We start from the raw sequence: 72,089 nt of genomic DNA, 5'->3' as shown, positions 1-72,089 counted from the left end.
TTATTAACTTAAACGTAGCCTATCAGTTACAATGAACTATTAATTCAGGTTAAGGATTCACGTCATCCACGTCACAATAATTAGAAAAGTGACACCACACTGCTAGCTGTTTTTGACAGGGAGTTACTCAGGGCTTGGAAATCGCCGAGAGTGAGAGGAAGGTGGCTTTGTGGTCCCACGGATCTCGAGGGCTCTACCTTGTACATAATTGTCCATTTTTGCTGTAAGTTTCGAATCTATTTATTTGCTCTGGTGCGGTAAGGTAAGGTGAAGGTAATTTTTAATCATTCGACGCATGTGAGAAGTCGGAATGGTGGCTGGTGCCAGGCGAAGAAATGCAACGGATCATGCAACCCTTCGGTTGGCTGAGTTGGATAGTGAGAAAAATTGTGCTCGAATCGATTGTTTGTAAGAGATTAGTAAAAGATCAATGGTTTGAAAAGTTAAATATACCTATGGATTTCTCATATATATTTTTTGTGAGACAGTTGTATCGTTGAATGCACAATATCATAAAGATTAAAGTTCAATATTAATAGTTGGTCACGAATAAATCAGAAATATGATGAAATGTTAGTGTAAAGTTGTTGACAGTACTATCCTTTTTTCTCCGTGATAAGCCGAATGGATTTTAGCGTTAATATGTCTTATCAGTCTAGAAACGCCTGTCTGCATGTTAGGCCGACTGGCGATCACTCGGCCTAACATGCAGACAGGCGTTAATATGTCTTATCGGGCTAACATCCATTCGGCCTAATGATCATTAAACCTATCGTCCATTCGGCCCGATAACCATTTGGCCTAATGACCATTCGGCCTTACGATCATTCGGCCTAACATGCACATGAGCGAAAATGAAGGTTTATCGGCCTAACATCCATTCAGCCTAGTGACCATTCGGCTTAGCGACCATTCGGCTTAGCGACCAATTGACCTTACGACCATTCGGCCTATCGTCCATTCAGCCTATCGTCCATTCGGCCTAATGATCATTCGACCTAACATTCGGCAAGCGTTAATATATCTGGTTGGCCTAGCAACCATTCGGCTTATGATCGGTTTGGCTAAAAATGTTCTGCCAAATAACCTTCGGCCAAGTGTCCTATTCGGCCTATTGCGCCAATTCGAACATCCTTCGGCCTGATGACCATTCGACCTGATGACTGTCGGCCGGATAACAGATTTGGCCTATTGAACCTGATAACCCATTGGGCCTAACGTCAATCGACCGAATATCTATCGGCCGAATGGTTTTCGGTCTCATGATTTTCAGCCGAGTTACCAAACCTCAGATAATAATGCTACATGAGGGTCTAGGCTTGATCAGCGATGTCAAGTGTGATCAACAGAACCACGCCAAATTATGTGGGCCAAATTGATCAAGTGAGAGTGGATGAGATCAGTCGGGACAATTAAGCACAATGTTCCCGTTTATTTGGATAACGTGCCGCTATTTAGCCTATCCCCATTCTGTCTGACTTCGATCCAGATATACTTTAACCGATATACACCACTTAAAGAGAAAACGGGAGACACGAATAGCGCTATCTGGCGACAGAAATGGAAGTGTTAGACTGTGATTTTTTCGGAGCTTCGATCAGACATGCCAGGTGTCCTGATTTTTAAGAATTTGTCCTGATTTTCGAGGACTGGTTTTGAAAAATGGTCTTCAAAATGTCCTAATGTTCAAAAAAAATAATTCAATAAGTATCAAATTTGTAGTTAAGTTAAGAAAACATCGAACAATTCTGCCAATAAAGAAGTTGAATTCATTTATCCGATGGGAATCTTCGGTTTAGATGATATTTGAATGGTGTTTTTCGATATGAACTGCAGTCCAGCCAAGAAGATGCTCACTTTTGTTGCATATACTAAGGCCTCTACATCACCTGTTTATGCTTTGTTCATGCAATCTAGTGATGTCCTGAAAAATAAATCAATATGCCTGTTCAATACGCTATAGAAATTGGTTTCAATCGATTTCGATCGGTAAATGGTTGTTCACTAGACTAGTTCACTTTTCGGCTTTTTTCGCAGATCAAAGTCGCACTCTTATGGGTTGCTTCTCATACATTTTCATGTATTTCTGGCAAATTTGAGATCAATTGAACTAATCTCTGTTCTGCGCAATAAATTTTTGTGAAAAAAGTCAATTTTTCTTGAATTTTTTTTTAAGAGGGTTCTAGCAAGTCCTGTTAATATAAAACGATAATTTTAAGATGCAAGGTGGTTGATATTATTAGCATATTTATAGATCTGTTTTAGATAATCGTCCAAAATAAACCGAGAAAATTTAAAAAATCATAAAGCATCAACTTGTACAGAAATTTTACTTACAAGTTGAATGTAAAAAATCTGCAAAAAATCAGAAAAAAATATTTTTTATAAAAGGTTTTTTTTGCTAAGCCCTTTTTATTACCTTTCTTTTGATGTAATAAATATACAAATTGGATTTATTGCAGTCAAGTTATTTACAGATGTTTGCAACAAGATTGATTTGATACAATATTTTTCATTCAAATTTTCTCCACACAAAGCAAAGCAAAGACAAGCAAAGATATTTTATTCAATCTAGTACCCCATGACTGGGCCAGGAGTTAAAAAAAGCACTTTGATCAAGTTGTATGCAAGTCCTCTTGATGCCACGTTTTTCAGATTGCATGAAGCTAAAACTTGAATAGGAACACTGTTATGATTTGAAAATTGATGCATGAATATTTGAATAACTTTGCTACTATTCAGGCGATAATTACATTTTAAACATCAAATGAATTGTAATAATAGACTGAGTCGATTTGGGGTCATTTTTGAATTTCGCAAACCCTGGGGTCTTAAAACCTTCGTCTTGGTCCAAAACTCATCCATGATTTTTTGCATAATTTTTAAGTAACCTTTACATGAGTAAATTTGAACTTTTAGGTTTGTATGGGAAAATTGATAATTTTGTACAGAAAAATCAACATCGTTTTTGTTTCTTCTGTGGAACCGAACCAGCTGACGGTTTTTGTGCCAATTTATAAAATTCCTCAAGAAAATGTTCCGCTGAACAACTTTGTCGAAGACCTCAACTTGGTATCTTATTAGTCAAAAAAGTTATTAGCTGTTTAACAGGGGTATGTCTTTTGGCATTGATAAACAATAAATTAAATTGACACCACTGCAGGGTGCCTTGTGAGGTATTACATGACTACTTTTCATGCAATACTTCGCGGGGCACAAGCAGTGGTGTCTATTGAATTTATTTTTTATCAATGCGTAAAGACATACCCCTATTAAACAGCTAATAACTTTTTTGCCAAAAAAGATACCAAAAAAGTTGAGGTCTTTGACAAAGTTGTTCAGCGGAAAATTTTCTTGAGGAATTTTATAAATTGGCACAAAAACCGTCAGCTGGCTCGGTTCCACAGAAGAAACAAAAACGATGTTGATTTTTCAGAACAAAATTATCAATTTTCCCATACAAACCTAAAAGTTCAAATTTACTCATGTAAACGTTACTTAAAAATTCTGCAAAAAATTTTGGATGAGTTTTGGACCAAGACGAAGTTTTTAAGACCCCAGGGTTTGGAAAATTCAAAAATGACCCCAAATCGACTCATTCTATTGTAATAATCAGGGGTATCTTAATTAGAAAAGATTTTGCTAAAAATATTTTTTTCGGATTTACTGAAGATTTTAAACCTTCAGCTTGTAAGTTAAATTTCGGTACAAGTTGGTACTGTATGATTTTTAAAATTTTTTCGGATTATTTTGAACGATTATCTAAAACAGATTCATAAATATGCTAATAATATCAACCACCATGCATCTTAAAATTATCGTTTTATATTAACAGGGGCTTGCTAGAACTCTCATAAGAAAATTTTAAAGAAAAATGGACTTTTTTATTGAAAACTCATTGCGCAGAACAGAGATTAGTTCAACAGAAATACTTGAAAATGCATGAGAACAACCCATATGAGTCCGGCTGTGATCTGCGAAAAAAGCCGAAAAGTGAACTAGTCTATTGTTCACTCAGCCAATCTTTTGGTCGAAACTAATCCAACTGACGTTCAATGAAACCAATCGAAATCGATCCGCTAGAGCTTGCTGATGCTATCACCTTTTCGTTGTATGGAAAAAACGACAGTGGTAAATATTGGTTTTAAGTATACAGACCCGACCGTTCGTTTTTGGCAACATTCGATTTTGGCAACATTCGATTTTAACGAACGGTTTTTAGAATCGACTTTACCTTTTAGTTTTCCTTATAGCAGGACCAATTTAATTTAGACAAACACCATAAAAACGTTTTTATGTTCTGAAATGGTGATAAAATGCAAAAATAAAAAAAAAGTTTTTTTTTTTCAATTATAAAGTACTCAAAAATGACAAAAAGATGAAAAATTCGAAAAGTTAAAAATCAAATTCAAACAAAAGATTGAAAATGACAAAAAAGAACTAAAAAATGATGAAGACCGACAAAAACAGCAAATATGACAAATGAAAACAAACATTATATACAAAACAAGAAATGTGGAGAATGCCCCAAAAACATGATGAAAAGTACGTCTCGGTGGTCGAGTGGTTAGCGTGGTGAGATGGTAATCGCTGGTTCACTGACGGCATGGGTTCGATTCCCATCTCGGTACTGGGTGTTAAATGTTAATCTTAAGTTGTCCACGTCATTTATTCAGTCTGTAAAGCCTAAACCGGCTAAGACGGTGTATGTCTTTTTTTTTTAAAAAAAAAAATTAAAAAATGATTACAAATGGTCGAAAATTAACCAAAAATAACGAGTTTGATAATAATAACAGTTATTTTGTAAAAATAACTGAAAAAAGTGGAGAAAAAAAACCGTGCGATTTTGGCAACATTCGATTTTGGCAACACAAAATGTACGGGCGTGTTGCCAAAATCGAACGGGGTCTGTATTTGCTTCGATCAATGGAACTTTAACCAAATGGGTTAAGCAGTAAGAGGAAATTGTTAGGACCAGGAAGAACTTTGCAAAACAAGACAAAGGTCATGAAAAGGTCGAGACCACGTACGAACATCACTCGAGGACTCAGCGAGACAAGCAAGAACCAAATCACTTCTTGAAGCGTCAAATTAGGGGAATGTTAGGTATCAAGTGTATGTTGAAAGATAAGATAGAATCTGATGGAACCATGATGAAAAATGCGAGATTATCCGTCCCAACCCTTACCCGCATATCTCATCAAGGTTTCATAAGAAGCGTGATCAAGGAAGCTGATGTAGGCATTAGACACAACGTACACGCAAAATAATTTTCACTTAAAAAGTAAGTGACATCTGTAGTAAGTTCTCGCTATACGTAATTTCATTTGAATTTTAAGTAATGGGTCAAGCGAATTCACTTAAGTGACCGGACAAGTGAATTACACTATGACGTTCGAGTGACATTTATCTGAATTTCTCAGTAAGTTTCAAGTTAATTATCTCTCGCGTTTTTAAATAAAAGAACATTTATAGAACATCATTTCAAATACTTCCATTACCGTTTCGCCATAAATTTATTGATTGGAAAATTCCATCGAAATCCCAAGGCAGATCGGTTACTGCGGATAGTGCGACTTCTAAATCTTCCCTGCTGCAAACCAGAAAATCTGTCCAGTTGAACCCACAAGCTGAAACATGATAACACCTTTAAATAACTTTTTCTTACATCACGTTTAACACAAACTACCGCCAAAATCGCCTAGTAAAGAATTGGGAAAATCCAAATCCAGCATCAAGCTTTAAACGCTGCTCTTTAGAATTTGTAATTTTGAACTCTGAAAATAAACACAATTACAACCCGACATTCACTTGAAATTCAAGTGATGAGGAAGTGAATATTTTTTCTCACTTCAAATTCAAGTGACGACTGAAGTGAATGTGGATGAATTCACTTGAAATTTAAGTGACTGCCAAGTGAAATGTATATGTCGCACTTGAATGGAAGAAAATCACTGGATCCTTGTTTTTAAGTGAAAAATCAGGTGTATTTTAAGAGTGAATTTGGGTTCAGTGTAGGGTTCTACGAATATGAGAATATAGAGTCAAAATCTTACGAGGCAGGAAGGCCTAGGTGAGATCAGATGTTAAAAAAACATTAACAAAATTAAAAATACTCTACCATATTGTCCATTGAACTTCACAATTTGTTAATCTTAATTTTGTCCACTCAAATCCTCCAATTTCTCACTGTCGCAAATCGAACGCACTTCGCATTTGTTCGTCAGTGGTCTGAGGATTGAAAAACGCAGCACACAACACACAACTCATTCGTAAAATGTACAGCATTTTTCATAAATTAATAAAAAATTAGCAGTGCAATATTGCTTTCTCATTTGTTGAGCTTGCCGTCCGGTCGTCCGAGTTTGCTGCGCTGCTGCACTCGTTGAGACGCGCCTGATTGTTGATGGACACGCAATCACATCTCAAGTAAAACGCATAAACGGAACCATTAAAAAAAACATTGGAAAAATATTAATCAACCCGTTCCGTTCAGGTTGACGAGGGTAACCGGATTCACAAACGGGTTCGGGCTAATAATGGCGCGGCGGGAAAAGGCGACTGCGAATTAATTGTTTTAGTTATTTTCCAAGAATTTTAATTTTAAAATTGGAATCATTCTAGACCGCGATCCCGCAATTGCCTCGTTCGGTTCGCTATCGATAAACATTGTCCGGAAAACCAACCTTAAGACGTTTTGCTGCTCCAAATGTTGCGTGTTTAATGATCTGTCAATCTCTGACAGCGGGAACATAGCGTCAAATAGATGTAGTTTACGCGATTAATCGCATGGCGTCGTCCTGGTTGTCGCAGACTCAGTCAGGCCCAAATCCAGCATTCCGATTGGCTGCTAGCTATTGTCATCGAAACAATTAATCAAACAACATCTTCGTCAAACGGAAAACGGGCTTAATTTTGTTTTTCAGGTTAAGACAAACCTTAAGATTAAGTGGAGGAATTTGTTAATTGAGTGTCCCAAACATGTTGAACCAATTTTCGACTGATGGGCGTGAAGGAAATCGAAGGAAAGGTTTTACATTGACTCTCTGAAACTTTAAGGTAGCAATTCCATGTCGAACGTCAATAACAACAACAACACTGCCAGTATAAAACACGGACAAATGATCATTAATTATATCGTCTCTCTAGAGCTACCCGGAGAGAAGGATTTCCGAAAACTTTAAGTTGGTTATTTTTGACATCTATCGCCGGCGACTTACTGGCGACACGACGGACGGAATTCATCCAGGAAGATCGCATCTTGTCAAGTTGTTGCTGCACTGAACGGAATGCATCTTCCAGAAAATGTGACATATTTGCCTACCTGGTAGCGATCGATCGATCGATCGATCGGCTGTCCATTAGCAGGTTTGATTTATGATGGGCGGACAACTTGGGTAAAGATCCTTCTGTTGGTAATTAAGGGACCTTTTTAACTTTGCTCTGTGTTCCTCGAATCAAAATCAGAAGAATTTGAAGCCTTGATTTGAGTAGGTATTCAAATTCGCAAATCAAGATTTCTATATAAAAAATCAGACAACAAAAGAAAGGTAATAACAGACTACGTGATACACGTATGAGAATTTGTGTGTATTAGGGGTTTACCGCGCTCTAAGTTCGCATTTTTCTTGAATCTAGTTGCCATAGAAGTCATAAACCTGGGGCAAAGATAGATAATATGTTCTGCCGATTTTTCTATAGAGAAAATGTCGCTTGCTACTCTTTGGACTATGGAAGTTAGGCATAATTCAGGCCAACGAGTCAATGACTTTCAATGCACTTCCACAACAGTATTTGACATGCGCAACAAAATCTAATCGGTTGCCGCCCATTACTCCAAAGCTTTTCAGCTCAAAGGTTTTGTTGATCAAGAGTAAGCTTAGTTCATTTAGAAATGGGACAGTTATGAATGCGTGTATCTAAAAAAAAATTCGTTTGATCGAAATTCTTTTTAGTAATTCAAGAAAAAAATTGAAAAAAAATATATCTATCGCTTTTTATAAAAAATATTTCTACTTTAGTTTTGGTATCTCCACATTACATTAGGTAACTACACATTAAATACATAAGCGATAGCTTTTTCTCACTTCCACAGTCACGAACGGGCATTCGTCGGGAGCGGTTGTTGTATTCGTCGCGCTTCTTGGTTGCTGATGTAGTTTTGTGCTTGTCTGAGGCCTTCAACAAAGTCGAAAATTAGAAAGTTCAACAAGATATAAAGTGATTTTGTGGTGGGGAAGTGATAACACAGTTTCAATTGTAATACAAAAAAGGGAATTTGGAAGAAATTTAAATGAGATAAATGGCGGTCGCAATGCCAGCTGGAAGATAAAGGGATTTTTTCGAAGGTTTAATCAATGTTGGTCGCTTCAGTGCTTTGTGGTGTCTTCACTTTTTCAACGCAGTGAATCCGAGGAAATGGAAACTTTGTAAATAGATTAGCAATCAACTGGAATAACGGGAATTATTTTCTTCAAAAATTGTATTTCGGGAAAATTCAAACGGCTTCCATTTAGATACATAGCATTGCATACGTGAAATCATTGCAGTTTATGTGTGAAATCATTTTGGGTTTGCAGTTTGCTTCAAGCAAACGCATGCGTTCGTTTGAGCTTTAATGAGAAGAGAGACTTTTTAGAAGTGCCGCCTGGAGATTGCGTTACGAGTTGCGTGTAGTGAATTGAGGGGGTAGGGCTGGCGGGATGAAGTTGGTCTTAAGTGAGAGAGGGTGATGAATGTGTGCGTATGTTATCCTGACTTGGCTCTTGGCAGTTGGCAGCCGTGGCGCGGTTTAATTAATACAACATCGCATGTACCTCAGGAGTCGGGAGAGCAAGTGAAGCAAATATTATGTCAGCTTGCGTCCCGAAGAGCAAACGCATGACAAAACATGCTTATAAATCTTTACTTACACGCACAATCCGTTTGATAAACTCGTATTCGTTATTATTAACAGAGATGTTAAAATCGCGAGTCTACATACTCGCACTTTGCCCTTCTTTGCAGAACGATTTTATTTCGTTAAACTCAATCTGCAATGATGCTATCTAAAGTTCAACTCGGAAAGCATCAGGAAGTAAGCTTCGGGTAAACTCGGCAGGAGTAAACAGCAATCGGGGGAGAAACATCAGCGAAGCAAACGAACAGTTCAGCGAATTAAAGAAAAAATCGTTTTCGTTCGGCAGCCGAACACATCAATCGGACAACGCATGGAGGCGTGGCTAAAAGTGATAGATACAAGGGAACGGGAAACGAGCGAGAGAAGGGTGCGAGGAATGTTAACTCGGTCCGTCGGGCAACGATCGCTCGTGAGCATTCGTGTACGGTAAGCTTCGTTCTGTTGTTTCATTGGTGTGATTTTATTCCTGCGAGGAGGGGAAAACATCAACTCGGAACTGTTCTCTTTGTTTTGTGTGCAATCACGTCATGATTGGAACGAAGATAAAATCAATCTGCACACAACAAGTTAAACTCGGAAAAAATCAGCCGAATGATTCTTTCCGAGGCGAGTTTAAACACCGCTGATTATTAATGGAATGGAAATGCAATTCATTTTTTTCCGAATTTTTTAAGTTATTTCTATAAAATGCGAGACGAAATTAAATTATTTTGCGCGGAAATCGTATTAGTTAGATTTCATTATTTGATAAAAACTTGGCCTAGAAAGTCTTACGAAATATCTTGTTTACTTTTACTTTATGCTACATTTTATTTTCATAACAAACATTAACATTAAATCTTTTTCAGGATAAAGATCAGGTAAATTTTGTGTTATATTTATTTATGATTTGATATTTCATAAAATTATATTTCGTCCCGCTCACCTTCTATTGTAAGGCAAGGAGCGCTAATCTATCGACAGTGTCGGGTAGCAGAAGCACAATTTATGAGATTCACGTTAGTTTTTGAAACGAAGTTGGCTGTGAATTTCATCCAGCCTTTTCAAATTGTAAATTCTCCAAGAACGTTACCAATTGAAATGCAAAATTTAAAAAATGATATAAAATACATTTTAATAAGTTGTGTGATTAGCATATGTATTCAATTGATCACGGGTGTTCCCCGATGCACGACTGACGGATTAAACTTGGCTGTGTGACTGAACTGGTACATAACGGTATCACTTCATAAAAGTATCCTTTTCAAAAAATCATTTGGTATAACACTTGATATTGTTGGTTGTATTTTTCATCTTCATGTTACTGTTATTATTATCATTATCCACTGGAACATTATATTTCCTTTTTTCAAATATTTTTCTCAATTATTTATTCCTTACCCTGCAGATCCAATAATCATATATTTTAGAAGGAATGCATCTGGGGATAACCCAAAGAAATTATTGCAAGCGGCACGGGTAGCCGGCCATTGTAGGTTTCTGAGGGTTGGATGCCTTTCTTCGACGAACCATCGGACCGTGGAAGCCCTAGAAGAAATTCGAAGGCCAAGCCACACAGACATAGGCAGGACCTTGCTACCGATGGGGGAACCATACATACATACATACAAGCGATAGCTATTTCTCACTTTCCACTTTTCATATTCCCTAACCGGGAAAGTACTTATTTCTCAATGAATCGTTATTGTTCTGACCAAAACAGTGTGTCCAAATCCGAAATCGAAAACCGTAAGTTTCAACACCTCCCCTCAATTCGTAAATGGAGAATGCTGAACAGCTTCTGTACACCTCGCCCTGGGTGACGTCTTCATGAATGCATCAGCTAGCGGGTTCTCAGTAGAAATGTTTCGCAAAGAGAGCTGACCGCTTCTCACGATCACGCTGATGAACTTTTCATAGTTTATCGAAGTGTTCCATCCATGTTACTGCATACAAGGGATGTTGTCCTGCGCTTTGTCGATGTCAAACTGACCGTCTGCTGACGTTTCGTTGACCACGAAATTAAATTTCCAAAGATCATGAACGCGTGACCCGATACAGATCTTTGGTAATCGGAATCATAAGAATAATCTCCATCTGAATATCTGATAAGTGTTTCCGGTGTCGTGTTTCTGTGGCATACTGTAACCATCGGTTCTTCCAAACTGCTCAGTCGAACAAGAACCCCCCCTCTTAAGCCTCAGGGTCGGCAACACTCGAAATTCGGAGTTAAGAAAACACCTCAATGCGCTCAGTTGAATTCCAACTTTATTATTTCCCGAACACGGCTTGTGGAACAGTTTTCTTCCCCACCTCAAGAGTTGGTGATTATCCTACCTTAGGGTTATGCGAGATGACCAGTGGCATATACGGTGTGAACCAGGCTTGGTCCGGAGATGGCTCGTTGGTCCAAGAGGCGAGAGTCAGATCCGGGTGTCTCGTGGGTTGTGGTCTACTTCCGACCGGTGGCGCTCTTATCTGGCCTCCAGAACACCGAAGGCCGTGCCCCGGCAGGATAACAATAACTGGGCTCGGTTCTGAATTAGGCGGCAACGTTGCACCCCGCGTACCAGGTCCCACCTTGGGTGCTGAAGCAGGCACGAAGGTGAGTCTATCGACGTTGTTGGAATTCGTCGGTATAAAAACTCACCCGTGTATAATGCCCGGTCGTAAGGCGCTTGTCATGCGGGAATTGGGATAAACGGCACCGCTCGTTGGTTGGCCGGATCGTTGAGCACAGCACCGCAGGTTAGATTTTTCTAACTAGGAATTCGGGGTCCTGTAGGGCCATGATGGGAGAAATATTTGCCATTTTAGTGTGTTTCCTGGTATGGGATTCAAAATGGCTATTACCTGGCAGTTCGATTGCTTTATCAGTTGAACTAGAGCAAGGCTGTGGTCGGCTCAAGATATCCATGCAAGTGAGGCCGTTTCAGAGCAAGATCTTTGACCCCATACGCAAGCTAGCGGCTTTGTATTTGTCTTTCCGTTCTTCCCACCATGCCCTATTGTATTTGTTACTGCGTTGCTAGTGCGCTTCCGATGCGTACGACTACTAGCGCCATCTCTTGCCATATTTCGGTGAGTGGACCTGAAGGTTTGGCTACCTCTGTGCACGGGAATTTTAGGGTGGTCTTCCTTCCTTACTCACTAAGGCACTTCCTTGACACGCGTTCCAACACGCGCCAAAACTGTAAACAACCAATCAAATCTTTGACCGATCACGTCCAGCTAATGTCCGTGTCTAGAACAGAATGGCCTGAGGTAAGTTGACTGATATCCTGAGGTAGCTCATCATCAATAAGAACGACTGCGTTAGCCATGTAGCTCAGAATAGCTCTTCTAGCAGAATAGCTAGCAAACTTTCTGGTAACCCCAGAAAAGGAACCTCTTGTAGGTAATAGTGCTAATTTTCGATGCCTCCTTGAATTAACAAGACTTCGTCCGGTAGCACCCGAAAATAATGCCTCAGAAATCAAAAAGTGGTTGAAGTAGCTGGCGAATAACCGTTGCCAAAACAACCTCCTTTGAAGAGATTCCAACTGTCGAATAAAAGCTTGCGTGTGTAAACCGCAGCGCAGCTAACAAGCACGAGAATAATCCTATCGACTTGCAGGTTCATGGCTTTTCGTTCAGCTGTTTCAACGCTTCGAGCGCTTCAAGAAGCCGGAGAGCAACGTTCAGCAGCATGAGTCCGATCTGGCTTTTTTGCGTTGCTAGTAACTTACCATTTCCCGAAACATCTCCTCGAAAGCTACAGAAAAATCGTATAGTAGACTTGGATGAGCGCACGCGTACTGATCGCAGCGTAGCTCCACATTAGAGAGTAACACTCTTGACAAGCAGCTTCTTTCAACGTTCAATTCTGGCTATACTCCCCACTTCAACTGGCCAATCCTGGTTACAGATCCCGAGAGTCCTCCTCCCGGCCATCGAAAATGAAATCACAGTGCTAACCGCTGCGTAACTTGTGACGGCATCGAGAGTAACTCTCTCGAAACCCGACTTTCTGGCGACGAGCTCCAGTTGCGCCTTCTGGCTGACCTGGAGCATCTCATGGCCTCTGCACTGACGATCCTTCATCCTACCTCTGCGCAGCCCGATTACGGATCCTGAGACCCCTCTCGGCCGTCATCAGTCTTGAGCTCGCGCTTGCTAACCGCCTGGGAAGCGGTCCTCTGGTAGCTGGCTGGGCCTCTGCAATGGTCCTCTGGCTCCTGGATAACTCTTCTTGTGGTGCTGTGGCTGGTGGCTGATCTCTCGAACTGGCTGGATCAGCTAGTCGCTGATGAACTTGCTAACCGCAAGTATTGGAAGTACTCTTCTCACAAACTCGTTTTCCAATTTTCCAGACGCAACTGCAAGCAGAATCCATGGTCGTTATCTTTTTTGATCAGCTCTGACTCCATTGCCGGTCCTTGTCCCCGTCCCGCGCTCGTTTTTGCTTCGCTCTATCGCACGCTTCGCCTCTTCGCTTGAAGACTACGGCTCACATCTCTACACTGCGCTCTGGCGGTGGGTTGTTGAACAATCATCTTTCGCCCTGTCGTTCGCCTGGTTATCGTGGCTTGGTGAACTGCTTCACCAAGGAGAACCCCTTAACACTCACAAACAACACTGCAACATTTATTTAAAACGGCAACAAGATCACCGCGGCCTTCTTCGACTGACAAGCAACGCTTACACATAAGCGATAGCAATTTATCACTTTCCACTTCTCATATTCTTTGACCGTAAAAGTACTCATTTCTCAATGAGTAAAATGCGATTACTACACATTATAATCTACCAACACTGCAGTGTATCTGCTAACCGCAGTATGAGTAGTTTCAGGGTACAGTGTGATGATGTAAACATTTGTACCGTGTTTACCATCATCATTTGTCATCCACAATCATCGATGATCAATCGCTATTTTTCTCAAAAGACGAATTGACCAAAACAAACGGAGAACCAAAACAATGTGTTTTGGTTGTGTCGACGGAGAAGAAGGATTTCGTCCAAATCCGAAAGTTCAACAGTCTGAAATAGGGGTTTTCACAAGTTTTGTCGTCCATCAGAAATCATCTGTTTCATTTCATCGGTTCCGGCTATACAGGCTACGTGCTATAAACCTAAGCTTTCGCTTATTAAAAATTAACAATTCTGGTATGAGCCTTGACTTCGCTGACGACACTTAACCGTAGTGGATGATCATGTGCTTCACCAAAAGGCATGATTTGAGCTTTATAGACATTTTTAACAGTGTTTGCATACTTTTCCACCAATTATGCACAGATATTTTTTGAATAATCAATGGTTTTGTCAGCTATCGATTTTATAATGATGGATTTTGAAGGAAACTGTGCAAAATATTTTTTTCTTTTCCTCTTGCATCGTAAATGTCTCAAAATTGCGTTTATTTTAAAATTTAAAAATAAACTAGGTCGGATAAAACTTTTTACAGGCAACAAAATGCTGTTCAAATTTTGAATTTTCAATTTCTAGGAAATTAGCTACACCAGCAAAAGAAAGTATCCCATTTCTACATCGACTTAGCTTTAAGTAGTACCACAGGTAGTACTTCGGATTTATGCTTCTCCTTTCTTCAGACTCCAACTTTAGGTCTACTACCTCCTCAATGGTCTCGTCACTCCAGTAATCATTAGCACCGTATCGTCCAAAAATCCGACAAGAACATTTGTCTGCCTTCCTAGGTTTGTGCGTTTCGTGGCGTCTACTGTAGATCTTCCATTCAAAAAACCCAAACTGTTTTCCCGGAGCAGCTTACTCAGAACATAACTTTTGAGGAACTTCCACATTTGTTGCCACAGCTTCACATATTTAAACTGTCACAATACCCATTCCAATGAAACTGTCACCTCGATCGGAACGTTGGTCATATCCACCGTCATGATGACCTTTGGATCACATTTCTCAGAAATCGTTAGGCTTTCTTTCGCTCTTCTGTGTGAGAGCGCAACATTACCAAGTACTTAGCCCTGGAAAATTGGTTCCATTCCATTTGACACCGGGAAGGGATCGCAAATTGGTCTCGTTCCGTGTGGTTCGTCTCGCCTCAAGGTGACAACGATCCCGCTAGAAGTAAGTATCAATAATGAAAAAAAGGAATATGGGGAGCTGAAACGATGACGTTGTGGGCAGCCATATTACATTGTTAACTTTTAAACGCCCTCTCCTCCCACGCCCCAAGATCTTGAACTCTGCGGTGAGAAACAAAACCCCAGTTCCAGAGAATTGCAGGAGAGGAAAAAAAAAGAAACCTTACCTACCAGCCAGAAGCAGCGAGTTGGTAATTTTCCTGTATTTTGTCGTCGCGAAAAGATGAACAGAGCATAAACAACAATAACAAACGGAAGCAGAAGTCAGGAGGATGCAAAAAAAAGGTGGAACGATCTCGTGCCCCCGAAGGTGCTACTGGTGGCACCATGTTTGTATTGTGCCGGTTCAAGTCCGGATCCTAATTAAATTTATTTCGTATAAATTGGTCGTCCCCTCGCTCCTCTTCGATTTTTTTTTGACGGGAAAACTGCAGCAGCGTTGCTTCCATTCCGTACGTAGAACATGAACCGAGATGAATATCTTCATAAGTACACTGTTGGATAGAATTACTCACAATAAATTTGGAAAATTTTTGAGAATCCTGAACGGAGATAATTTTTTCTGAACGTATACGCTGGTCGATAAAAGCTATTACTTTCGAGTATGTGAAACAGATACAGCTACTTACAAAAATGTTTAGTAGTTTCGAGTAGTTTCCAATAAGCGTGTACACATTCCAGAGAAAAAAGTCTATTACACTTTCTGCTCCCGTTTTGTTCTTCTCTTGAGGGATTTCGATCCGATTGTGTCGAAAGCTGCTGGTTGGCTTAAGTGGTTCCTCTCCTTTGCGCCAAGATCGAAGATTAGCGGGAAATTATGTGCACCCGCGCCCGCCCGGTTCAAGTGGCTCGTAGTGGAGCCGAGCCGAGTGAGCTTGAATTGTCACGCGTATATCGATTGTTAGACCCCGTGTTCTTGGAAGTTAATAACTTTGCAAGCCACTAGGTACTCTCTCGAGGCACATCTTACTGTTGCATGTTCGAACTAATGTTATTGGAATTTTATTAACCAACTGTCAATTCATTCACGAGCTTGGTAAATAGTTTGAAGAAAAAGATGTTGGGAAAGAAAAGCTCTGCTTCCATAAAAAAAAAAACAATACAAGTGGACAAAAGCATGCGAAAAATCATAAATTTACGAATCACAGGAAATCGACACCAATAAAACAAAATTCGGAGAGAAATTTGATCAATTCTTGTGACATTCTTTTTTTTATCTATGTATTTCAGAATACCGTTTCTACTAGTGATTTGTACAGGTAGGGGAACGAGGAGGATGGCATCCCTATCTTTTATCATTGAATTTGACAACCATTAACATTTGGGGCCCACGATTTTTGGGCCTCAAACAAACCTGACAGTTGACTGTCTAGGATCTGAATTAAATGTTAAATCCTAAGAGCAAGTTCACTGGTGTTGGGAAAAAGTGGTAGAAATTTTGACACTTACGGCACATTTTGAAAATTTTGCCATGTAAAAACATTTTCAAGATCTGTGGCCTTCAAGTTTTTTTTACAACACGTGTTGTATTGTCGCATGCTGTGATGCAAAAATAGCAATATTTCTATCACATACGGCTGAAATAGAAACAGTGTTGTAAAAAAAATACAACGCCCCAAGATCTTGAAAAAATTTTTGGATGGTAAAATTTTCAAAATGTCAAAATTTCTACCACTTTTTCCCAACAACAGTGAACTTGCTCTAAAGAAAATGGTTTACTTCTTTTTGAGGGAAACAGAATTGAGGCGTTCAGTGAAAAGAGTAGGCTACGCTTGTTAGTGACGGGTGTATATTTTTTTTGCAGCAAAATTCAAGGAAGAGAAAATTTAGAAAACTCTTGAAACTGTATTCGGACGGAACGCTAAATTTGGCAAGAGAGTTCACAGAATCTGATCAATCTGTATTCCGGAGTAGGTCGAAAAATAGTAGCAGCTGAACAATTTAAAGCTATCAGAAAGACTTCAACTTTGAAAAGTTTCCAAATGAGACCAAACTGAACTGTGAGTTCCCGGTTGCAAAATTGACTAGAATCCTCCAAAGCACGAGAAATCCGAACGCCCTTTACGATCGAGCTGCATTCTTCGCCTCGGCAAGTAAGTGCTCATTGAGTTGTCGATCGTCACTTTCACGCACTCATTCAGATATTTCATCGGAGCCTTTTTTCTCAGCTTCGTAGACCCAAGGAATCAACGGAATAGGGCCGGGGGACACCCTTCTGGACCGATTCGAGCAATCCGAATGGCAAAAGACAGACAGACAACCGCATAATTCACACTAATTATCGCGCACCGTTTTCCCACGGAAAATGTGGAGACCCTCGGCTCGACCAGCGCGAAGTGGAACCATCAACTTTTACAACCTGCGACGTTCAACGGTCCTTCGCTTCGGTGCGTCGTCGATCAGTGACGCTCCCGGTGCTAGCAGCAAGTTCATCGGAAGGTTGGAAGCTGTCTTTGAAGGTAAAGATGGGCTCCTTTTGACAACAAGTTAAAAAAAAACACGCGCATCTAATGAAACGTGGGATTTAAAGTCCACTTTTTCGGGACGCAGCCATGAATTTGACAGCAATCCTGCCGCTACCACTGGCCGCCGCCATTTTCCTTTCCAAAGTCACTACAATCGGAGAAAAAACCGAGATACCTAAAGGGCAACTTCACGCTCTCATCTTTAATTCATACCCGGTGGCATTCCGTAATTTGTTGGCTTATGACCATATAGACACCGCCACTACTCGCCCTGCTGCCCCTTTTTTGGGGCCCTAGTTAGGGGCGCTCCCACTCGAAACCTCGGACAAACAAGCAGCAGAGCCAGAGATCTGGCGCGCTAATCACGATGCGCGCCCCTCGATCGCCTTCATCATCGAAGGCAGGCAGCAATTGATTAGTGTTGAAATCGCGTATCGTTAAGGACTCGTTGTCTCCTCCTCTCGCTATACCTCCTGGAGGTAGGTCCCTACACATATAAGTACAGCACCAACTTTGTCACTGCAACAGAAATCCATACCTAATATTAAAAACCAGATAACCACTCTTGAAATCTAAAAAAAGAAAAAAAGATTAATACAAACACTGGGTGCCATAATGTACAAATGAATTTACACATGCCACACAGTTGCGCTTGAGACCGGACAGCTACCGACCAAAGATCTCGAAAGATGAGTGCCGTTTTGATTCGTGACATAATGCAATTATGAAGATTGGCCCTCTCATGATCAGTTTCAGAAGTACGAAATTAATGATTCTGGGCGGCCGAAGATTCCCTTCCACTCAACATTAACGGGGGTTTTCTTTAAAAACATATTAACAAAAACTAATAAAAAAGTATTTAAAGTTTTGTTTTTTTTAGAGATGTTTTTTCTAACGACATATTTCTTTCAAGTGATTTTACATGGCACGAATAATTTTCAAAATCAAGGAGATGCGTGTTTCTTAGAAGCTGATTTTTTCTTAAACAATATTAGTTCTTATACTCTTTGCATTTAGGACTATACCAATATAATTTCTACAAACATTAAACTGTGTGAATGGATTAAACCGACACCGAGCCATTCTCCCCAAGCGTGCAGCCAGTCAGTCAGTCAGTTGGTCGTCAAACCAGCACGTTAAGTACCCAAGCAACCAAAAGTTAGAATATCACTTAAGGAACGAACTAATAAGTTCATATATAGCTGTACAAAAGTTCTGTGGAACTTTTTTGCTGTTCAAAATGTTTTTTCGAAGTCCATGGAACTCATTCTTTATCAAGTTCAGCCAATACTCAAAAAAAGCTTTAAAGTACTGTTTTGGTTTCTGTTTCTACTTTTTGGGAACTTTAAAGTTTGTATGTAGAAAAACAATCTACTTGTTACGTACTTCTCAATTTTTTTTTCAAAATCAAGTAGCTATCAAAGGATTACAATTCTTTTTGTACAGCTCAATAGTTCGTAAAAAATCTCTGTTGTACTATTTTGTAAACTTGAAAGTTTTTAATTAGTTCCAACGGGCGTTCAAAAGCAACTTCGCATTAAAGAAACTTTGAAGTAGATTTAAAGGCTTAAATCTACTTTTTTCGAACTTAAACACGTGTTTGCATAAATAAACACAATGTGAAGTACACATTTAGTTCCGGAAGAACTTTTTAACAACTTGAAAGTGGGAATTAAGTAGAAATTAAGAACCTGAAAGTCATTTTAAAGAAAATCATCACATCGAGTAAAATCGTTGCCTACTCATGATGCTCATATAGGGCAACAAGTATGGATCTCGACTTTCAAGCGGTGAGCTCGGGTTCGAGGCTTGGTAAGAACATGTTTTTTAAATGTAATGTGGGTTAATAACAAATGTGGTTGATTAATATGAATCAAATTAGCGGACTTGAGAAGGGAATTGAAGGTGCGAAAGAGTAATTTTTTCGATTTTTTATGCTTATAAAGTGGATTTCGAAGCTGGTTAGAAGTTTTTTGGCGATTTATGTGAACTTTTTGTCAACTTTAAAGTTCGTTTAGCTACTTAAAAATTGAGCTGAAAAGAAGTTGTATTAGCATCCTCGATTAAGCTGATCAAACCTGATAGAGGAATGTTATCCGAACTTTTGGTTGCTTGGGATAGTGTGTCATTTCCCTCGGTAGTTGGAGATCTGGGGGCTCTCTCGTGCTGCTTTCGAGCTTTGGAGCTCCGGACAGGTCTGCAAATTTGGCGACCGTGACAGGTGATTTCGCGTTAACCTCGAAAAATTAAAAATTACAAAAGAAATTGAACCAAAAAAAAGTAAACAAAGGCGAGCACCAATTCACGTTCAAACAAACTTCTTCAAACTTGTTTGAAAATCAAGCAGTTTATGAATTACCCGGTACGAAAAACGTGATAAAATGAGTAAACTAAAAATTTGAAATATTAAGCGAATCGTAAGGACAGCTTGAAATTGGAAGGCGAGTTGAGAGGACAGCATGAATGAATCGATTGAAATTTCAATCGAGTTGAGCGGACAGCTTGAAATTTAAAGGCAAATCGAGAGGACAGCTTTAATATCTTGAAATTGAAAGGCGAGTTGAGAGGACTGCTTGGAGGCTTCCAATTGCCATGCAACGGCAAGTATTCTTTTACTTTGGACTTTTTTTCCAGTCATGCATTCCTGCCTTCTAGCCCTGCCTCGAATTATTGGTTTGATTGGTTTTATTCTACCAGTTATAATGAGCAAATTCATTTTGATACAAACTTGGTGCTGCTGATGATATTTTGGATACCAACTCCATCTCGGCGAATCTCAATTGGACATCGGGACGCACCATTTCTCATGCCAATTCGGAAGCTCTCTACTCTGGCCACCAACGACCGACTGTTCCTGTCCAAAGTCGTTCCGTTTATCGGTCGGGTGGTTCAGGGGGAAGCTTCCAATTGCCATGCAATGGCAAGTATTCGTCTGTTTTAAGATTTCCCTTCCGTCATGCATCTCAACTTTCCAGCCACGCATCGTATGCGTCGAATGTACTCAGTTTTGCCCGTGACGATGAATCAATTCATGTTGATGGCAACTTACTGCTGCAGCCTACTGCCGACGAAAACCCAGCTACCGATGGTGTTCCGGTAAATTGCAATTGGACTTCGGGACGCATCATTACTCATGTCAATTCTGAAGTTCTCTGCTCTGGCCACCAACGACCGACTGTTCCTGTTACAAGTTGGTCGGTCAGGTGGTTCAGGGGGAGGCTTCCAATTGCCAAGTTACGGCTAGTATTCGTATGTTCCGAGCACTTCACCCAGTGATGCATTTTTGCCTTCTAGCCTTGCATCGAACAGGACTCCGTCTACTCAACCCAACGACGCAGCTTGGTGCTATTACCAAAACGTCCGGGGCCTACGCACTAAAACAGAGGACTTCTATCTGGCACTAACGATTGCAGCTACGATGTCATCATTTTGACCGAAACTGGCTTGACTGATTCGATCAATTCTGCCCAACTATTCGGCAATAGGTACTCAGTGTTTCGATGCGACCGCAGCTCGCGAAATAGTTTCAAAAAATGCTTTGGTGGAGTTTTGATTGCTGTTAAACAACACCACGTGAGCAGCTTTGTCACCACTGATAGCGGAAATGATTTAGAACGAGTCTGTGTTGCAGCGAACATCAACGGGAAAAACAATTTTTATCTGTGCCATTTATGTGCCTCCTGATAAAAGTAATTGTATGCACATTTTGGAGTCCCATGTGGCCACCGTACGCGAGTTGTGCACCCGTGCTTCTGCTGAGGAGTTCGTCTTGGTATGTGGCGATTACAACCAACCTCGTTTGTTGTGGGAGGCGAGTGATGCAGGTGCGAAACTCTTGAATGTTACACCTTGAAAGTTTGGGTTTTACTCCAAAACTACCAGCTAGCTCACGTGGTCTTGTCGTAATCTCAGGGCGGCCTACGATTTCGGGGAGGACTGTTAACAACCAATCACGTGTCAAATAAGAGGAACAATACAAGGACATTGGCTCAATAAACATTTAGAGGAACAAATGTTTACATTTACATGACGGGGTTTTTTTTTTTATTTAGACTTGCCCATTTTGTTGAGTACTACTTTTGGTTCGGCTGGATGACGATATCGGCTCTAGTTGACGAAAGCTCTTCCCAGGATTTTGCCGGTACGGGTTTTATTTCTTCCCCTCTGGAATTAGCTGGGAACCAGGGAATACCGCCTTGACGGTATGGACGTCGTTTTCGTTCGGGGCCCACCTCAACCGGTTTGTAGGAGATGTTGACCGTCTCGCTCGCTGTGTAGACCGGCCTGGTCGGATTCCCGCGATGTTTTTCCAGAGTCGTCGGCAAGGGGAATCTTCCGTTCCCGTTAAACTTTTAGCCGGACCCTGGACTTAACGGACGTCTGCACTATTGACGGCTGTGCAAGACGCCTGTTTCTTCAAACCTGTGGGGGTTTTTTTTAAAGAAAAACGTGGTAAAAAAACCGCACAGACACAACTGGGACTAGGTGTTTCATCTTTGGCTGTCCCAACGTAAGTGATCAGAAAAAACAGAATTTTTCCTGATTTCCGCCTCAGCAATCTCCACCGCTGCATCCGGTCATTTTTTGACACGTCATATGGGCATAGTTTGACATATGTCATTTAACGGCACTCAACAAGCCGGGCGTTACTTAACGTTATTATGGCAATTATTTAAATTTAAATGAACGTATAATTTATTGAGCTTTTCAAACAAACAAATTTCAAAAAATTTAAATTTATTTTACGCGAACAAAACAAAACTAAATCATTGTTGCCTTGCAAAATTCTCATTGACAGTGTTGAATCGGTAACAACCTATCAGTGCTTCCGCCTCCTCGTTGATCGATGGAATGAATTCGCTCAATCTTAATCAGTTCAATGCTATCAGCAATCATCTCGGACGGGTACTGGATCTTGTTTTTGGTTCTAGTGAGGAACTTATTGTAATTAGAAGTGCTCCCGATGTGCTCGTACCGAGAGACTCGCATCACCCACCTATCGTCTTCGATTTACCTGCTGCTATGTCTACCAATTACGGTTCTCGAAATACCTCCGAACCTAGGAATAGGCCTTTAAATTTCCGGAAAACGGACTTTTCGCTGCTCTTTCAATACTTGAACAGTGTTGACTGGGATGCAGTTTTCGGAGACTCATCAGTTGATGCTATGACCTTACTTGAATTTGACTTGAATACTTTTGAAATTAATCAAGATCTTATTGAGCGCTCTGCGAAAAAGCTTAAAAGCTCATTTGCTCCTGGACCTGATGGGATTCCAGCTGTTATCTATCGTCGCTGCATCGAAGCTCTTTCCTTGCCTCTGGCTAAAATCTACAACAGATCATTCCAGCAAAGAAAATTTCCAGACAAATGGAAAAATTCGTTTATGTTTCCGGTGTACAAAAATGGCGATCGTCGAGACGTTAAGCAATATCGTGGTATTACCAGTTTGTGTGCAGGGTCTAAGCTCTTTGAAATAATTGTTGGTCAAGCCCTTTCACGCGCTTCATCGCAGTACATCGCACCTGAACAGCATGGTTTCATGCCTGGTAGATCGGTGAGTACTTACCTCATAGAATACACGTCGTTTTGCCTCAATAAGTTGGAAAATAAAAAACAAGTCGATGCGGTGTATACAGATATCAAAGCCGCTTTTGACGCGATTGATCATACGATTTTGCTCGCTAAGCTTGCCAAGCTTGGCATTCATGACAACATGATTGCTTGGCTGAAATCCTTTCTTACCGAGCGCTGCATAAGGATCAAGTACGGCACTAGCATTTCATATCCTTTTACCAATCGATCTGGCGTCCCTCAGGGGAGTAATTTGGGGTCATTATTATTTGCGCTATTTTTTAACGATTTGATTACAAGCCTAGAAGACGGAATGAAAATTGGTTACGCTGATGACCTTAAAATATTTCTGCCAGTGGAATGTATTGTTGATTGCATTCGCCTCCAATCTCTGCTGAACCACTTTGGTGAATGGTGTAGACCAGGCATGTCAAACTCGTTTAGGTGTGCGGGCCGCATTAAAAATTTTCTATGACGTAGATGGCCGCACCCAAAATCAGTTAAATCGGTACATTCAGCTTTAGTTTTTTTGCAGTAATATTTTACATAAAAATCAGTGATGTTTTTTTTTGTGACAATTTAAGACGGGGCTACGCGGGCCGCATTGAGCTAGGCCGCGGGCCGCATGCGACCCGCGAACCCCCAGTTTGACATGCCTGGTGTAGACAGAACAAACTTACAGTCAGTGTTTCAAAATGCTCTGTGATTACTTATCATCGGAATAAAACACCGATCCCTTATGACTATAGTATCGGCAGCCAATTTTTGAAAAGGGTCTTTGAAGTAAATGATCTTGGCGTGATCCTCGATGCGCAGCTTACATTCAACAGTCAACGCTCTTCAGTTATCAACAAAGCGAATCGTCAGCTCGGCTTCATCACCAAAGTGTCACGTGAATTCAAAGATCCTTTGTGCTTGAAATCACTGTACTGCGCCCTCGTCAGATCTATAACTGAGCACGCTGCTGTAGTTTGGGCTCCGTATCAACTAAGTTGGATTTTGAGGATTGAACGTGTTCAGAAGCAGTTTGTCAGATTCGCCTTGCGACACCTTGGCATCATCCCGAAGATCTTCCAGCATATTCAGATCGGTGTCAGCTTTTGGGTCTCGAAACCCTCGCATGTCGCCGAAAGACTCAACAGGGTTCTTTCATTGTTAAGATTATGAATGGAGAAGTTCAATCGCCAAATCTTCTAAGGATGATAAACCTCAGTGCCCCATCGAAAACTCTGCGGTATAATTCGTTGCTGTCACATCAAATCCACCGAACATCGTATGGCTACAATGAACCACTCAATGCAATGATGCGTATGTTTCAGGATGCTGAGCACCTGCATCAGTTCGAAGAATCATCCAGCCGATTTATTCGTCGAATTCGTCAGTCCAAATTGTTTTACTAATTTGATTGTAACTAAACCTATTCATATAAACATTTATATTCGATGAATTTAATTATAATAAATAAATAAATAAATTGAAAGACAAATCGAGAGGACAGCTTTAAAGTCTTATCAATTTGATAATCATGTAGGTTGAGAAAGCAGCTTACGATAAAGTAGAAATTTAAAGCACGTGAAAAAAAGAGCCAAAATTTTTGAAAAGATGGGTACAAGTTTGAGTATCTCATCAAATTGAATATCAAGCGGGTTGAGATAAGACTCAGCTATAAAGCGAGTCAAGAGGACAGCTTGACCCAAGTAACCACAAGCCCTAAAGCTTTGCATTTTTATAGCTTTATATAAGCATTCAAGTGCTAAATCACCCTATATCAGCACATCAAGTGCAATTTTGCATTACAACAGCCCTTCGAATGCTATGCTGTATCATATTAGAATTATACCACATTTTTAGAATGCAACTAGCATTTTATCAGCTTTGCACAATGCTTTTGAAATGCAACATGACAAATGCTATATATTCTAAGCATTAAATTGGCATCAAACAAGCTGGCTTCAATCCTTTTTTGCTTTATGTAAGCACTACAGTGGCATTAGGCCAAAACACATTAGCATTGATTGGTGCTGAATTAATGCGAATTTAGGGCACCGGTTGCAAAAATTTCATTCAAATACGGCTTTTTTCAAAGATTTAACGGTGACCTGCTAGATTCACAAGCAGAGTCAATCTCAAATGTCAGAGCCATAAATGTCATGAGTTCGATTCCAGATCATCTTCAGTTGAATAAAATATCATGTAGGAAATTCAACCCGAGAGATCCCCTTAATATGCTTAAGCGAATAGAAACAAATAACAAATATAGTATATCATGGCAGATAAATGAAGTCAAACAAAAATCGGAATAATATTTTTTTCCGCATGGTCGAACCTCATTTGATCGTCATTCGCATTTTCCCAGCATTTTGCCCACCAACGCTATAGCCAACGCAATCAATGCTAATACAGTGCTTTTATATAGTTATACGTTTACCAGTTTCTGCACTAAAGCAGCAGTTAACTCAATCTTTTCTCATGTGGTCGAGACGAATTCGAGACGAATAACTGTCAACCTGACCTGAAGGTCTTCAAATTACGGCTAATCCACCGAAAATGCCATGAAAACCAAGTCCCTACCCACCCCATCTACTAATCGACTTGAAAGCCGCATTCGACACGATCGACCGAAAAATTGAAATTTTACATTTGACTATTGGTAAAATGTCAATGGAACAACAGGTCTTTAGTGTCTCCAGCTAAAAGATATACTTTATTATAAACTCTGGTTGAAAAAACCAAAAAAAAAACGATACCTAAAGGGCTAAGTACTGAACACCTCTAGTAAACCGTACATGTTTGGGGCATTAAATCACCGATCTACACGCAATCCTTTGGCACCCTGCAGAACCGAATCGGATCGACTCACTCCATAATCTGTGCGAAATACGAAGGCATGGCAACAGATCTTCACCCTTTATTTTTCTTAATTCAATTTTTTTCCAGACATGTCCAAAAGCGTACAAAAAACGATCAATCGATCGATCGATCGAGATGCCAAATGCGTCGACCATCGGCTGCCTTGCTATATGTGGGGTTAACGAGAATTAGTTAATTGCAGTTTCAAACATAGTTAATTTTGCACAGGTCCGTTGCACCTTTTTTTTTGTGTGCAGTCTGCTGAGGCTTAATTGTCGAGTTGATACGTCAAATGCGGGTTTGGAGGAAGAAGTCGGGTGAAACGCAGCCAGCAGACAATTTTGTGAACCTCGGCAGGGGCAATTAATTAGAGAAAATAGCTCTCCGATGTCGAATGGTGTAGAAATACATAATTGGTCGCGTCGTTGTCGTCGTTTCAATCGACCCCGAGTAATACTGTGGATTGATATTCAGGGTCTGGGCGCAGCCGCATGGAAACGGTGGGTGTCTCGACATCGCCAATCGGTAGGTGATCACGGAGACCATATGGATGTCGTATAAGATCGAGCGGTGAAAAAGTTGTGAATGGAAGTGCCCTCGCTGTGAGTAGGTAGCTGCGAGTATTTACGAAAGTTACGACCGATCTGTACTTTAATACTTTGCTGGCTTTTGGAGACAGTCGAACAAAAAAAAACTTAAAGAAACGCTTACGACAACGCGATGATCGTGGAAACCTCTTTGGGATGGTATCCAGCAGTTCAAATAAATTAAGAATCAATAAAACAAAACCATCATCCGGGGCTGTTGCGTTGATTGCTGGAAAGATCAAGGCAGTGATTGAGCTTAATTTTCTACGGCTGCTTTTTTTTTTTTTTTTTTTTCCGGGAATTTAACACAACGGTCATTCTTCCCAAATCCCTTCTACGGCTGCTCGGAAATCGACCATTAATTAGAGATATATGTAATATCTTTGAACATTATCGTTTGTTTTATGGCTTAGAAGGATCATGTGATAACCGCGTTGTTTTATGTAGGATCACGATCATGAAACGAAATTCAAGATTCAAAATTCAGATGCAAGATTCAGCTTCAAGATTCAGATTCAAGAATAAGGGGTGAAATTATGAATCCTATTCGATTCGAGTTACCCGTTTCGAGTTGAACTCGAATCGAACTAGAATCAGTATTACGAATCTCGTTCGAGTTCTAAATTTTAAAGTACTAGATTTCGAGTAAATCGGGTAGTAGATCATCGCGAAACGTTCCATTCGAATCGAGAACGGTAACGCCAAAGTTGGTCGAATCGAACGAAACTCGATTGTTTCGAGTTTCATAATCCCGCCCAAGATTCAAGATTCAGATTCAAGATTCAGATTCAAGATTTAGATTCAAGATTCAGATTCAAGATTCAGATTCAAGATTCAGATTCAAGATTCAGATTCAAGATTCAGATTCAAGATTCAGATTCAAGATTCAGATTCAAGATTCAGATTCAAGATTCAGATTCAAGATTCAGATTCAAGATTCAGATTCAAGATTCAGATTCAAGATTCAGATTCAAGATTCAGATTCAAGATTCAGATTCAAGATTCAGATTCAAGATTCAGATTCAAGATTCAGATTCAAGATTCAGATTCAAGATTCAGATTCAAGATTCAGATTCAAGATTCAGATTCAAGATTCAGATTCAAGATTCAGATTCAAGATTCAGATTCAAGATTCAGATTCAAGATTCAGATTCAAGATTCAGATTCAAGATTCAGATTCAAGATTCAGATTCAAGATTCAGATTCAAGATTCAGATTCAAGATTCAGATTCAAGATTCAGATTCAAGATTCAGATTCAAGATTCAGATTCAAGATTCAGATTCAAGATTCAGATTCAAGATTCAGATTCAAGATTCAGATTCAAGATTCAGATTCAAGATTCAGATTCAAGATTCAGATTCAAGATTCAGATTCAAGATTCAGATTCAAGATTCAGATTCAAGATTCAGATTCAAGATTCAGATTCAAGATTCAGGTTCAAGATTCAGATTAAAGATTCAGATTAAAGATTCAGATCCAAGATTCAGATTCAAGATTCAGATTCAAGATTCAGATCCAAGATTCAGATTCAAGATTCAGATTCAAGATTCAGATTCAAGATTCAGATTCAAGATTCAGATTCAAGATTCAGATTCAAGATTCAGATTCAAGATTCAGATTCAAGATTCAGATTCAAGATTCAGATTCAAGATTCAGATTCAAGATTCAGATTCAAGATTCAGATTCAAGATTCAGATTCCAGATTCAGATTCCAGATTCAGATTCAAGATTCAGATTCCAGATTCAGATTCCAGATTCAGATTCAAGATTCAAGATCAAGAAGTGGTTTGTGAAAAGTGTAGGTATTTGTTGTTTGTTGATTAGCTGATTCCTTTTCGCTCGGAAATCGATCGAGTCCACCTGACTCTGGTAGGTCTTGAAACGACCCGAAAACGAAACCTGTCACAACAGTTCGGTAAGTCTCACCTGACACCCAGTGCACAAGCTGCACATTTTCCTGGTACAGACAAACGTGACGGAAATATCAATCGGAAGCCCTCGCCAAAACCGGATGAACTGTGTGTCGGGTGGACGGGATCTCGTGCGAAGGCACGTACTGCGGCCATCACAGAACCGGTATCTTCTCGGTGATACTGGTGCCAGTACCCCTCGAAACTCTTCCAAGACCCAGTTCCTTAGGTCCTCGGAGCCAAACGAGGGCTAATTACTCTCGGTAGCAAAATTTAAATTCAATAAACAATTAATTGCAGATGCCGGACGAGCACCGATCAACAAACGGGTAAGGGTCCCGATTGCCCTGGAAATCGGATCCAGCCATGGAAGCCACACACTCACTCGGCGTTGCAAAACCGGAGCGAAACCCAACCGCACCAATATGGACACGAATATGTTTATGGAATGACCTTTTCTGGAGAAACGTTGCGTGGAATGGCCGCAAACTTGCAGCGTTGGGGACGGACGTTTGATATAATTACGGGTGCCGTTTTTTTCGGGGAAGTTCTTGTGGCCAACGAAAGGGCATTTTACCAATCCATAATAATGGACGACGTGCGGTGGAATGTGACAGTAATTATTGTACCAATGGCGATCGCGGAATTGCTTTCTTAGCGTTTTTGTTTTTCATTTAGATTGTACCCAACAACCGCCCTTCGAAATTATGGACGCGATCGGAAGGAACCAGAAAAATAGTTGCTGCTAACCATTATTGAATGCCATAATAATTAAGGTTATAGTTTTTGCTTAACTATATTGCGGAGCGTTCGTATGCATTCAGCAAAAATTTCAGTCATTTCAATGGTTATAATTTGCACCGGTTTGGTTCGAGACGTTCAACTCAATGTATTTTTCCATTGATGAATTTGCTTCATTTAATTATATACCAATGGATAGCAAATAAATTTATCGGTATGTTTGTAATTACAAATAACAAAAAAAACCATTTAAGCACTTTACAGAGGATTGGTCTCTCCACTTAGATTTTGAATATCATTAATATCATTATGAGGGCATTATGGTCACCTTAAGAGAGACGTATTTTTGACCATAGATAACAACCATAATTATTGTTTCGTGATCAGACACATAATAAAAAGTCAATTTTCTAACTGGCTGGAACTTGGAAAAGTAGATAAAACCGTTCTAAAATACATTTTTAATTTTTCGTCGAAAACTTAGCTTTTTATCAAGAATTGAGGTTCTATTACAAACTGCAAGGCCGCATTAAAATTTTGCTATAAAATTTAATCACCTACATACAAATCTATAACACTAAGTGAAAAATGACCTTTTTCATGAGGTTTTTTACAAGGTGTTTAAAAACCCTTTGATTTTAAGCAAAAGTTTTCTATCTTCAGCATGTATTAGATATTCAATGCGTTTAGAATGAAAGCAATGTCATTTACGAACAGTATTAAAAGGAGAGGCTCAAGATGAGACCCTTGAGGCACACCGGAAATGAACACATTTGAAGGCTTATCGTTAACTTGACGTATTTCTTTCAATTTTGCATTTAAAAAACCTGAACACCCCTCATTTTGAAGGTGTGTGTGTGTAGAATATTGCTCATATTTTGATTTTGGAATTCACTCTTCAGTTGTCAAAATGCCGTCCAAGGAAGAAGAGCAGCGTATCGAAAGTTTTCTCGCGCATCACGAAAATCCGAGCTACTCGCAAGAAAAGCTGGCAAAATCGTTAAAAGTTGCCAAATCAACCGTTACAAATGTAATTAAAGTGTTTGGGGAACGTTTGTCGACAGCCAGGAAGTCTGGATCGGGGGGAAATCGAAAACCGGAAGCCGCTGAGACGACAAAGCGAGTTGCCGGGAGTTTCAAGCGAAACCCTAACCTCTCTCCGAGATGCCGCAAATAAGCTGGGTGTATCGTACAACCGTGCATCGAGCCAAAAAACGAGCCGGACTATCGACTTACAAGAAGGTAGTGACTCCAAATCGCAATGATAAACAAAATACGACCGCCAAAGCGCGATCCCGGAGGCTGTACACGGCGATGCTGACGAAGTTAGACTGCGTGGTAATGGACGACGAAATCTACGTCAAAGCCGACTACAAGCAGCTTCCGGGACCGGAGTTTTATACGGCAAAAGGAAGGGGAAAGGTAGCAGATATTTTCAAGCAAATGAAACTATCAAAGTTTGTGAAGAAATATCTGGTTTGGTAAGCCATCTGTACCTGTGGCTTGAAAAGCAGCATTTTCATAGCTTCCGAGACTGTCAACCAAGAACTTTACGTGAAAGAGTGTTTGAATAAACGTCTGCTGCCTTTTCGGAAGAAACACGGTTGTTCCGTACTGTTTTGGCCGGATTTGGCATCTTGCAATTACGGTAAAAAGGCAATGGAGTGGTAAGCCTCCAACAACGTGCAGGTGGTTCCCAAGGACATGAACCCTCCCAACATGCCAGAGCTCCGCCCAATTGAGAAATACTGGGCTATGGTCAAGCGGAACCTAAAGAAGACCAAAAAAACTGCTAAGGACAAGCAGCAGTTCAAGGCAAACTGGCTTTCTGCGGCGAAGAAGATGGACAAGGTGGCTGTACAAAATCTGATGGCAGGGGTTAAGCGTAAGGCCCGGCAATTCGGATTTGGAAAATCGGAAGCCTAACTGCATATTTTTTCTGAATTTTATACTAATTAAACTTGAAAAAGAAATTTAATTTGATTTTTTAAATGACGATTTCACCGATTTACACGCGTTTTTCCTTGACCAAATTTTGACCGTATCACCCATTAAAGATCATTAGAGGGCATGCATTGAAGCGTCCTTTAAAAAAATCATGTTTTTGGTTAGTCTTAACTAACAAGTTTTACATGCAAAAAGAATCGCTATTCTCCGGGTAATTTAATACGAAACATTTTTTGTATGAAAATTGGGACCGCATTTTTTCCCAAAATATAGACACTTTTTTTAATATTTAAACATGTTAAAGAGAAGAAAGAAAGTTTCAGCTATTTCAAGTCTATGTGGTTTATGTAGAGGTGTGAACAAGAGTACCCTTGCAGGAGTGTGAGAATAAGTTTTTTTCAATGTTTAGATTGCTACGTCAAGAATGTTCATCAGCGTTTCGACGTTGAATTCACCGACGGCATATAATTTTTAGTATTATTTAAAAAATCACAATCAAAGCACCCTTTTATTTACGCACTTTTTTCCTGACGCCCAGCATGGCGACGCTAATTGTTCGAAATAATAAACAACTTTATTTGCGTCCCAAACATTCCTCCTAATAATTTTTCATGGCTACATTTTAGTGGTCTCGCCAGATCTCTCTACGAACGAAAATCCGAATCTTCAACTCAGACGTCAAATCCATACTATTGTATGGGTGTGAAACTTGGTGCACATATGCGGTAAGGACGCGAAAATTTCAAGTATTTGTAAATCGCTACCTGTGGAATATAATCCGCGCTTGGTGGCCTGGCAACGGGATCTCAAATGAGGAACTACATCGTCGGTGTCATCAAAGGGCGCTAGAAATCGAGATTCGGGAGCGTAAGTGGAGATGGAATGGGCACACGCTGCGAAGTGGTGAGAACGAGATTTGCAGTACTACGCTTTGACATCTTCTGCTTCTTGTATGTCTCTAGACCCAATCTTACCTTGGCACGATGGACGGTGCGAAGAGGGAATCCCACTTTTTTTTTGCCACACTCCGAACTGGGGCAGTCTTCCTACTGGCGTAAGCATGTATGACTTTCCGGTCTAAAATTTTGTTCACCGGACCCGATTTCCGCTCTGATTTTTTTTGTCCACGGAGCTGCTTTCCTCTCCATACTTCTGAATCGAAATGAACATATTTAACTTTTTTTTACTTTATTTTCTCATTTTAACGAAAATTAGGAAAACTGCAGCTCACGATACATAGAATTGGATGTTGAATAAACATCATCTAGAATGAGCAGGGTTGTATAAAAATTATGTTCAGACATAATGGGACACCCTGTACCATATTTAGCTCATATAAAGAATAGTTGAAATGGCTTTTGAGAACTCCAGAAATTACTAAAAGTCGTGGTAAAATATATTGAAAGTTTTATTATACATAAGGAGTGTATCAAAAATTAACTATAAACATATTTGGGTTTTCTACTTACTAACGCGTGAACGCGCACAACTGTGCTCACCTGTATGTAGTATCTTGCTCTGTCAAGAGTGAACCAGCGCTTTGTTTACGTTTGAAAAATTCGTTTCTCCCAAAATGTCGCAAATTGAAAAAGAAGTTAAAATTCGTGTGTTGGACACTGGGATGCGAGAGAAGGGCATCTCGATGAATAAGATGGCGAAACGTTTCGGCATTCATCCGGCGAGCGTAAAATCCATCATCCACAAGTTCGGGGAACACTATACGTTCGATGATTTGCCAGGAAGAGGTAGAAAACCAGGACCATCTGACCCAAATCTGGACCGTAAGGTAATCAACCGGAATCGATCGATCTCCAAACGGGATTTGGCGAAAAAAGCTGGGACATCGATCGGAATGGTACAGCGGATCAAGAAGCGGAACAACCTGAAGACATACAAGAAGTAGAAAGTGTCCAAACAAACGGCTGAACAAAAATCACGAGCCAAAACCAGAGCCCGGAAGCTGTATCATCGGATTTTGCAGAAGCCAGATGTGTGCATTCTCATGGACGATGAAACTTATGTAAAAGAGGATTCCAGTACTCTTCCGGGACCACAATTCTACACTGCAGCTATTGGGGAGGATGTGAGTGACCACGAGAAGTCGATTGAGGTGGAAAATTTTGGCCAGAAAGTGCTTGTGTGGCAGGCAATCTGCTCCTGCAGATTGAAGTCGGCGAGTTTCTTTACGAAAGGAACAATTAATGCCGATATCTACCAAAAGAAGTGTTTGCAGAAAAGGTTGCTGCCATTATATAAGAAACATACGACACCACTATTGTTCTGGCCGGATTTGGCGTCAGCCCACTACGCTAAATCCACTCTAAGATGGTTTGAGGATAACGATGTAGATTTCGTTGAGAAAGATAATAACCCATCAAAATGCCCCCAGCTTCGCCCATAGAACGATATTGGCCTATCGTCAAGAAAGATTTCAAGAAGGATGGTAAGGCCAACATGGCGGTTTTCAAGAAAAATTGGAATGCTGCGGCCAAGAAGTGAGATCAATCAGCTGTACAAAACCTAATGAAACGCGTCAAGTCGAAAGTCCGAGAATATTACCAATAATTACTTTTTTTACTTGTATTTCTTTATAAACTGTAAAAATAAGTTTTTTAAAACACTTCGCTGGAAACCAGCAATCATTCTCCGTATTGCTGATTATTTCAGCACTTGATCTGCATTGCTGAAAAACCAGCAAGCGATCTGTCAAACTCAGAATTTGTTTTTGTTTTTGATAGATTTTTTTCGTTGCCTGCGAAGAGTGTTTGTCTTTTTGTCGATAAGCAACGGCGGTGACGATGTTGCTAGTTAAAATTCTAGTTGATGATTTTTTTTTGTTCCGATACTAGTCGTTTTAACATTTTCATGTCATTCGCGACTTATATTAACGATGCAGTTAATAAATTTAAATTGAACATCTAACAGAAAATTCAAAAATGACCGGTTGGTTTGGAAAGAAAATGCTGATATCCAGCAATTGAGATAGCTGGTTTCCATCATTTGAGATTGCTGATTTCCAGTATGTTTACCGTGATTATTAACAACCCTGGAATTAAACCGAGTAGCATAAAATGAGATGATGGACTGATAGTGAGGAGGAAAATTATAGCTATTGCTAAACGTCCTCCCAACGACCCATTGTTTCCCGACTCCGACCAACACGCTCGAGAATTCAGTTGCCACCCGAATCTGGTCTTGATAAGTGCTGTTTGATTCGAGTGGATCCAATTTGATAGTCTACCTAAACTTAAGATTAAAAGTAATAGTTTTTCTAATTGCAATATAAGTAAAAATTGTTCGTACATGTAATCCTGCCTTATTAATTTCCGGCGAGGCAAGCCTTTGAGACAGAACTAAGTGCCTGAAGACGAGACGGTGCGACGGAGAAACCCATTGGAACGCGATTGTTCCACCAATTTGCATGCGGTTTCGAGGGGGACCTTCGGAGCAAAACGGCCAACCAGGTCAAGTTGGGATAGGTCGAGGCAGGGACTCAAGGTAACTGCGCCTATTTCCCATCCATTGCTGAGTTTGCTGATCCTTTTCGGCAATTTAAATTGCTGGAAAGCAGCGGGACAAAAACCAGCAAAATAAAATTAGCTGTGTAATGGAGCTTAAACTTTAAACAAAGGTTGCCAGAATTTTTTCAGCACGTATCCAGACCGGACAAACCGGACAATTTTATGTAAAAATCTGGCAAAATCCGGGCAGTTGATTTCAAAAGTGATGACCAGAATTCCGGGCAATATCCGGGCAGATTTTCTGAAATCCCAAAAATTACACAACAAAAATCAAGAAAAAATGATTGAAAAAACAAATTTCAAAATCAAAACTTATCGACAGATTTTGAATCGTAGCTTTCGTAGGCTTTCAAAAAAAACTTTCAAGATTATTTTTAAAAAACTTGCTCAAAAAAAATCGTTATGAAGGCGGTTGTTGTTTTTTTTTGTTTGGTTGCCAAATAAAGTGAATAAATCCGAGCATTTTTCAATGAAATCCGGGCACCCAGGCCGGACCGGACAATTGTGTATTAAATTGTGTATTAAATATCCGGGCAAACCCGGATAAAACCGGGTAATCTGGCAACCTTAGTTTAAACTGTTGTTTGGGATACACACAAAATAATCTGCACGTCGTGGCTACGAGAAAAACTGCATAATTTTTATCCAATTGATTTTAACGTAGATTGTACGAAATAAACTTGTAAACGCGTCCCTATAGCAATTAGTGCTCAACTTACGTGAGTTTTTAGTGAGTTCAACTTAATATGGTGATAGATGCTACATCAAATGATTTTAGTATTGAAATGATATTTGCGTCTAATTTCTTTCAAGTTTCTGTTCAAAATAATGCGAACGAAAAAAAATTTCTTCGTTAATGATATATGTTCATTTTCTTAAAAATCACTGTCACTTTATCACTGCACACTACTATTACACATTGTTATTTACACTTAAACTGCTGTAAAAACCTCAATTCCTTGAGTTCTTGTCCGCGTGTTGATTCGGTAAATGCTGTAAAATTTAAACAAAAATTAATTTGAGAAAAATTACTAAATGATAAAATACTTACTTTGTTAGGGGCTGTTTTTTACTCTTAGGGGTTTTTTTTTATCTTCTGGTATGGAATTCAAGGTGATTTTTTCGGCTTTCAGTCAGTTCAAATAGCAAAAACGACTATTTATTTAACGTTCCAACGTTTCAATCCATATAGGATCGTCATCAGGGACTGTAAAATTTATTGTGTGTAAACAAATTTTCAAAAAGTCTTCACAAAATTAACCGATTCTTACCTAAAATGTGTCGTATTTCTTGTCAGGTTTGATTCGGCTGATCGGGTAAAGCTGTCATTTGTGTCTGTTACAATATTTTTTGATTAATTTGTGAATCTAGTGTTTTAGTAGTGCTGTTCGACTTACTGTGTAAAATCCGTACTTCCTCCTATTTTCTGGATTATATTTCCGCAGCATCGATTTTCCACAGTCACTACTTTTCACTTTTTGTTTTGCTTTGATCTGTTACAACTAGTCTGTGCTATTGTTTTCTGAGTGTCGTTGGATTTGTGTTTCTGTGTTGGTGGTTTTATGTTTTTGGTTTATTTTTCGTATGTGTTGGATGGTTTTAAAAATGTTTGCGTATGATGTATGTATGTTTTCGGTGTCTTTTTTTAGGTTTATTGCGTGTTTTGTTGTTTTAATTCGGCAACTCTCCAGAATCAACAGTTTGTTTTCGTTGTCACATCCATCCAACACATACGAAAAATAAACCAAAAACATAAAACCACCAACACAGAAACACAAATCCAACAACACTCAGAAAACAATAGCACAGACTAGTTGTAACAGATCAAAGCAAAACAAAAAGTGAAAAGTAGTGACTGTGGAAAATCGATGCTGCGGAAATATAATCCAGAAAATAGGAGGAAGTACGGATTTTACACAGTAAGTCGAACAGCACTATTAAAACACTAGATTCACAAATTAATCAAAAAATATTGTAACAGACACAAATGACAGCTTTACCCGATCAGCCGAATCAAACCTGACAAGAAATACGACACATTTTAGGTAAGAATCGGTTAATTTTGTGAAGACTTTTTGAAAATTTGTTTACACACAATAAATTTTACAGTCCCTGATGACGATCCTATATGGATTGAAACGTTGGAACGTTAAATAAATAGTCGTTTTTGCTATTTGAACTGATTGAAAGCCGAAAAAATCACCTTAAATTCAAGTAACAGTCGTTAAAAAACATCGTAAATTAGGTATGGAATTTGGAATGCAAAAATGTCTGCAGGTTACCCGACTAATGACAAAACAGATTGTCCTCAGAAGTTTTCCTTCAAGTGATCCCGATGACAATTTATTTTTCTGATTAGAATTTCCAACCAAGCTCATCGAAAGCAATAAACATGCAAGATGTGTAATTGTTTGGACCATTCGATGCCCCTGGTCCGTCAAGATCGAATTGCTTTGCCACCACAAAGCTCCACATGCCAGTTTTATACATTCTCGAACGTTGACGACTTCTCTACCCCCTTCTTTTCAGACCTTTTCTCCTTTACAAGTGCTACTCCGCATCTTTTCTTCAATCTTTTCCTTCAGTCATCAAACCGAACAAAAAAAAGAACTGGCGATTTCCCTATCTGTAACTGAATGATTTATTTTATTTTATTATAAAGTAGTATTATTTCTACTAATTGGCATATTTATATTGCTTTATAATGGTCTCCGGGGTTATTCGAGAGGCGCATTTTGTCGTCACCATCCGGTGCCGCGTCTTGTTTCTGTTTTTTTTTATTCTGGGCCTGGGTCCCGGGACGATTTGACAGATTCGCGAGAAACAATGCCCGCGCTCGTCCTTTGGCTGGGTGGTTCCAACCAAGAGCGGAATAGACCGGAGGGTGGATGCCAGGGGAAGCAAGAGATTAAGGTTACGTGATATTGCGCCCGCACTCCAAACTGCGAGAAGGTAATCGGCTAGCTGGGTAGTGAGCTCACTATTGTTTGTTTGCGGGTTGACTGACGGCCCGGGATAACGCGAAAAAAAAAGGTTCATTAAAATGAGCTATTCCCCAGTCCCAGGTCCGTCTGGTGGAGTCTTCCTTACGCTGGAACGAACATATGATCTGGACAACGGCTGGATAACAAGGACCAGATGGATGCTGTGGTGCCCCGATGATTGGGTCGTCGTTTATTGGAAAGGCTTTCGAATGACGAGTTTCCTCATCTTACCGGACCAAGGGATTTGAATAATTTATTCGTTCCCGAATCATTGTGGGGCTGTTATTCAAGTTCGAGTTTATTATTTTTATTATTATGAGCTTGTTTGGTGGGACAACACTTTGATTGTCCGAGTCAGATCAACTGACCTTTGAAACAATCAGTTGAAGGGTATTGGTAAACTTTTGTTTCTTGAATTGAATTGGATTTTTTTTCTTTTGGTCATTGAATGAACTTATATCACAGATTTTTGTGAATGTTCTCAAATTAGGGATGCAAATGCTGGAAATAGACTGTTACGTTACAAAATGTTCTTGAACAATCGAATCATTATGCATTGTTGTCTAAGACCAACCTCATTTTTCAAAACATGTAACATCTTCTTTGCAATTTACAGTTTTATTTTATCTCCAAATCAGTTGGTAACAACCTTACTATTTATAAATCACACTGCAAAGAACAACTCGGCCTTAATAAAATACTTGAATCACTAATTTACCGATAACATCTTAATAAAATTCAGATGAAAGCAACCCTCCTTGACAGAAAAGCTCATTCTATCTCTTTTTCTCTTATCTTTTTGCACCGCTCCAAAACCGAGCTTCGGGCAGCTGGAATGCACTTCTTGAGGACGCACTCCTTTTATGCCGATCGACCAGATTGCCGTCGTGATCACTGATTTTATGGCTATTATCCGCCGTTATGCCTGTCATTACATCCGGGTGTCGAAAAGCGTCGAGTTTATAAAATGTTATAACTATACTCAATTCACAGGTTGTTAAATGACTGGCGTTCATTGTAATAACTTGAGCTACCAACTACATAAAGCACCACAACCTTCGAGTCCCGGATAATGACTGTCTATTGAGGTTGCGCGATCATAGAGTCCGCCATTGTTTATAGCGCTGTGAATCATCCAAGCTCAATCAGCATCATACACATAACTGACAATTAAACAGCGCCGTCCTCGATGTTGACTTGCCTAAAATGCCAAAAGTCCAATTTAATATTCGATCCACGATATGTCCAACTGCCGGGCTCGGCCATCAGCAGCAACCAGATCAATTCCCAGGGGACTTACAATAGCCATTAAAAAGGCACACGATGGGAAGAAGTTCGCAGTAACTACGTACCTCTACTTACAATCGTTCCAGACAAATATGAGAAAATCAGCAAAATGCTTTCACCATTATGAGTTTTCCTCGAAACGGAGCGCCGTTTTTTTTTTTCCTTCAGCCTAATCGGTTGTTCGTATCGATTTCGAACTGTTGAACAAAACATCAAACGGGAAAGTTAAAGCCAGCGGAAGCCGGGGAGTCCTATTGTGGATTTGGACTCGTCATGTCGTCATAAACTACTGCCACTTTAGGTAGGACTCCGATGAGAAGGTCTTCCCATTTTTGGATTATTATTCTGTTTCTCCCTTCTGTTACATTGTAAGTCAAAGCAGAACCAAGCGGGACCGTGATGGTAATTTTCGGTATAATTACAGAAATTTGGTACAACTAAGTGAGAACTGCTATTGCAATTATTAACGCTGGTCCATTACTTGCAAACAGTGCGCATTAGTAAAGTAATTTATCAAAAATAAAAGCTCGGATGAAATGCTGTTAAATGCAAAATTAAATATTTATATAATACCTCTATTATAAACAACAATAATCTGGTTAAGAAAATTAAGGATAGAATTTCAACAAGTTTTTAGTTTCATCATTGATCGTCAGGTATGTGTTTCATAACAAGCTGAATAAAAATTTCCTTTTTAACAATTTATAAGAAACATGACAGTTTCAGGCTTAAAAAAACAAAATTAAAAAATAAAACAAAAGAATTAAAATCTAGTTTTATGGAGATACAGTTATTTGTAAGAATTTAAGAGTTCAGAACCTTAAATAAAGTTTTATTCAGAACAACAATCCAGTGACTCAAATTAAAATCATAACTTACAATCAAGTTTCGAAAAACAAATTATAGTTGAAAAATTAATTACCTGTAAAAAATTGTTGAGATTTGTCTCATCGTAGCAGTGATTGAATTTTGCTGAGCATGAATTGATCAACCATCTCTCGCTCAACGCTTTACTCGGAAGCAAAGGTTGCTTTGAGGCAGCGAAAACGACAAAACCGATGATGCATACGCTCTTAACATGGCCCGCCTTCACGAAGCAATATACATTCGAGGCAGCGAATCCAAAAACACACACGAATGGCTCTCACTCATCTTCTGTTACATTCTTGAGGGAACCGAATTCAAAAGGCAGAGCAAACCCGAGTCTCTTCGTTTGTGCCTGGATCGAATACCCGAGGTTTTTCTGCTATTGCTATTATTGCACAGCAACCGCACGCAGGCAGCTAGTTTTTTCGTTTCTTTTCATCCCCTCTCCTTGCTCCATACGTTGCGGGCCCATGCAATGCAATAAGTTCGGTTGTTGTCGTTGTTGCCTCAACCTTTGCGGCGAGGTTGAAGATGTTCTACTCAACGACAGCTATCGGCTTGAGTCCATCAAATTCAATAACGTAAATGAGCATGTGTGCCTCGTCTTCTTCATGCATCATGTAGCAACCGAACGTTGAGAGAGTTCGCTCGGGGCAGCAAACGAATAGTGTCTCTCGGAGCAGATCCTCCTCATGGGGGGAGGTTTGAATGAATGTATATGTATCGTCTCCTGTATTACTATACGAGGCCTCAAAGTGTGTATTTTGAATGCCTCTGATGAGAAAATGGTTGAGGATTTCAATCACTGCATCGTAGCAATCGATGGGACAAATAACAACAAACAGGGTCCGGCAATTGAACTGCTACATTACTTCATCAGTAATTATTTCGTTGCACACGAAACAGTATTGAACGACCCCTCATCGCTTTGTTTACATTAAGTCTTAGCTCTCATTGGATGTAAGTGTTATTTTTGTAATCAGGTGTTGTCCGGAAAAATGGATCTCGAACAGAAACGTAGCGCTGTGGTTGCCTTGTTCCTAGCTGGCAAACGGCAGAAGGACATAGTTCGTGAGCTGTCAGATATAAGTTTTGTATACCGTACAGTTAAAAGATACCTGGAGACCGGAAGTGCCAAAAAACGGTATGGTGGGGGACGCCGACCTACTGTGGTGACACCTGCCATGGCGAAGATCGTCAAGAAGCGCCATAAGAGAAATCCTCATCGAAGTGCCACTAAATTGGCAGGGGATCTCAACATATCGGATCGAAGTCTCCGGTGGATCCTGAAAGATAAACTTCAGATCAAGCCCTACAAGATCCAAAAGGTTCAAGACCTTACGTTGAAGCAAGAATGGGTAAAAAGAGCGAAGGCGCTGCTGAAGAAGGCCGCGGAAGGAAGGTTGAAGAATATCGTGTTTACCGACGAGAAACTCTTCATCGTACACGCAGTTCGTGAATAAGCAGAACGACAGAGTTTGGTTGTCAGAAAGATTACGAAGCCATGCCGACTTGCTGATGGCCACCCGGCGACAGAAACCAGCATCGGTGATGGTATGGAGGTCGTTGAGCTGGGCCACTGGAACGTCGGGGAGCCTCAGAAGAGGCGTCGGGGCGAAGGAGAAAACTTCAAGCCGGAGCAAGGGAGCCAGGACCAGAAGTCAGATAAAAGATCGCCGGATCGAAGCCAGATGGAGGTCACCGAATCAGGGTGTTGATGTACCACACTAAGCGCGATGTTATTATGTTAAACCCACGAAGCAAAGGATCCTCAGAAAGAAGAGCGAAACAGCTGATGTTTCCAGCACTTAGATATAAGAACTAAACCAAGAAAAACGGCATCAAAAATCACCATTTTCTCAAGATAAATTGTATCACTTTGTTCAGAATTGCCGGTAGAACAAGTCGTATCGACCCACTTATTAATTTAGAGAATATATGTTAGATGTAGTGTTCAAGTAATAAAAGTTGTTTGATGTAGAAGTTGTTTTGCACCCAATAAAGTTGTAATTTCTTGTAAATAAACTGTTGTACTAATGTGAAACCAAGTTCGGAGTTGTTACTTACCGCGGCAGAAGAAATTGCTATCACAATTAAGGATCACCCAGGCTACTCCCCACGGAATCACCCAACCCAAGGTACCCACGGTCTAAAGGAAGGAACCCCCCCACATACAGTCCACTCAGGTTCAAGCAAGGGCTTGGACCACACCCCAACATTTTGGTCCAATCGAACCGGATCACCAGCTGCCGTTCCCTGGAAGTAAACAATTTCTGCTGCATTCGCCATTTCACATCGCCAAGACAACACCGGTCATCAATCAACCACTATTGGCTCACTATCATCATCTCCATCATCATAATCTTCGCACTGATGCTAGCAACTCACGGGTGAGTTGGCTATTCCACGAGCTCACCAAACACCGGACCCTACCAACACTTCAAGCTATCGCCGTTTATCTGTAAGCGCTGCGTTTAGCCGAATTGATTTCTTAATACGTTTAGAAATCTGTTGGATTGCTCCGGAGTACAATCAGGCATCAACTAGACTGCATCTTCGGTGGATTTCACTGGTTTCCCAGGTAAATAAACTACTTGCAGTCTATGTCCAGTCGATGCATGGACCTCTTTGTGTTTACTACATCATCCCATTTTCGTTTCCATAAACAACACGTAAACAACACGGAGCATTACTAAGCTCGTATTGGTACGAGCTATCATCAAACTCACCTCTACTTTGGTAAAACACCGATCGTACAAGATCACCACCACTGAAGTCAGCGAAGCGATCACCAACACCGAGATTGGCAAACTGATCACCACTACCGAACCATCAGTGACGACATCGATCGCCACACGTGGAGGATTTTCGAGCCGACGTCAAGGGTGACGTCATCACTGCCAGCCAATAAACCCAATCATTCAGCCAACTAATTAACCATCCCGACGGTTAATTTCTCAACACTTCCGACTTCATTCACCGGCAATTTAACCACATCACCTTCTTGGCATCCCATTCCCGTGAGGCACACCGATATTCCAGCACCCCACAAGATCCGTGATTCCAAGGTCACGGTCAACACTAGGCGAAAGGTCGCCATTATTCTTTTCACGGTCAAGTGCTTCTCGTGATACTCACCGCAGCCAAAAGATATTCCAGCCAGCCCCGTTCTTGAGCACGACACCACACGCCCGGATTACCGAAACAATCGAAACCGACGGTTTTTTTCCCGAACACGGCCACGTTCGGTCAGGTTAGTGGCATTTATCTCCGACCCGTTTTATAAACAACCAGCCGATGCTGGATTTCACCCGATACTGAATCGCACCAATATAATTTCACGAACACAACTGTTTGAGGCGTGGAACGTCGTCAATCTTCGTCAATCGATATTGAGTTGATGTTCGAAATCGGAAGGAAGTTTTTGTGAGCAAAGGTGCCCACAAGTGCATTCTTCCGAGTGTATTGCACTGGCCTGCATTAGAGTACACCGTTCAACAAAATTTGGTACTCTTGTTATTTTGAAAGTATTCAGCGCAACTTATTTTTCGGTGAGGTTAGTAGAACCAAATAGTACACGTCCTGCCGAAGCTTTATTACAAGAGTAAATACTACAACAATTTTTATCCTGCCTACCATCTCGTAAATCTGATCGAACTGAGTCCGAGCGAAAATAATAAAACCCGAGGCGCAATATTTGATCGAGCTATCCGAGGCGCAATCCTACTCCTACGCATATTGGAAGCAAATTATCGATCTTTGGAATTCCGTACCTGTAGAGGTGTGCAGCTTTAATTTCTTTAAAGTAAGTTAAGCTCTACAGCATGCTTGGCATCGCTCCTCAGATTTGCCCGTTCAGAGTAAGAGCGTGTATTTTTTTCGCTGTGCTCTCCCAAACGGAGAATCTTTAAAAAAATGCTCCGTTACCTCCAGAGCGACCAAGCGTCCACCCGAGTGTGGGCAAGAGAAGCAAGCAAACTGATGAAGTGCGTCCCGGTGCAGATAAATTCGTTCGCACTCGGGCGATAGAGAAGCTTTACAGAAAACTCGGTTTGTCTTCATCGGTTGCGTCTGGATCGATGTTTGGAAGTGCGTCAGAATTTACAATGCAGAACATAAATCTAACGGAACTAAATTAATAACGCCAAAGGTAGTTAAGATAGAATGCTGGTGTTTTCGACAACATTGTTCTGTATAATAAAGCGCATATTTTTATATGAAATATAAAGTTTAGAAGTCCACCAATAGCGAGATATAAATCATAACTTTCTTGTTTAGCATATTAGAGCTTAAGTTTCTTCTACAAAGTTATTTATCTCAACAAAATACACAACTTTGCTTAACATATCAAAGTTCTACAATCTTAACCCAAGAAGATACGGTTGAATAAAAAAAAAAATACTTGAAAAATGCACTACAAAAAGTTATTGTTATTATCGCGCTATTTTTAAATCTCTCGCCTTTAAATTTTATATCAAAATATGCAAATTAACAACTTTGTCCAAAACACCTATCTTTTCATTCCTAAGCGAGTTCCTCTAGATTGATGTTCTGCACCAGGACAAATGATTAGCTACGATAGCTTTCTTCGGTCGAAAAATATCAAAAGCGTAGCGGTTAAGGAAGATAAATCCTAAATTTTACTATTTGTGAAAGTTTTGAAGTTTTATTACTTAAATTTGTCCCAGATTCTTGCGTAATGTTCACGGTTTGTTTAAAAGGCAAAGATTTTTGGATAATTTGAGTAAATGTTACTTTTCGAATTGCTGCTTTTGTAAATTAATGCTTCCCACGTACGATATCAAGAGCACATAAACCTAAGTAAACAGCAATTTGCGGATGCCCGGATATTGTGAAAAAACTACTTGGATTTTGCCCAGTTTCATCCACATTATTTGGAAAATGAAACAAGAAAATCGAATTCAGTTTAAAATTATTTGTCAAAAATTGGATTTGTGAAAGTTTTTTTCATCAAACATCAAACCAAAACTTTACTTCGTATGCTTTAAACATAAATTTGACACTGCTGATGTGTTGCGACAAAAAAAATGTAAGTCGTTTTTCTTTACTAGATGAATGTCTGGAATTTCCTCAGATTTGGCCGGATATTGCTCGGTTTATGGAATGGAGAATTTCAGATTATTTGCCCGGTTTTCACCATGTTTTTCAAATAATTTGCCAGGAAGTGCCCGGCCCGGCTACGTACAAAAATAGTTCATACATAAACCTACATTGGACCTCTTCAACTGATGCACTGTTCCGCACTGCATAACGGCTTTTTTGAAGAAAACATTCCTGCATTGAAATCTTTCTGGCTTGATACACTGAGCGGCACAGCAGCGTCGCTAGAGCACAATTTTCTTGCCAGCTCCTTCTCTTTTCTTTAGAGCGAGCGACGTCCACCCGACCGTCAGAGCAACCGCAATCGGGCGCACTCGGCAAAAAGATAAGTGAACGTTGATCGGCTGAGCAGTGCACTCGGAAACCGAAATGATAAAAGTGTAATTCGTTCTCTGCTCTGTTCTGTTTGCGAGGTGTTGGACAAGCATGCTCTACAGAGTATATGTCCTTTGCCGAAGCTTGATTGAAATTGTAAACTACAACAAAAATTATATTCTCGCCCGCAACCCCACTTATCTGATTGATACCGAGTCCTGCATCAACCTACACGCGTATTCAACCACGTTTTTCGAAGCATAATACCAGCCATAAAATCATTTTGCGAATTACCATTCAATTCTGGATTTGAAGGAGCTATCCTGTAGAGGGGCACAGCTTTAAGTTTTTTAAAGTAAGTTAAGCTCTACAGAGTATATGTTCCTTGCCGAAGCTTGAATAAGAATTAAATTCTAACGACGTGATTTTTTCTACCGTGAATCCTTGTGTGTAATCCGAAACCATGGCCACGACTGCCACCACGAGTTCGTCTTCGAGGAATCCACCACTCCGAAATCTCCAGACAAAGGTGAAGGCGTTGATGGAGATGTTTAAGTCCATAACCACTTTCGCGAGCACTCTGGGGGAGGTTTCTTCAGCCCAACAAATCCATGTTCGGCTGGAGAAGCTCAACGAATTGTGGGATCGAATCAACGACGCGCTGATTGAGGTTGAAATGCACGAGGAATATTCATCGAAGGAGGCCACTTGTTCGAATATACGCCAGGACTTCACCACCAAATACTACAACACGAAGGCATCCATGTTGGAACGCATAAAGGAGTTGGAGGTCAATAGCAGCGTTTTGCATTCTACCAGAATTATGGACTCATCGATTCAACCGACCATCGAGCATGTAAGGCTACCGCAGATCAAACTGCAAACGTTTGACGGCGACATCGACCAGTGGCTGAGCTTCCGAGACCTGTATCTATCCCTGATCCACACCAAGGCGGACTTACCGGAGGTTGAGAAGTTCCACTACCTGAAGGGCTGTCTCACCGGAGAAGCGAGGGCTCTCATCGATCCGTTGGCGCTCACAAGAGCAAATTATCAGGTAGCTTGGGACATCTTAATGGCCAGGTACAACGACAGCAAGGTGTTGAAGCGCAGGCAGATTGGGAACCTGTTTAAATTACCCAAGGTGACTAAGGAGTCGGCCGTGGATATCCAGACACTACTGGAAGGGTTCGAACGCGTCGTGCAGACCCTGGACCAGTTAGTCAAACCGGAGGAGTACAAGGACCTCCTGTTGTTGGAAATGCTGTGCTCCAGGTTGGACCCAACAACTCGTCGTGCATGGGAAGAACATAGCGCTAATCAAGACCAGGACAAGGTAGCAGATCTTACTCAGTTCCTCCAAACTCGTGTGAAGATCCTAGCATCGCTCCCGCCTAAGGCGCACGAGAATAAACCGGAAGTTTTTCAATGGCAGAAGAAAAACAACGCTCCCAGAACGAGCCACAGCGCAACCCAGATGATGGCCGGAAGTTGCATCGCTTGTCCAGAATCCCATTTGCTGTACACATGCCCTACATTCCTGAGGTTGAGCGCTTCCGCTCGAGACAAGCTGCTGCGACAAAATTCCCTCTGCAGAAACGTGGCCACCAAGCTTCGGATTGCAGATCGAACCAGGTTTGTCGCAGATGCAGAGGAAAACACCATACCCTAGTCTGCTTTCGAGACGATGGCGGAAACACCAATAATCGAGTTACACAATCCATTGCACCCGCTCTAAATCCCAACCAAACCACACCAGCAGCCAACTCGGGGTCAGTTTCATCGAACATGGCCAGGAATCATTCGTCAACAGTGCTGCTAGCTACAGCGGTCGTCTTAGTGGAAGATGACACAGGCAAGGTTTTCCAAGCGCGGGCCCTACTGGACTCGGGCTCGGAGTGCAATTTCATGACAGAGGGGCTCTGTCAACGCATGAAGGTGTCTCGTAGGCGTTCGAACATTTCCGTCCTTGGGATTGGCCAATCTAACACCAGCGTCAAACATCAAGTGTCAGCGGTTATTAGGTCAAGAATGTCAAACTTTTCTCGATCGATGGATTTCCTTCTTCTACCCAAGGTCACAGCGGATCTACCTACAACCAGCGTGGCGGTTTCCTCTTGGCAGTTTCCACAAGGCGTGGAGCTAGCCGACCCGGCATTTTTTAAATCGAAATCCTTGGATATGGTGCTAGGAATACAGCACTTCTTCTCATTTTTCCCGAGCCATGCTAAAATTCCGTTGGGCGAATGCTGATAGAATCAGTATTCGGTTGGTTGGTAACAGGATCCGTGGAGAACCAAGGTTCTACTTCCCGCATCGCTTGCAATACGGCTGCAAGGGTAGATTTGGATGAACTTCTCACTCGTTTTTGGTCATGTGAAGAGATAGGGTCTCTGAACAATTATTCCCCGGAAGAACAACGTTGCGAGGCGCAGTTTGTTCTAACCAAGTGCAGAAGTTCCGATGGGCGATACACCGTTGCGTTACCAAAGGACGAAAAGGTATTGGCAAACATTGGCGAGTCACGGGAGATGGCTTTCCGTCGACTTCAATCCCTGGAACGTAGACTGGAAAAGGAGCCAGAACTACGTAAACACTACCACGGTTTTATGGAGGAATACTTGGAGCTTGGACACATGCGCAGGGCGGATGTGGGTCCAGAAAAGCGGTTTTACCTTCCCCACCATGCAGTCATCAAGCAGGCTAGCACAACCACGAAGGTACGAGTTGTGTTCGACGCATCGGCTAAAAGTAGCAGCGGCATATCCCTCAACGAGGCGTTATTGGTTGGACCCGTAATCCAGGACGAGCTTCGTGCTCTCATTATGCGTAGTCGGATGAAACAAATCATGGTGGTAGCCCAAGTAACAATTTTAGCTTTATTATGGTCAGCAAAATGTCGTTTGGACCACAGCATTAATCTTCATAAAAAGCTAAAGTACATTCTATAACATCACCTGGACTCTAATAAAGCCAAAATTAGGCTATTTGGCCCTATCCTAGGAACGTCATCATGACCAATCATTGTTAGTCATCAATATTGGTCACCAAAGCTTTTAAAAAGCTATTATAAAACATGTTAGAAATTTTTGTTTTTTTCGGTTCTGTCAGTTCTCGGAGTTTTTTTTTTGTTTTTTCCAGCAACCGTAATGGTTGATGAATGATGATTGCATTATTCAGATATGAATCTGGTAAAATTAATAGTTAAAAAACCAATGTTTTACCCATATAATGAGCGTCTTTTCTACTGCCAGTCAAGATTTTAGGTAAAATGTATATGAAATAGTATCTTAAAATAAATGCGCCTCGTCAAATCTGATGGTCAATCATGATGGGATTGATGGAAAAAAGGCCTGAAAAAATATTTTCCAATGCTGGCATTGTGAATCCATCAACATGGCGTCATTTTGTACCCTTCGATTTTGCAACCAACATGGCGTGAGTCAATTCATAGTTTTATTATGGTTTAATGATGACCCCAAAAAAAGCTACGATTTGACGTTTCTTTCGCAAGCAAACCAATTACACGCTAAGGTTGAGTTCCTCATTTCTGAGTTGTTAATCATTAGTACAGTAAATGAGGAGACTTTTTGAATGAAAAGGGATTGGTTTTCAATGACCCGTGGAATAAATCATGAGTTGAAGTCAAATTTCGTTGTCTGACGCCATCTTGAAATCCAAGATGGCGGCTTCCGCTGAACTTTAAAATGGTGTAAATGACTTGAAATCGCATGAAACCCCAACAAAATGGGTATCGGGTGAAAGTGCTAAACGAGTAGAAGTCGAATTTCGCTATCCGACGCCATCTTGAAATCCAAGATGGCGGCAGCCGCTCAACTTTTAATGCTTAATGCTGACAAAAAGTCGCATTAAACCACCACTATACGAATATTGGTAAAAAGGCTAAGCTAGAAGATGTCGATTTTTTTCTTTCCGACGCCATCTTGGAATCCAAGATGGCAGCTTCCACTGAATTTAAAATGCTGTTAATCAATGAAAATCGCTTGAACACAACTTTTTTTCACGTAATACTACATTAAAACTACTATTTTAAAACAATTTAGATCATTTTAAATCACTTTTATTATTTTTTCATTATATTTCTAATGCATTTAGAACTTTTCTTGTTTTGTTTATAGTTTTTGATTTTTTTTGCCATTTATGTAATTCTTTTATTCCTATCATGCTATTATGTCTAAATTGTATCGGTCTTATTCTAGCGAAAACTATAAGGTTATGTTGTTTCTGTTAACCGTCTGATTTTGGCACATGTGCCAAATTCGATGTTTCCAAAATCGAATGTTGCCAAAAACGAACGGGGTCTGTATTGCGGTAGTTTTTGTGGGATTTTCAGTCACTTACAGATTTTTAGAGAAACGCGAAAAAAGATATTTGACTTCTATAATTTAGCCTTAGCACTCAATACAATATATTTGGTAGTTTCATGCTATTTTCATTCATTTACAGTATTTTTAAGTTCAGCTGAAGCCACCATCCTGGATTTCAAGATTGCGTCAGAATGCAAAAATAAACTTTTTATAGCTTATCCCAATTGACAAATATCCATATTTTGGAGGTTTCATGCGATATTCAATGATTTAGAGCATTTTTTAAGTTTATAGAAAGCTGCCATCTTGGATTTCAAGATGGCGTAAAAAAAAGACATACACCGTCTTAGCCAATTTAGGCTCTACAGACTGAATAAATGGCATGGACAACTTAAGATTAACATTAAACACCCAGTACCGAGATGGGAATCGAACCCATGTCATCAGCGGACCAGCGATTACCGTCTTACCACACTAACCACTCGACCACCAAGACGTAAGATAGCAATATTCGACTTCTACTCGTAAACCCCTTCACCCACTACCAATATGGGTTTCATGTCATTTTAAGTCATTCACTACATTTTAAAGTTTAGCGGAAGCCGCCATCTTGGATTTCAAGATGGCGTAAGATAGCGTAATTCAACTTCTACCGGTTGATTTCTTTTAACTTATACCCCTATAATATAGGTTTTATGCGATTTTCAGTCATTTACAGTATTTTTAAGTTGAGTGGTAGCCGCCATCTTGGATTTAAGATGGCGACGGGCAACGAAATTTGACTTCTACTCGTTTATTACTTTCACCTTATAACCATATTGTGAAGGTTTCACGATATTTTCAGTAATTTTCAGCTTTGAAAATAAAAGAGGAAGCCGCCATCTTGAATTAATGATGGCGTCAAGCTTTTTTTTCCTACTATTTAGGCCCTTTCACTCAATACTCATATTGTAAAGATATCCATACCACTTTCGGTGATTTCAAGTTTTCAAAGATGTATTTTTTTCATTTAAACTCAAAACCAACACGCATAACTTACCAAAAATGTGTAAAAATGGGAGTTCCAATTCAAATATGTGCTATCTAATCTGAGCGTGTCCTGTTTTGACATTTTGATCGAGAACTGTCACTAAGTTTTATGGCGGTTTAATAATCAGGCACTGAGTGCTATTATAGAACATGCAAAAGAAAGCTTGGAGCAAACTTCTAAGTTTGTGTTTTATTATAGTTTTAAAAAAGCATTCATAACTCTTTCAAAATAACTAAAACAGTATGTTTAATAAAAGTTTTATTAGCGTTTTCAAAACCATCTGCAAACATATGGTCGAAAAAAAATATAAGCATTATGCATGACGATAATAAAACCGTCATAAAACGAGCTGCACAAAAAAATGCCATAATTAAACCATAATAAAACTTCCTAATGCTAGTTGGCATAATCTGTGTTACTTGGGAGCGGATATCGAGAAGATGTTCAGACAGATCGGAATTCATGAAGCGGATTTGCCCTGGCAGAGCATCCTTTGGAGAGCTGACCCCAAGAAGGAAGTTGAAACCTTTGAATTAGCCACCGTTACGTACGGAACGAAACCTGCGCCATTCTTAGCGACCAGAACGTTGAAACAACTAGCCATCGACGAGCATCATCGATTCCCAGCGGCATCCAAGGCATTGGAGGAGGACGTTTACATGGACGATGTAATAACCGGTACGGATCTAGAAGAAGATGCTGTCAAGTTGTGTGTAGATCTCATCAAGTTGACGAGTAGCGGAGGTTTTCGTCTAAGGAAGTTCGCATCCAATTCAGCTGCGGCCTTGAGAGAGGTGGATTCGGAAGATCTGGCCCTACAACAAACCGAAGAGATAAATCTAGATCCTGATCCAGCAGTAAAGACCCTCGGATTGGTTTGGCTCCCACGCACCGATCACTTTCGGTTCAATTTCAACATTGAAAGAGTTCCCATGGACGAGCGATTATCCAAACGAAAAATCCTGTCAGCCATAGCTATGCTATTCGATCCCCTGGGACTTGTAGGAGCGGTAACAGCTAGTGCGAAAATCTTCATGCAGCGTTTGTGGCGACTACAAGAAGACGGTAACAGATTAGACTGGGATCACCCTGTACCGGTGAACGTAGAACAAGAGTGGCGAAATTTCTACGACCAATTACCTATCCTGAACGCTCTTAAGATTCAACGTTGTGCAATCATTCGTAATGCAATCAAGGTGGAATTGCATTTCTTTTCGGATGCATCGGAGCGCGCGTATGGGGCGTGCGCATATATAAGGAGCGTCGACGTCGATGGAAAGTCCTACGTATGTCTACTAGCATCGAAATCCAAGGTGGCACCGCTGAAATGTCAATCCATTCCGAGACTGGAGCTTTGCGGAGCACTTTTGTCGGCGGAACTATCCAGCAAGGTACGGGCGGCGCTTAAGATGCAGGTCGACATGCATTTTTGGACGGATTCAACGTGTGTTCTTCAGTGGTTGAAGGCAATCCCGTCTACATGGTCAACATTCGTGGCTAACCGTGTTGCGAAAATACAAACCATTACCGAAAACTATCCTTGGAGACACGTTCCTGGCTTGCAGAATCCAGCAGACCTCATCTCACGTGGTATGGACCCAGAACAGATAGAGGGATGCGACCTTTGGTGGAAGGGCCCTGAATGGTTAAGTCAAAGTCATTTCCCGGAGCAGCCAAGAACCCTGGAATCACAAGTAGCTGAAGAGGAAGTCCGTCGTTCAGCACACCCAGCCGCCAGTTGTGTAGCACATTTTGGAGAAGAGTATGTGCTAAAATTCTCGTCCTTCACTAAACTTATACGCAGCACCGCATACTGGATGCGACTTATGCGTATACTGAGAAAGTCCGAAGACAACCGCAGCAGTTTACTGACCGTAGAAGAGTTGAGAGATGCAGAATTTGCAATTATTCGTCGTATCCAACAAGAGTCTTTCCCTAATGAGTGGAAGGCTTTAACGAAGAAAGAAGCTGTTCATCGAAGTTCACCGCTGAGATGGTTCACCCCACACATATCATCGGACGGCCTAATTCGTGTTGGAGGAAGATTAGGCAGATCACTGGAATCGGAAGATACGAAGCACCCGATTGTGCTTCCAGCAAAACACCCGTTCACTACGATGATATACGAATATTACCATATCAAGCTTCTACACGCCGGTTCTCAACTACTTCTTAGTACAGTTAGGCTGAAGTATTGGCCTCTTGGAGGCAGAAATATACCGCGACAAGTTGTCCATAAATGTATGAAATGCTTCCGCTCTAAACCAAATCCAATTGAGCAATTTATGGGTGAGTTACCCCAAGCACGCGTGACAGTAGCTCGAGCCTTTTCAAGGACAGGCGTCGATTATTTCGGACCGATATATGTTCGTCAAGCTCCCAGAAGACCAGCGGTCAAAGCTTATGTGTCGGTTTTCATCTGCCTTTGTACGAAAGCGGTTCATCTAGAACTTGTATCCGACTTGTCAACGGATCGTTTCCTTCAAGCCTTACGGCGGTTCATCGGGAGAAGAGGCTACTGTTCCGATATCTATTCGGACAATGGAACGAATTTCGTCGGAGCACGAAGCTACCTTCGAGAGCTACTAAAGTTGCAACGCAGTGATCAACATAAAGAAGCAGTTTCGAAGGAGTGCGCCCACAACCATATCCAATGGCACTTCATACCACCAGCCGCGCCCCATTTCGGAGGACTTTGGGAAGCAGCGGTCAGGTCAGCCAAAAAACATCTCCTGAAGGTTCTAGGGGAAAATCCTATCCCGTTCGAAGACATGACTACGCTCTTAGTACAGGTGGAAAATTGTCTCAACTCGAGACCAATCACAGCTTTAACAGATGATCCTGACAACCTCGAACCCCTTACACCAGGACATTTCCTTATCGGAGAACCATTTCAACAACTGCCTGACAGAAGTTACCGTGAAGTACCCATGAACAGATTGAATCAGAGTCAGACATTGCAGAAGCGGCTTCAACACTTTTGGGATCGTTGGAGAGTTGAGTACTTGACACAACTTCAGGGGCGATTTAAAAGATGGAAGAAGCCGATCGATGTTGAAGCTGGACAGTTGGTGATCATCAAAGAGGATAATTTGCCGCCAAGTCGTTGGAAGATGGGCAGAATAGAACAAGTTCATCCTGGAGCTGATGGAGTCGTGAGGGTGGTAACCTTGAAAACAGCATCAGGACCGTCTACGCGACCGGTAGAAAAACTTTGTTTTTTGCCAGCAGCATCTCAACCAGAATACAATCAAGCTTAGTTTCTCGGAGATTCAGAACGATCAGTTGCACCCACCCTTGTGTTCGCGAGATTCTTTTCTTTATTTTTAGGTTCAGAAATTCGAGCGATTTCAGGATGGGCCGGGATGTTGATGTACCACACTAAGCGCGATGTTATTATGTTAAACCCACGAAGCAAAGGATCCTCAGAAAGAAGAGCGAAACAGCTGATGTTTCCAGCACTTAGATATAAGAACTAAACCAAGAAAAACGGCATCAAAAATCACCATTTTCTCAAGATAAATTGTATCACTTTGTTCAGAATTGCCGGTAGAACAAGTCGTATCGACCCACTTATTAATTTAGAGAATATATGTTAGATGTAGTGTTCAAGTAATAAAAGTTGTTTGATGTAGAAGTTGTTTTGCACCCAATAAAGTTGTAATTTCTTGTAAATAAACTGTTGTACTAATGTGAAACCAAGTTCGGAGTTGTTACTTACCGCGGCAGAAGAAATTGCTATCACAATTAAGGATCACCCAGGCTACTCCCCACGGAATCACCCAACCCAAGGTACCCACGGTCTAAAGGAAGGAACCCCCCCACATACAGTCCACTCAGGTTCAAGCAAGGGCTTGGACCACACCCCAACACAGGGATCATGAAAGGTCGTTGGACCAAGAGCCAATTGGAAGGTCGTTGTACCTGGAGGCCAGTTGGAGGTCGTCGAGCCGGAATCCCCCGTGATGGCCGGACTGCGCTGGTTTTTGTCCCTGAAGGAGTGAAGAATACATATCGGGAACAAGTTCTACAGAATGTCGTTGAACCGTGGGCACGTCGACATTTTGGTTCCAGGGACTTCGCCGGCTCACAAAGCGAAGAAACCCCAACTTTGGATTGCGCAACATTTTCCAGGGTTCATTTCGAGCTCCTAGTGGCCGGCGAGTTCGCCAGACCTGAACCCTATGGACTTCGCTGTTTAGAGTTTGTTGGAGGCCGAAGTCTGCTCTAAGAAACATGAAGGTGTGGAAGTCCTGAAGCGACATCTCGGGGCAGCCAGGGATTAATACCACAAGAACACCTGCGGGCCTCATACGATGCGTTCCTCGACCGTCTGCGGCGAGTGGTTAAACTCAAGGGCGAACAAGTCGAACTTTACCAGTGAATTTTGATAATGTAATTTGTTTTCAAGAGAAATTGAATGAATTTGAAATAAAAAGTTGTTGTTTTGATAAATTTATATTTTTATTTCAACGTAGCACTTCACCCACTGCGGGACCCCACATAATTAATAAACAATTAGATATGTAACCATAGGGATGGATTTCCTATAGATAGGATGTTTAGATAGGAAATAAAGTACTCATAGCTCTACCGCCAAGTAGTAAAGTCTCTTCTATCCACTTCCCAAGTGCTGCACAACAGGTTATGGGCCCAGCACTATTGAAAAGGAGGAGAAGCGGAATCAACAGTGGCAAGAAGTGCCAGCGCCGATGGAGGGACAAAGAGACAAAGCCCGAAAGGACAACGAACCAGGAACCATTGGGAGCAAGAACGAGGCAGGAACCAGAGCCACTGGAAGGAAGTCGGTGCAGAACCATATGGAGGTCGTTGAGCCGGGTCACTGGAAGGTCGGGGAGCTGAAGACCGTGGAAGGTTATCGGACTAGGAGCCAACTGGAAGATCATCGGATCGGGCAGCCAGGTGGAGGTCGACAAGCCAGGAAACACAAGAGGTTGTCGGACAGGTGCAGTGGAAAATCGTTTGGTCGGATCCATGGAAGGTCGGCGAGTCGAGATCCAGCGGAAGGTTGTCGGGCCAAAATAAGAGCGTCGAACCGGAATCAACAAAGTTGTTGGACCGGAACCACTGGGAGGTCGTCGGACCGGTGCCATAGAAGGTCGCTGGACAACGAAGCAGTCATCGGGCCAGATTCACTGGTGGGTCGTCATACCAAAAAAACATGGAAGGTTGGTGGGCTGGTATCATGGAAAGTCGCCAAATCAGGATCCAGATGGTGGTCGTCGAATCTGGAGTCACTGGTGGACTTGCGAACGGGGTACCACGGAACGTCTCCAAGCCGGTGACATGGAAGGTCGTTGGACCGAAAAACCAAGTTGAGGTCGTCGGGCTGGAACCACTGGGAGGTGTCAAGCCTCAGGAAAGGCGTCAAGGCGCAGGAGAAAGCTTCGAGCCGCAGCAAGGGAGTCGAGACCAGAAGTCAGATAGAAGGTCGTCGGATCGAAGCCAGATGAAGGTCACCGGATCAGGGATCATGAAAGGTCGTCGGACCAGGAGCCAATTGGAAAGTCGTCGTATCTGGAAACCAGTTGGAGGTCGTCGAGCCAGGAATCATGGAAGATCGACGGGCTGGAGCCACTGGTAGATCGTCGTGCCGGAAGCCAGAAGTGAGGTCGTCAAGCTGAAACAGGGGCAAAATCGTCGTGCAATAAATGCGACGAATGAGGTCTGGTGCGTGCGTTGAGGAGGAGTAGCCGCCGAAGGCAGTAAGAAGACTGCGAATGTGCAAGTTGAGGAGGATTATTAAGATTCGTCCCATCGTAGCAATCGATGGGACAGATAACAACATACACATAATTAATACAATTTGATATGTAACCATAGAGATGGTTTTCCTATAAAAAGAATGTTAAGATAGAAAATAAGGCTATGATCATTTAGTATCCGGGCACTTTATTTCGGCCATAGCTACGTTAATAAAGCACGGATATGCAAAACTTCAATAGCGTTGTGTTGGTTATCAAAAAGACTATCTTGCCTATTTTTGATAGATTTTTAAGTTAACATGTGTTTGAGATATTTACGATGCAAAAAGACATGGTAAAAATAATTTTGCACAAATTTGCTCCTTTTACGCATTTTGCACCTCGAAAATACTTTATTGTTGACTTAAAAGCTCATGAACTGTTGGTTTTTTTCTGATTTTTTTTCGAACCAAATGGTTAAGCAGTATAAGGAGCCGCTTAAGGATCAACACGAAGTTCAAACCAACCATCGGAGTGCAACCCTTGATCTTAAATATGGTAAAAAGTCTATGGTTATTGGAGATAACTGAATGCAGACTCCTTAAATAATGCAAAAAATCCATTTCCGGCAGGCAAAAAGTGTTGACTGACTAGTAGACACCAAGTAAATAACTAATAATGATCAGTTCCAAAGATCGCAATCTGTGCATCCGGTTTTTACTCAATATGACAGATGTGTTCTGATGGACAACAAAATTTATGTTAAAATCGGATTTAAGAAATCAAATTCTTCAAGATGCCTACTCATGAAAGGTTCCAACTAGATTCCAATTGCTCTTTCCATATGAGTTTGTGTAAAATATCATGATTTTGCAAAGGTTTTGCTTCTGTGGTAAAAATATTAGGTCAATACATGACTGAAAAAAGTGTGCAAAGATAAAAACAGAGATTTTATGAAAAAGTTAGAGTATTTCTAGAAATCATTGATAAATATATTTTTTTATAGTTTTACATTAAATGCCATATTAACACCTTCATTTCCTCCATAGAAAGTTTTTCGATCAAAAGAATAGTTTTTAAAATACACACGTTTGTAACTGCCCGGATACTAAATGATCATAGCCTTAAAGTATATCTAGTTCTACCACCAAACAGAACAAGTCTCTCCTTTCCACTGCCCAAGTGCTGCTTCAACAAAAATTTATTATCAAAGTTACAATCAGAACCAAAGCAGGAATTGGCAGAATTCATAATTCCCCAAGTAACAATTTAAATTTTTAAGAAACTGAAAAGGGAGCTATAAAATAACGTTATAAACAACGTGAAGTTATGTAAACCCGTTCAAAACATCTACAAATCAAAAGTTTTTATTTAAATTATCATTTCTGTAGAAAAATCACTTATTGCCGAAGATGGCTACCGCGAGTTTGGTCACAACGATCTCTTCTATCCGCTTCCGGGCACTTTCCGAAGCCGTCTGCATTCTTCGAACTCACAGAACTGGTGGCAGCTGCATTCGCTGAATTTGTCCCTGCTAAGATTTGTCCAGATTTTGTGAAGTCAAAAAACCAGATTTTTACAGATAGAATTATATTATAGAACAATCCCTAAACTACTAAGACGATATAATTAGACTTGTCAAAATAAAATCTTATTCTGAATCAGTTTCTGATTACAAAACAAGTAATTAGTAACCATAAAAATCATAAAAAGATTAAATAAGCATCTTATTCAACAGGAAACTCAATATTCAATACTCCAGTGCCATATTTTGTGATGATTGTATCAATTGACATCTCTATTCCAGCAGCACCATAAAATGAAGATAATTGAAGCACTTTGCGTAAACTCGGAATACTTTTACATTTTCACACTCGGTGGGAACATTCCCGAGTATCACCTTTTCTTTCTTTTCATCTAAGCTTAATTAAATTGAAACCCGAATGAAACGAGAAAGAATGTATCAATTGATGCAGTCCGTCCGATAGGTTATCAAATCGTGGGGCGCGAAATATAAATTGATCCGGGATCGATCGAGCTGAAACGATTTTGCGCTCTGGGGGCACGCACAATCGGATTCAATCTGCGCTGTTTGTCTTTTTTTCTGCAAAACAGTGCCAATAATTGGTTTAATTTATGGCCGCTCCTAGTTTGATCAGCAGGGCAGACATTTTTTCTATAGGTTCAGTTTCTCAAACATAGAAAATAACAATTTTATTGACAACTTTGGCAGAGCATTTTTTATTTACAAACTTCTTACTACAATTATTATACAACTTTCTGAAGTGACCTGACGTTAGATGTTTACGAACAAAGTAGGCCTTAGCGAGTGCTATAAAATGCCAACTATTAATAACGACTGCACATTCTCTCACATGGAGTGGTTAATTGAAAGGAAATGAGTAGCCTCCATCGATGACGCTAACTAGCTGGTGGAGGCCTCCCAGACCTGTGAGAACGCCAAAGGGGCCTACTTCGATGCTGCCAAACGATTACAATTTCCAATTCAATAAATAGTAGGTAACGCAACTCAGCACGTACCTTCCTTCATCGGTACATTTCGCGAAATGGGTAGTTTGTATTAGCTCGGTTGAAAAATAATGACGCGAGGGAAAATTAGATTTCAAGTGTTGCTGAAACAAACTGCCGCCATTACGCGAGAGGAAAATTAAATTGAGTTACTCGACGATCGCATCGCCAAGGAAGAGAGTCGGTAGAACAGCCTGACTGAAGCATGACGGTGGTGCTGGGAGGCTCGGTGAGAGGGATAATTATGGAGCCCACACAAATGAGCAATCAATAGACGGCCATCGCTGAAGCAGCGGCCGCTGGCTGGAGCAGCAAATCTTGAGTCCAAATCGGAATGGCTGATCGGTGAAACAGGATCGACATTTGTACCGGTGAAGTGGAGAAATTTCTCATTGAGATAATTTTCGACACGACCATTGAAGGATTATTATGGATCGATAATTGACTTGTTGACAGCTTTGTTGATTGCAGAATTGGTTTATGTTACGGCTCAGAATATAGCGGTAAAGCATTTCGAGCAGTTCTGCAACACGAATTTCACTTGGTATGTTGGAACAATAACTGCAAGCACCGAAAAAAAAAAACAAACAAACTATGTTTCTGTTAGAGTTGGCAGGGGGTTCCCAATCCACCACACCGAGAGGTGCCCGTTTTGCCCCAAGGCTGTTGAAAAATTCGGTCCCAAACTCTTGGAAGCAGACCCTAGCAACTTTTTCCTGTGGTGACGATCGGAACAATGGGTTGCCAGCTTATAAGAAGTCATAGTTCTCAGTAAAGTCAAGAGATTGAAGCATGTATTAGAGAAGAGAAAGGTCGAGAAGGTAAACGACTATCCAATCCAAGTTCGGATCACTGTCGGGAGTATCTGAGTAGGTAGTGTCGAAGACTCGTGAGAGTGTAGAGACATCAAAAGACGGACAAAAGAAAAATCACTGCGTAACGAAGCAGAATGCATCCGTCGTCGGAAGACATTTGAGTAGAGTACGTTCGATTCTACAAGTGAAACTACAAGTATGAGACTTGATCTCCAGTGTAGTCGATCTCTTGAGTACCTACTTCAAAGAAACATTTCAAAGCCGTTATTTGGATACGTTTCACTTCACACTCTGCTAAGTCTGCGACGTGATCAACCAATTTCACGTTCCAGTTCATAGATTCACCGAGTCCAGTGAACATGTTTTATTTTTTCCCACTCGATCTGCAACCTAACCGCCAATTGCCTACCCTAAACACACAAAAACGAGGTATTAAGCAATTACAAATTAAGTTTAATTGGAAACTACTCCAAGTGAACCTTTCCGATGTACTTTTTTCTCTCTCTCTCTTTCTGTTTCTGTTTGTATTTCTCTTTCTGCTTCAATGGTTTGGTTTCTTCCAAACTGATGAAGCGAAAAAAGCCTCCGAAACCGAGATAACTTCAACAGCTTCCAACTAACCAGACTAATGAGAAATATTTTAATTATAAGGAGATCGTGACATAATTGTTTATCACATTCATGTTCGCTGTAATTCGTTCGGGGCTCGAGAAGAACAGGCGCAGCCTCCAGGCAGCCGGAAAGAGAGGGGGACGAAAAAAGGCCCCTCAGTTGCACGACATCGACACACGAGAACATGCACAAAAATAAAAATCCCAGGCGAGAAATCGACGATAGGTTATATGCTTCAATTTAACCATTTGCATTAAATTGCGAATTCAATTTACATTTTCCTCTCGCTGTTCGCTCCTTACCCTGTGCAAACAGCGAAAAAAACCCGAATAAATCGTAACCCGCGGGCGCGCTAAGATTTGTGGAGTAAAGTTTTCAGATTTTATGACTGGGGCTCTCTCCTGTTTCTTTCTCTAGACTACCCAAAACGACTGTTCGCCAGAAGCTGACTAAAGCCAGGTAGCCGAAATTAATTAAAAGCTTGTTCGAGTTTATAATGATTCTCATTTGCGCTTTCCAGGGAAAACACTCCACTTTTTGGAATTGCAAATTAGTGTGTGCTCAGGCTTGGTTCGGAACATTTCCTCGGAAATGATCTCATGATTCTGAGATCGGCAAACTTTCGGGCCAAGGACTCGACTCGGCTGGATTAGACGTGAGCAGGATTTGGCTTTTGAGAGGTGACTTAAATTGAGGACTGAGGATAAGAAACAATGTGGAGCAAAAGAGATGAAAATGACAAAAATGACAAAAATGACAAAAATGACAAAAATGACAAAAATGACAAAAATGACAAAAATGACAAAAATGACAAAAATGACAAAAATGACAAAAATGACAAAAATGACAAAAATGACAAAAATGACAAAAATGACAAAAATGACAAAAATGACAAAAATGACAAAAATGACAAAAATGACAAAAATGACAAAAATGACAAAAATGACAAAAATGACAAAAATGACAAAAATGACAAAAATGACAAAAATGACAAAAATGACAAAAATGACAAAAATGACAAAAATGACAAAAATGACAAAAATGACAAAAATGACAAAAATGACAAAAATGACAAAAATGACAAAAATGACAAAAAAGACAAAAATGACAAAAATGACAAAAATGACAAAAATGACAAAAATGACAAAAATGACAAAAATGACAAAAATGACAAAAATGACAAAAATGACAAAAATGACAAAAATGACAAAAATGACAAAAATGACAAAAATGACAAAAATGACAAAAATGACAAAAATGACAAAAATGACAAAAATGACAAAAATGACAAAAATGACAAAAATGACAAAAATGACAAAAATGACAAAAATGACAAAAATGACAAAAATGACAAAAATGACAAAAATGACAAAAATGACAAAAATGACAAAAATGACAAAAATGACAAAAATGACAAAAAAGACAAAAATGACAAAAATGACAAAAATGACAAAAATGACAAAAATGACAAAAATGACAAAAATGACAAAAATGACAAAAATGACAAAAATGACAAAAATGACAAAAATGACAAAAATGACAAAAATGACAAAAATGACAAAAATGACAAAAATGACAAAAATGACAAAAATGACAAAAATGACAAAAATGACAAAAATGACAAAAATGACAAAAATGACAAAAATGACAAAAATGACAAAAATGACAAAAATGACAAAAATGACAAAAATGACAAAAATGACAAAAATGACAAAAATGACAAAAATGACAAAAATGACAAAAATGACAAAAATGACAAAAATGACAAAAATGACACAAATGACAAAAATTACAAAAATTACAAAAATGACAAAAATGACAAAAATGACAAAAATGACAAAAATGACAAAAATGACAAAAATGACAAAAATGATAAAAATGATAAAAATGACAAAAATGACAAAAATGACAAAAATGACAAAAATGACAAAAATGACAAAAATGACAAAAATGACGAAAATGACGAAAATGACGAAAATGACAAAAATGACAAAAATGACAAAAATGACAAAAATGACAAAAATGACAAAAATGACAAAAATGACAAAAATGACAAAAATGACAAAAATGACAAAAATGACAAAAATGACACAAATGACAAAAATGACAAAAATGACAAAAATGACAAAAATGACAAAAATGACAAAAATGACAAAAATGACAAAAATGACAAAAATGACAAAAATGACAAAAATGACAAAAATGACAAAAATGACCAAAATGACAAAAATGACAAAAATGACAAAAATGACAAAAATGACAAAAATGACAAAAATGACAAAAATGACAAAAATGACAAAAATGACAAAAATGACAAAAATGACAAAAATGACAAAAATGACAAAAATGACAAAAATGACATAAATGACATAAATGACAAAAATGACAAAAATGACAAAAATGACATAAATGACAAAAATAACAAAAATGTCAAAAATGACAAAAATGACAAAAATGACAAAAATGACAAAAATGACAAAAATGACAAAAATGACAAAAATGACAAAAATGACAAAAATGACAAAAATGACAAAAATGACAAAAATGACAAAAATGACAAAAATGACAAAAATGACAAAAATGACAAAAATGACAAAAATGACAAAAATGACAAAAATGACAAAAATGACAAAAATGACAAAAATGACAAAAATGACAAAAATGACAAAAATGACAAAAATGACAAAAATGACAAAAATGACAAAAATGACAAAAATGACAAAAATGACAAAAATGACAAAAATGACAAAAATGACAAAAATGACAAAAATGACAAAAATGACAAAAATGACAAAAATGACAAAAATGACAAAAATGACAAAAATGACAAAAATGACAAAAATGACAAAAATGACAAAAATGACAAAAATGACAAAAATGACAAAAATGACAAAAATGACAAAAATGACAAAAATGACAAAAATGACAAAAATGACAAAAATGACAAAAATGACATAAATGACATAAATGACATAAATGACAAAAATGACATAAATGACATAAATGACAAAAATAACAAAAATGTCAAAAATGACAAAAATGACAAAAATGACAAAAATGACAAAAATGACAAAAATGACAAAAATGACAAAAATGACAAAAATGACAAAAATGACAAAAATGACAAAAATGACAAAAATGACAAAAATGACAAAAATGACAAAAATGACAAAAATGACAAAAATGACAAAAATGACAAAAATGACAAAAATGACAAAAATGACAAAAATGACAAAAATGACAAAAATGACAAAAATGACAAAAATGACAAAAATGACAAAAATGACAAAAATGACAAAAATGACAAAAATGACAAAAATGACAAAAATGACAAAAATGACAAAAATGACAAAAATGACAAAAATGACAAAAATGACAAAAATGACAAAAATGACAAAAATGACAAAAATGACAAAAATGACAAAAATGACAAAAATGACAAAAATGACAAAAATGACAAAAATGACAAAAATGACAAAAATGACAAAAATGACAAAAATGACAAAAATGACAAAAATGACAAAAATGACAAAAATGACAAAAATGACAAAAATGACAAAAATGACAAAAATGACAAAAATGACAAAAATGACAAAAATGACAAAAATGACAAAAATGACAAAAATGACAAAAATGACAAAAATGACAAAAATGACAAAAATGACATAAATGACATAAATGACAAAAATGACAAAAATGACAAAAATGACAAAAATGACAAAAATGACAAAAATGACAAAAATGACAAAAATGACAAAAATGACAAAAATGACAAAAATGACAAAAATGACAAAAATGACAAAAATGACAAAAATGACCAAAATGACAAAAATGACAAAAATGACAAAAATGACAAAAATGACAAAAATGACAAAAATGACAAAAATGACAAAAATGACAAAAATGACAAAAATGACAAAAATGACAAAAATGACAAAAATGACAAAAATGACACAAATGACAAAAATTACAAAAATTACAAAAATTACAAAAATGACAAAAATGACAAAAATGACAAAAATGACAAAAATGACAAAAATGACAAAAATGACAAAAATGACAAAAATGACAAAAATGACAAAAATGATAAAAATGACAAAAATGACAAAAATGACAAAAATGACAAAAATGACAAAAATGACAAAAATGACGAAAATGACGAAAATGACGAAAATGACAAAAATGACAAAAATGACAAAAATGACAAAAATGACAAAAATGACAAAAATGACAAAAATGACAAAAATGACAAAAATGACAAAAATGACAAAAATGACAAAAATGACAAAAATGACAAAAATGACAAAAATGACACAAATGACAAAAATGACCAAAAATGACAAAAATGACAAAAATGACAAAAATGACAAAAATGACAAAAATGACAAAAATGACAAAAATGACAAAAATGACAAAAATGACCAAAATGACAAAATGTCTTTTATGCAGTTTCGTATTACTTATTTTCATCATATTCACAAAAATCAGGGAAAATCAGGCTTGTTTCCAAAAATCAGGAAAAACGGAGGCTTATCAGATTATCATGTTGGGCTCCTAAAAATAAGCCAAATCCTGGAAAATAAGGCACATTGGAAACCCTGCTTGCATGTGTTCACTGCCAGAGATGCCAATTTGCCTGATTTTTCAGTATTTGCCTGATTTGTCGAGGCTCAGTCTGACACTCTGACAAGCCATTATATTTTCCAAATTTTTGAACAGAGGCCAGATTTTAATAGTCCTTGATTTTTGAAAAACAAAAAAAAATGTAGGCAGTTGCCCATTATTGATCTCTCTGTTGTTTCTCTATCACCCACCGATCTACTCGGAATTTTAGCCGAGAGCGCACATGGTCTATTGTTTCAGGCTTGCCGCTACTAACGTTCAAATGAAGAAGCAATGAGTGCTGCTCAAAGTTCCGAGCAGACCAGTTACACAGGGAGGTGATGCTCTGTTGAAATCGAATCTAATGTTCTTAGTTCGTCTTGGTACATCTTCGTACCTGAAAATTATCACATTTTCAAAGGTGATTCAAAGTATTAGAGAAACATGAGATATCAAAGGAAGAAAGAAGAGAGGAGAGAAGAAAATTTCCGTTCAGACATTTTAGTTCCACACTGACATTTTGGTACCCAAACGCCGTTAAAATCAAAGGGAAACTCTGGTTCTGGTTCCAAAAAGTCAGTACGGGTCCGTTTGTATGTGATTTGACAGTTGCTTTAGTCCCTTGCTAAATAAAGTCCAATTGAGTTGAAATTATGTATGTACACAGTAAATTTTTGCCTCGATTTCCAGCAAAAAAAAAATTGCTGGAAACGTTCAGCAATCCAAAATTTTGCTGGAAACCAGCAATCGGGTTTCCAATTGTTGGATTTTTCAGCATTCGGTTGTAGTCTTGTCATTTTTGCTGGAAAATCAGGTATCGGTTTTCGATTTGCTGAACTTTCCAGCAATTGATCGAGTTTGCTGGAAAATCAGCAATCGAGTTGTCAAATTGGAGTCTGTTTGTTTTCGTACGCTGGAGCAAGGTGAGACTCTATTTTACGAATTTTGGCCGGATTAATATAATTATTTTTATTTTCCTCTATATTCTAGCAACCAGGCATCAAGTCAAGGGTAAGTTTTTATTGGACAGGTAGATGTTCCATAAAAGATACTTATCAAATATTTTTTTACAGGTGACGGATGATCAACACTTTGGCACAAAGCTGCCACCCCAGAGCCGATGATAGAAAATTGTAAAAAAAATGGTGTTTCTCGAAATAAATAAATCCCTTATTGAAAAATGGGAGAAAATAATTGTTTTTATTGCTAATTATATGCACAGCCAATATTCTCAATTTAATTTTGAATTGAAATATAAATTTGATACTAAATACGGCCGGTTGTTTTGAAAGAAAAAGCTGGTTTCCAGCAATCTGGATTGCTGATTTTTCAGCAATTTGAATTGCTGGAAACCAGCATTAACGTTTGCTGTTTTTCCAGCAATTCAAACTGCTGGAAATTTTGCTGGAAAGTCAGCGGGACAAAAACCAGCAAAATTTTGCTGGTTTCCAGCAAAAAAAAATTTGCTGTGTATAGACCAGTTTTTTTGGGACAGTTGCCAAATATTATACGGCTGGTTGATGAAAACTTTCCCAAACGTCCATTGCCAACCCAATTTGTGCTGTGCATTCGAATATTCAACAAACAAGTTAGCGCTTTGAGTGAGCTTTCGATTACTATACTTTTACATTTAACGAACTCAATTAGCGATTGTTAACTTTGATTGAGGCGTAGGTTTTTCTTATGTCCTTTTTACATATATGTATGAGCAGTTTATTAAGGTACCCTCAACCTCAAGTAGTATCATGAGAAACTAACGAATTCAATTACATATAATCTGAGGGTTAAATTCTAAACAATTTTTACAGTGAATGTAAAGAATTTTTTTCAATGGAGTTCAGGAGAAGAAACATAAAATTTGTGGAAGGACCGTTCTCTACTTCAGCCGCTCATAAATATAATAAAATAAGTAGAAAAATGTGTATTCCATGACTAGGAGTCTGCATTGTGAACTTCTTCAGACAAATAATACTCCTCTTTCCTGTCCTTCTAAGCGCGAGGGAAGAGTAGGTAGCGTAACCTAATAAATAATTCAAAAACGATTATCTTTTTGTCCCGTAAAAGCCCATCCAGTGGAGGAGGAATCTGAAAACGGGAAACAGCAACGGCCAAACCAGGAAGCCATCGCATTGGACCGCAAGCCCATCTTGAGAGGTGAGAGCAAGAAGGCGCTGCGCTGTGGTTAAACGTCATTTTGCGTACCCCTTTAGTTTTCCATTTTATTTGCAGTTGCACCGGAGATGAGTGTGCCAGATTACCGGCAATTGCGGACCGTGGATCGTGGGCAACTTCATGGTTGCGAGTTGTTAAAATAAAATAAATTTTATAATTTACTTTATTTGCTGGGAGCAGCGCGCATCCAAGTTGGCCGTGTGCTTTGCCTTGAGCATAGGGCCTATGCGTGAGCCCATCATCAAAGAAGGCTATCGAATCGAAGGAATCTGCACATTATTGGATCCTTTCAGCTTCCAGCAAACGAAGCCTACATGGATTGGCAAAACGGCATAAACAAGTACTTTGGCCAATTGGCAATTGTTGTGCGCGAATATTTATACCAATTACACAAAATGGTTTGCTTTTGATCTCAATCGATCGTCCATCGTCGTTGCGGGGAGAAATTGAACAGGGTCACCTGTGGAGGAACCGGCCTGACCATTTAGGAAAACCGGAGGGAGATCTTTATTTGATTGTTTACGCCATAAACTGAACTGGCAACTCGATTTGCTGCTATCAGGAGGTGATGCATTTAATCACCTTTTTGTCGCACATTTTGTGGCAATTTTGAGCGATAACAACCGGCTGATATCGAGGTGATCGCACTCGAACGCTGACGTATGACAAACTTGACAGTGGTAATCGATAGCAATCGATTGGCTGGAAAAGGAGTCTAAAGTACACAGGGATTTTCTTCCGATTTTCATCGCAGTTGCCTTCACTGTTTGTGTTTTTATGTTTTCGGACATGTGGTCACAGGGCTGTCTTTTGTGATTTTTTTCGCTCATGGCGACCGTGAAAAAAAAAATCCGTGCAGTCATTTTGACGTTTTTGTCATTTTAGGGATTTTAGTCATTATTGACATTTTTTTAATTTTTGTATTTTTTTGTAATTTTTCGTAATTTTTGTATTTTCTAATTTTTTTAATTTTTTTTTTGTAATTTTTGTAATTTCTGTTTTTTTAGTTATTTTGGGAATTTCTGTTATTTTTTGTAGTTTTCTTGTTTTTGTCATTTTCGACATTTTTGTCACTTTTGTCATTATTGTCATTATTGTCATGTTTGTCATTATTGTCATTATTGTCATGTTTGTCATTTTTGTCATTTTTGTCATTTTTGTCATTTTTGTCATTTTTGTCACTTTTGTCATTATTGTCATGTTTGTCATTTTTGTCATTTTTGTCATTTTAGTCATTTTTGTCACTTTTGTCATTTTTGTCATTTTTGTCATTTTTGTCATTTTTGTCATTTTTGTCATTTTTGTCATTTTTGTCATTTTTGTCATTTTTGTCATTTTTGTCATTTTTGTCATTTTTGTCATTTTTGTCATTTTTGTCATTTTTGTCATTTTTGTCATTTTTGTCATTTTTGTCATTTTTGTCATTTTTGTCATTTTTGTCATTTTTGTCATTTTTGTCATTTTTGTCATTTTTGTCATTTTTGTCATTTTTGTCATTTTTGTCATTTTTGTCATTTTTGTCATTTTTGTCATTTTTGTCATTTTTGTCATTTTTGTCATTTTTGTCATTTTTGTCATTTTTGTCATTTTTGTCATTTTTGTCATTTTTGTCATTTTTGTCATTTTTGTCATTTTTGTCATTTTTGTCATTTTTGTCATTTTTGTCATTTTTGTCATTTTTGTCATTTTTGTCATTTTTGTCATTTTTGTCATTTTTGTCATTTTTGTCATTTTTGTCATTTTTGTCATTTTTGTCATTTTTGTCATTTTTGTCATTTTTGTCATTTTTGTCATTTTTGTCATTTTTGTCATTTTTGTCATTTTTGTCATTTTTGTCATTTTTGTCATTTTTGTCATTTTTGTCATTTTTGTCATTTTTGTCATTTTTGTCATTTTTGTCATTTTTGTCATTTTTGTCATTTTTGTCATTTTTGTCATTTTTGTCATTTTTGTCATTTTTGTCATTTTTGTCATTTTTGTCATTTTTGTCATTTTTGTCATTTTTGTCATTTTTGTCATTTTTGTCATTTTTGTCATTTTTGTCATTTTTGTCATTTTTGTCATTTTTGTCATTTTTGTCATTTTTGTCATTTTTGTCATTTTTGTCATTTTTGTCATTTTTGTCATTTTTGTCATTTTTGTCATTTTTGTCATTTTTGTCATTTTTGTCATTTTTGTCATTTTTGTCATTTTTGTCATTTTTGTCATTTTTGTCATTTTTGTCATTTTTGTCATTTTTGTCATTTTTGTCATTTTTGTCATTTTTGTCATTTTTGTCATTTTTGTCATTTTTGTCATTTTTGTCATTTTTGTCATTTTTGTCATTTTTGTCATTTTTGTCATTTTTGTCATTTTTGTCATTTTTGTCATTTTTGTCATTTTTGTCATTTTTGTCATTTTTGTCATTTTTGTCATTTTTGTCATTTTTGTCATTTTTGTCATTTTTGTCATTTTTGTCATTTTTGTCATTTTTGTCATTTTTGTCATTTTTGTCATTTTTGTCATTTTTGTCATTTTTGTCATTTTTGTCATTTTTGTCATTTTTGTCATTTTTGTCATTTTTGTCATTTTTGTCATTTTTGTCATTTTTGTCATTTTTGTCATTTTTGTCATTTTTGTCATTTTTGTCATTTTTGTCATTTTTGTCATTTTTGTCATTTTTGTCATTTTTGTCATTTTTGTCATTTTTGTCATTTTTGTCATTTTTGTCATTTTTGTCATTTTTGTCATTTTTGTCATTTTTGTCATTTTTGTCATTTTTGTCATTTTTGTCATTTTTGTCATTTTTGTCATTTTTGTCATTTTTGTCATTTTTGTCATTTTTGTCATTTTTGTCATTTTTGTCATTTTTGTCATTTTTGTCATTTTTGTCATTTTTGTCATTTTTGTCATTTTTGTCATTTTTGTCATTTTTGTCATTTTTGTCATTTTTGTCATTTTTGTCATTTTTGTCATTTTTGTCATTTTTGTCATTTTTGTCATTTTTGTCATTTTTGTCATTTTTGTCATTTTTGTCATTTTTGTCATTTTTGTCATTTTTGTCATTTTTGTCATTTTTGTCATTTTTGTCATTTTTGTCATTTTTGTCATTTTTGTCATTTTTGTCATTTTTGTCATTTTTGTCATTTTTGTCATTTTTGTCATTTTTGTCATTTTTGTCATTTTTGTCATTTTTGTCATTTTTGTCATTTTTGTCATTTTTGTCATTTTTGTCATTTTTGTCATTTTTGTCATTTTTGTCATTTTTGTCATTTTTGTCATTTTTGTCATTTTTGTCATTTTTGTCATTTTTGTCATTTTTGTCATTTTTGTCATTTTTGTCATTTTTGTCATTTTTGTCATTTTTGTCATTTTTGTCATTTTTGTCATTTTTGTCATTTTTGTCATTTTTGTCATTTTTGTCATTTTTGTCATTTTTGTCATTTTTGTCATTTTTGTCATTTTTGTCATTTTTGTCATTTTTGTCATTTTTGTCATTTTTGTCATTTTTGTCATTTTTGTCATTTTTGTCATTTTTGTCATTTTTGTCATTTTTGTCATTTTTGTCATTTTTGTCATTTTTGTCATTTTTGTCATTTTTGTCATTTTTGTCATTTTTGTCATTTTTGTCATTTTTGTCATTTTTGTCATTTTTGTCATTTTTGTCATTTTTGTCATTTTTGTCATTTTTGTCATTTTTGTCATTTTTGTCATTTTTGTCATTTTTGTCATTTTTGTCATTTTTGTCATTTTTGTCATTTTTGTCATTTTTGTCATTTTTGTCATTTTTGTCATTTTTGTCATTTTTGTCATTTTTGTCATTTTTGTCATTTTTGTCATTTTTGTCATTTTTGTCATTTTTGTCATTTTTGTCATTTTTGTCATTTTTGTCATTTTTGTCATTTTTGTCATTTTTGTCATTTTTGTCATTTTTGTCATTTTTGTCATTTTTGTCATTTTTGTCATTTTTGTCATTTTTGTCATTTTTGTCATTTTTGTCATTTTTGTCATTTTTGTCATTTTTGTCATTTTTGTCATTTTTGTCATTTTTGTCATTTTTGTCATTTTTGTCATTTTTGTCATTTTTGTCATTTTTGTCATTTTTGTCATTTTTGTCATTTTTGTCATTTTTGTCATTTTTGTCATTTTTGTCATTTTTGTCATTTTTGTCATTTTTGTCATTTTTGTCATTTTTGTCATTTTTGTCATTTTTGTCATTTTTGTCATTTTTGTCATTTTTGTCATTTTTGTCATTTTTGTCATTTTTGTCATTTTTGTCATTTTTGTCATTTTTGTCATTTTTGTCATTTTTGTCATTTTTGTCATTTTTGTCATTTTTGTCATTTTTGTCATTTTTGTCATTTTTGTCATTTTTGTCATTTTTGTCATTTTTGTCATTTTTGTCATTTTTGTCATTTTTGTCATTTTTGTCATTTTTGTCATTTTTGTCATTTTTGTCATTTTTGTCATTTTTGTCATTTTTGTCATTTTTGTCATTTTTGTCATTTTTGTCATTTTTGTCATTTTTGTCATTTTTGTCATTTTTGTCATTTTTGTCATTTTTGTCATTTTTGTCATTTTTGTCATTTTTGTCATTTTTGTCATTTTTGTCATTTTTGTCATTTTTGTCATTTTTGTCATTTTTGTCATTTTTGTCATTTTTGTCATTTTTGTCATTTTTGTCATTTTTGTCATTTTTGTCATTTTTGTCATTTTTGTCATTTTTGTCATTTTTGTCATTTTTGTCATTTTTGTCATTTTTGTCATTTTTGTCATTTTTGTCATTTTTGTCATTTTTGTCATTTTTGTCATTTTTGTCATTTTTGTCATTTTTGTCATTTTTGTCATTTTTGTCATTTTTGTCATTTTTGTCATTTTTGTCATTTTTGTCATTTTTGTCATTTTTGTCATTTTTGTCATTTTTGTCATTTTTGTCATTTTTGTCATTTTTGTCATTTTTGTCATTTTTGTCATTTTTGTCATTTTTGTCATTTTTGTCATTTTTGTCATTTTTGTCATTTTTGTCATTTTTGTCATTTTTGTCATTTTTGTCATTTTTGTCATTTTTGTCATTTTTGTCATTTTTGTCATTTTTGTCATTTTTGTCATTTTTGTCATTTTTGTCATTTTTGTCATTTTTGTCATTTTTGTCATTTTTGTCATTTTTGT

General features: G+C 38.7%; 2 protein-coding genes across 2 annotated transcripts; both read left to right on the top strand.

Moving 5' to 3' along the window:
- The first annotated feature begins 45,611 nt into the window (after positions 1-45,611).
- Positions 45,612-46,820, top strand: LOC129738241 (uncharacterized). The gene has a single exon (XM_055729428.1). The coding sequence runs from the start codon at positions 45,612-45,614 to the stop codon at positions 46,818-46,820; it is 1,209 nt and encodes a 402-aa protein (XP_055585403.1).
- Positions 46,821-47,394: 574 nt separating this feature from the next.
- On the top strand, positions 47,395-56,111 carry LOC129738240 (uncharacterized). The gene is made up of 4 exons (XM_055729427.1): positions 47,395-48,012; positions 50,992-53,661; positions 55,138-55,472; positions 55,733-56,111. Exons 1-4 carry the CDS (start codon positions 47,395-47,397, stop codon positions 56,109-56,111), a joined length of 4,002 nt encoding a protein of 1,333 aa, XP_055585402.1.
- Positions 56,112-72,089: the final 15,978 nt, after the last annotated feature.

The sequence above is a fragment of the Uranotaenia lowii genome, chromosome 1 (assembly GCF_029784155.1).
Source record: "Uranotaenia lowii strain MFRU-FL chromosome 1, ASM2978415v1, whole genome shotgun sequence".
Lineage (NCBI taxonomy): Eukaryota > Metazoa > Arthropoda > Insecta > Diptera > Culicidae > Uranotaenia > Uranotaenia lowii.
Note: the sequence above shows the minus strand (reverse complement) of the source record. Positions and strands in the feature narration are given on the sequence as shown.

What these genes read in the sequence shown, in the direction of transcription:
- LOC129738240 (XM_055729427.1), top strand. Translation starts at nt 47,395, where the DNA reads ATGCTGATAGAATCAGTATTCGGTTGGTTGGTAACAGGATCCGTGGAG. An exon ending in AAATCATGGTGGTAGCCCAA is followed by an intron (nt 48,013 to 50,991) that starts GTAACAATTTTA and finishes TTGCCCTGGCAG; the next exon opens with AGCATCCTTTGGAGAGCTGA. An exon ending in ATCCTGGAGCTGATGGAGTC is followed by an intron (nt 53,662 to 55,137) that starts GTGAGGGTGGTA and finishes CCACTTCCCAAG; the next exon opens with TGCTGCACAACAGGTTATGG.
- LOC129738241 (XM_055729428.1), top strand. Translation starts at nt 45,612, where the DNA reads ATGGCCACGACTGCCACCACGAGTTCGTCTTCGAGGAATCCACCACTC.